Genomic DNA, 72,089 nt, shown 5'->3' with positions numbered 1-72,089 from the left:
CCATCAAGTCGATTAGAATTTAGAAATTTCGTTTAAGTGATGCTCAACGATTTATGTTAAAAACTTGGCACGGATCGAGTTACCTTTGTATCTTGTATTCGTCTTTGGAAAATAGAATCTAAGCATTTATGTGACTTGTCCAAATCAGCTCACAATTCTTCACTTAAATTGATTATATGGACATCCCATTTGAGTTGAGTTTTTGAGTTTTAAAACATGGTTATGTATCTTTCAAAACTGGGAAGCTTTACTAGACTCTACTGTCTCTGGGGCGTGATCAAGTTTGAGTTTGGCAATTATATGACAAGGGATTGGTTTAGTTAATTTGGATAAATAAATAAAAATAGAAAATCAAAACAATCCTGAAAACATTTGAGGATTATACAAATGATATTTTTTTCGATTTCTTCCTGTAAACTCATAATCTTCAATTTCCGTAAAAACATGCACTATATTGTTCTTAGTCTTTTAAGGGTAGTAGAAGTTGAAATATTGAGGTTGAAGGGTTAAAATGTATCCTACTCAGCAATTTATCAACAAATCATTGAAGAATTTGCAATTTGGCATTTTAATCAACTAGTCATCCCTAGTCCTTTCCTTGGCAATTTTTTTCCCAGGATATATCAACGAAAAGGTGACCAACTTTTAACGAATTTAAAATTCTGGCTCACTATTCATTTTAATTACCAAAACGTGGACGATAACGTCATTGGAGGTTTTAAAGTGACAATTTCGTAGGTTTAAAGTTACTATCTCACAGGTATCAAGTGACCATCTCGTAGGTTTCGCTATTTTTCACGAGATTATCACTATGTAAATCAGCGAGTTTGTTACTTTAAACCTGTGATTTCAACACTTGATGAAAATCTGTGATTTCGCTTGTTCACGTTTTGGTAATTAAAATGAACAGTTAGTTGGAATCATAATTTCGTCAAATTTGACTCACGAAATGGTAATTTACCTTTCTTCCAAAGTTTTGGAAAAAGTTGAAGAATTTTGTAATAATGCTCATCAATCTATCCATTTCAAAATTGAAAATGATTGAAATAACATTGGAATTGACATCGTTTGGGACATTGTTGATGTGAATGTGTCTATTCAACCATAGATGCTTTTCATCGAGATACGAGTGAGACGCACCTATGGTTCTCTGCACACCATTGTCCCAAACGATGTCAATTTCAATATTACTTGAGCACGACTCTTTCAAAATTCAATAGACTTGTACGTTTGTAGTAGTTGACGCATGCGAGCATATAGGACATCTTTTTCTTTCAAGTCATGCTGGAGTGACCTAAAGCTGAATCTCATATGACACTTCATGACGTGAAAGTGGATAGGAACCATAGACGCACACTTTCATTGAGATACGAGTTAAAAGCATCTATGGTTGTTATCCACTTTCATGTTATGTAAATGTCATATGAGGTTCAACTTGTAAGGTCACTTCAGTATCATTCTTTTCTTTATTTAATTCACATCTCTCATGATTTTAGCACATGCAAGAAATCGAGTACTCTGCTCCAGGAGCTGGGTAACGTTACCCACCCACTTCAAACTTCAAGCCCTCTTTTCTCATGCGTGGGACATTCCCTTGACCCTATTGACTCAACCATCACTTTTATGCGCCTAAGCAACAAAAACAAATTTAATTATTAATTTGCATGAGATTTATGAAGATTGTAATGGATAAATCTATATCCCATACACATGTCATCTTGAGATATGATCTGATTTTGACACCGAGCCTCTTAGAGATAGAGTTGGAAGTAAAATAGGAAGTTGATCGGACTTGATCTGAAATCCGAGCACTCCAAAATTCGAATTTAATGGGTTTGAATCCTGGTCCAAATCAAGAAATGGGTTGAATAAGATTTGATATCCCTCGACATGACTCAGATTCAGTGTAGTTAAGGATTCATCCCTAGATCTATCTTGGATATATCCAAATGATATATTACTTTGAAAATTATATTTTTACATTTTTACAATATGATTTCTTAAAAATGAAATTGTTATAACGGCGAAACAGAGTAATATAGTAATTAACAAAGAAGTAAAGCAAGAAATAATAGTGCCAAGTGGTCCAAATTTACCCAATCCAACCTAAATCAAAAAGCTCGAATTGTGTTGATTCCAATTTTAGTGAGTACGAAATTGTTCTAATGTGATTTTCGTTGGTAGGATCTAGAACTATCTAAATCTAAATATGGATATATTCAGATTAGATCCATTTTATGCCCTACCATTATCCAATTCTAAAGACGGTGGGAGAATTGTAGACCATTCTTGTTGGATACAAACTTGTGCCACCAATCACACAACAATTAGTGAAAATGGTGTATGATAGGAGGCTAGAATCGTGGGATAATAGTCATGGAAGGTATGTTTCTCAAAACCTATAAAATGAGGTAAAAAATGGCAACTAACATAAAAGAAAATTTGAGAACTTAACTCCTACTACATTTTGAGGGATTTGGACATTGGGAAGTACATCTCTTAATTCTCAGATAATTCGGATTAAGGCGAGAATTGTTATAATATGTGTACTGATTTCTTATGGAAAGAGAAAAGAATTTTTAAATAATTCTTAATTTTTTAATTGAATATAATAGAAATACGTTACTTAAAAGTAATGGTTGAGACATGTACAAATCATTGTCCTAAAATGAAATTTGTTAATTTTTCGATATCACAGTTTGTAGGCGTTTGCTTTCCAAGATACAACAACCCGCTTTTTCAAGAGGGTACTCTAATTGGAATGTAACTTTGAACTCGACGATATTGTGTGCTCTCACAATGAAAAATATAAGTATACTAATGGCGATAAAATAACGAACTTGACGATATAAGTATCTAATTGGAACGTAACTTTGAACTCGACGATATTGTGTGCTCTCACAATGAAAAATATAAGTATCTAATTGGAACGTAACTTTGAACTCGACGATATTGTGTGCTCTCACAATGAAAAATATAAGTATCTAATTGGAACGTAACTTTGAACTCGACGATATTGTGTGCTCTCACAATGAAAAATATAAGTATACTAATGGCGATAAAATAACGAAAATTTGTAAATAATAGATAAAAAAATTGTGCAATTAAATCAACTAAACATAAGCATTTAAATAAAAAAGGAAGTGATTGTTTAGAACAGACACCAATACAAATAAATAAAAAAATGAGCCTTCGAGCGTAGCCATGTGAGGTATAAATCTGAGATTTTACACTCCCCCTATACGCACGTTGTATATGCGCACACGCATTACACTAATACAAACAAATTAAAAACAAACATTAATGCGCGCACCCACGTGAGGTATAAATCCGAGATTTTGCACCCCCTATGTGCACGTCGTACATGCACACACGCATTACACCAATACAAACAAATTAAAAACGGACCTTCACACACACCTATGTGAGGTATAAATCCGAGATTTTGCATCCCCCCTACGCGCACGTCGTACATGCACATTTGCATTACACAAATACAAATAAATTAAAAATGAACCTTTGCGCGCACCCCCCCCCCTCCCTACGCGCATGGTATACATGTGCACACACGTTAAGGTTTTCAGACCGGTGTTAATCCAAATCCCAATTGAAATCTTGGGTTTTCTTCTTGGACTCCCGTGTGTGCGCACGAGCCCCTACTTCTTTTAACTTTAAAGCTAATAGAAGTAAAACTATTTAAGAGTTGCAAATCAACTCTTCTCCTAGTTGATGTAGGACTAAAATTACACAAGACAAAAATAATACTAATAACTAAAGCAAAAGTTAAAAAAAGTATAAAGCATAAAGATGGGATTGAGTTTTAACCCTATGGCTTAAACCCATTGAATATGAAAGGGTTTTCAAATACAACCCTCTAAATTCTAACAAGAACAAATGAATCGAAGTGTCAACACATATCCCAATGCATTACAATTTTTGTCCTCTACCAATGAATAGGTTGGACTCCTAGCCCATGATGCAAAGAACAATATTTGTTTCCAACGATAAGAATTATCATGCAACTGGATGATTTTTGATGTTCAAGCCCACAAAAAATGGTTCTAACATTCACGGATATGTAGGCCTTAGATAATTATCCACATTAACGAAAAGATGCATGATGTTAGTGAGACCTACTCTCCTTAGATGGGTCAATGGATAGTCAGAAATTCGACTTTGAATCTGTATTAGAATGAGAGGATATTATTTGAAAATTACAGATATCAAATTGAAAATCGGATAATCACTGATATTTGGATGCTTTTCGGATATGTATTCAAATATCGATGTAGTCACTCCAATAATAGTCAATTCGATAAATTATATAATTATATATATAATATTTGTTTCAATAATATTCAGATTTTTTTGGTATTTGAATTTGGCTAACAAAGGAATTGTATAGAACGAAATAACATTTAAAAAAAAAAAAATACTTATTCTAAAAAAAATGCGTACCTTCCACTCAATTTGTTACTTTTTGACAAGGATGGATAGGAAATATTAGCATCCCATTGGTTTTCACACAAATCAATCAATTGTAGAATACCAATGAACTGAACTATAGCTATTTCAATGTCTCATTCAAACAAAATTGTTGACACTCACTTGCACTTAATTGCCCAATTGGACAGAATTTTTTTCCCTTTTTTGTGTGGAAAATTAGAGTCGTGCCATTGGATTTACTGCGGTTTCTACATTTCTAGTGTGGAGGTACGCACATAATCATAGATGTTATTTCCTCATGATACGAGTAAACACATCTACGGTTATATGTGCACTATAAGAGAATAGGATGCATCAAATTATGATGCATGAGATACATTGTATCATTATCAATGTATCTCATCACAAGAGGAAAGTAGTGATGGAAAATAATATATATATATATATTTTGCTAACCGAGTGTCCGGGCTAGCTTTGCACGCACCACAACTAATCTCAGGGAGAACTACCACAACAACTCACCGCAAGTAAAATATTTAATAATATCTATTAAGATATTTTATATTAGAAATTATTACAGATATCTTGTATCTCTATATTAGATTACTTTCTATATCTTGATTAATGTAATCTCTATAAATATCCAATTATGGTTCATGTAAATGATGTTACATGCCTTATTGCTTGCAACTGTAGCATGGGAATAGGTGGTTTAGTTGATTGAGTCCTACTAGTCTAGTTGTTGAGAATTAGTAGGAGTCCATGTAGTTTGAATTTGTCTTCTTGTTTCTCAAGCTTGAAAAATAGGTGGACACTCGAAAGACTCGCTTTCGTTGTTTGATTGTTCTCTTACAAGGGATGTTACGTTAGCACACGTAACAAATGATCATCTAATAATTCTCAATAAACTCAGATTTCTTCACGCATCTCCATGTCAGAAATGCAAAAAAATCGCAGAAAATCCAACATCATTCCAGCGTTAGTGGGAAAATTATGTCTTCAATGGGTAATAAAATAGGACATCTCATAGTTGCAGTCCTTGCACGTGGGACCACTAGGGCACTCGGAAGTTTCAATCGTCTCTCCACTCAATGGTCAATCAGATTTGAGATCTTTTTTGTTGTCAAAACTGATACAGTTTCTTGATGTCAATCACTTGATCTGTAAAATCATTCTTTTGAAACAATCAAAGTAAACCATGATGAACGGTTCCCAAGGAAAGTTGCATGTAATCTATACATCACATACCGTTCAAATTTAGTTATGATAGTTGCAATCAGGTCTTCTGCATAATTTGAAAAAGGGTTTTTAGAAGTAGCCCTTCGGGTTTTGTAGAAATTAGAAAAACACCCTTGTTTTGAGCTTGACAGACAACTTCAACCTCTTGCCAAAGCGATTTTCAACTTTTTGAAGAGAGAATGTTTTCCTATTGGCACTCCACGAAGATGATTTTCCCACCTCCTAATGTTTTTCTTTAGTGGTCACCTCCACTCAAAACTGACAAACTGACTTTCTTGACTTTCTTTTTTATATTTTCTTTAGTACAACGAAATGATGAAATTCATTTTTTCAAAGAATTCATATTTTCTTGAATTCTTGAAAGGAATTCCTCTTTAATCATATAAATTCTTGAAAGAATGACTTTATTCTTACTTTCACAAAATTAAGAAGTCAAAAATGGTAAAAGCAAGTAGTGACTCATACTAGCTTCTGGCTTTCCACATTTGCGGGAAGCGATTTTTTACAAATATTTTCCTTTTAAAACTAAAATTAATAGATTAATTAATTACCTCCTCCTTCAACCCAACATAATGAGTCAAATCAAATTGACTCGAGTATTGATCAAGTCAAATTGTCATGGACTCATGGTTGGAGTAAATCAAGTTGATTGGATTTTAACCAACTCTGTATCTATCTTAACTACCCAAACCAAAACCATATGGGTTTGACCCGACTTGGCCAACCTGACTCAATTTACTCAACCCGTTTAACTTGACTGATTTGGTAAATACCAATTTTAATTCTATCTGGCTAAAGTAGGGTAAATTTGTTATGTCATCAACTAAATACTAAGTGCATTTGATGTATTTGTCAGTAGTTTTTTACTGTTTAAAACAAAAAGCAACTTATTTATTAAAACCACAAATTTTTACAGACTTCTGAAATATTTTGGATTTTTGTATTTTTATCAAAATAATTATTGTTCTATAAGTTGTAATGTTGTATATTTATTTTCTAGTAAAATATGATCTTCTCACCAATATTCTTCTAATTCACCTTATTTTGTAGAAAAATTTATAGTTAATTGCATTTTAATCTTTAGGGTTGCATTACATTTAGATATGGTATGTCATAATTCCACATCAACCTATTGACCTTTTGATAATTTCATTGACCTCCCATTTTGTTGTTGATGGTATTAAATAAGGGTGTCAATGGCACCCAATTACCCGATATACCCAAAATCAATTAGTTGGTTTTGGGTCTACCATTATGGACTGATCATCTTCAGTCCGGTTCTGGGAAGTTATCTTAAAGACCTGATAAGAATCGGGCCTCCTTTGGGTGCTTTATGGGTACTTGACTAATGCAATTATTTTATTTATAACATTAATAATAAAATTAGTGGTCTAATTAAATATTAACAAAGATATATCTTGAAGTAAATGTATTTAAAGTAAATTAAAATATAAATAAAATATGAAAATTTGAATTCTTCCCTTTCCCCTACGTTGACTTTTTTTTATTTTTCACATTTTTTTTTTTTATCAATTTCAACAACTAGGTTCAAAACATGTTGAATTCACGTTCACAGTTATGATTAACCCTCTTGCTTGTCTAGAAAAAAGAAAAAAAAATGACAACTAATTATAAATGGCCCATACTATAATTTTTTACGATTTTATTCTCAAAGGTTTCAACAAATCATTGTTAATATTAATTTTCAATTGATGAATTATAAGTTAAAATATTACATTTATAAATAATTTTCTATTTTATTGGATACTCGTCTTTTTTTTCTTATGCAAACAATTATTATCTATCTTAATGGGTACCGGATAGTTATAATGTCGATTTTGGTTCCAAGAATCAGAAATGATAAGGACATGAATTGAAAATGATGAGAACCATAACCGAGATTTTATTTAGGTTTCAATTTTGGGTATATGTGGAATCGACCCAAAAGCGAACCGTTGACACCCAGAGTGTTAATGTTCCAATGTTATTTTACCATTTAACCCTCTCATTTTATATTTTTCTTATAAAATAATTAAATTTTCCAAACAAAAAAAAGAAAAAAAAAAACCTAATAAAAGTTTATTTATGTGATCTCTTGTTCTAACTCGTAATGAAATTTTGGTGATTCCTCTATTCTCAATTGTTAAAAGAGTGAAATAGTTTTATTAAAGATAAAATTTGTTTCAAAACTGATAATTTTAGAGGAGTTGAGTGCAATTGTAAGAATTTTAAAGAGTCAACTTGAAATTACACCAAATCATAAAAGATGAAAGTGTATTTTATCCAAATATTTATTAACTTTTATAAGTTGATGAAAATTAATAAAGAGAACTTCCATTAATTCATTAACTTCTACTTATAACACAACAACTACATATATCCATCTGTTTTAGTTCAAAAGGAATGACGTGTTACAAGTAAAAGCTGGTGTGCAAAGAAATGGTTTCTTCGTTAGCATTAAAATCCATTATTTCCCACGCTTTACAGGAACATCAAATCAAAGAAAATACCTTCCACAGTTTTAATGACAGTTAATTTGGAGAAGATAAACTAGAAAAATCAGTTTTAATGGCGGAGAGCAACATTGATCAAGTCTACCAAATATACAAGAATCTGGTAAAGAAGGCGAAACAAGTTTTGGAATTATAGGGATTTGTCATATTCTTTTCTTAGAGAGTAGTATAATTCGAGAATTTCTCTTTTTTCATGGGGAATAGTTGTGTATGTAAAGACGATATTTATATAGAGTAGAGGTAGTCGAGGTCCACATGTATTACCTCTTAATATGCTTATACACGAAGAGTTCGCTCCTAGGCTAGTTAGTAATTACTAAAAGTCTGTAGTTGTCAAACGAATGAACAACGTAATGGGTTCAAGTGTTTAAATCTTGTTTACTAGCCAATTCTGAGCTGGATAAATGGTCACCCAATTGTGGTAGAAACGATTGACCACAAAATCAGATGCAAACAATGGGATTCCTCATCACAAAGAGCTTGAAATATTGATTAGCCATGTCGAGGTTGTCATACTGACTTGTTTCTCAACCCTCTTATCGATTACATTGTCATATTTGTATGTTGATAAACAAATGTTTACACTTTGAAAGTATGTTAGAACTGATTATGAAATATTTGATAAAATGGATAGATTGATAATTATCTGAATTGTTTTAATATTTTCTTTAGTCTTTATCTAAATGCAATGTTATATCAAAACTAGTATAATTTAAATTTTAATATGTTTACTCGTTTTATGTTGTACCTAATTGTTAGAACGGTAGACATCTTGTTGAGTAGCTCCCGTTACTCATCCTACCATTCACATTTTTATATCATACACCTTTAGAGAAGTCATTCTCTGAGGAGAAGATTTACGTGAAGACACCAGAGATAAAGTTTAATAGTTGTCTCATTTTTATGTTTCAATTCAAGAAACTTATGTCAGGGCATTATGTGCCATTTTATTTCAATATTATTTATTAGCTATCTAGATACGTCAAATTTAGAGTCATCAATTTATGATATCACTGGATTGAGGATTATAGATTATTAATTGATTGTTAGCTTCCGCAAATCCTTATTTATGGATTTTAGTATTTTTTTCGTTGCGTTACAATTGTTAAACAGAAATTATATTATTATTATCATATGTTCTTATGGGATGAGATAGTTAATTACACCTTGAGATTCTAACACTTATTCGCGGGGATTCGTGTTAGGATTTTAGGGTGTGGCATTCCAAATTTATGAACAAATCTTTGTCAAGAAAGGGATTATATAGATGTGGTGAGGAAGGACATAATCTCTTAAAGAGGTCCTCCATCCTTATGAGAAAGTTTGAGAATTGGAAAACATTTATCTGTTGTGTAAATGTCTTGTATTTTGTTATGCTACGCAGAGCTGCGGGGGACATATTGCCTAGTCATTTGGCGGGGGTGAAGGAGGCAGCACCCATTCCAAATTTTTTAAGGAGCATAACAAGGGCAACTATATCATATTTTCTTAAGGAGTTTTCTCTTTTTGTGGGTTTCCGTTTTGGAGAGTTTTACTTATTTTGGTAACTCTCAGTTTTATAAATAGAGATCTTTAGGGTTGTAAAATGTATGAGAAAATAGTAATTATTTTTGTTCTATTCCGTGGACGTAGGCACACTGCCGAACCACATAAATTCTTGTGTTTTGTGCGATTACATTATCTTTGCTATTTCAATTTTTTCACATCATCATCATCATAGGGCCTAGTGTTCAGCATGGTCTCTTCAATATCATATGCTCTCCTTTTCGTTTTATATTATAGGTGTAACGTAAGGTGTTAATGCTCATGTTTTATGTTTCTCCAAATCCTTAGATAAGATTCTGCTAGTGGACCACGATCTCTTGTAAGAATACCATAGTCAACCATTACTGAGGTTGATCACTTTCTCCCACATTAATAAATAGCTAGAGATGTGTGGGACTTCTTTGTCAAACTTCTTAACAAAATGTAGTATACCCTTTCTTGCACATTCCTCATAGAAGAGATCTTTTAGCACGATAAAACGATGCTCAAGGGGGTAATGGGATAAAGAAAGTCCTATATATGCTACACTGACAAGGATAACATGTTGTTTAATGTTGTCAAACTCTAGATGCATCCTTTTTATTTAATATATTTTTTAGTATCAAGTACTCTCCTTCTTTCTTTTATTTTATAGATGTAAGGTGTCAATGCTCATGTTTTTTGTTTTACCAAATCATGAACTATATGTTGTTCTTGTGATAACTTTTTTTTTATTTTTTATATTATTGTTCTATTGGATTTACCCTTATCAGGTCAAGTTTGGTAACCTCACAATAGACATTTTTAGAATGTTTCAATGTCTAGAGTAGGAACTTACTGGATTTTTTTTACTATTATAGTAAGTTGCCCGGTGTGGATGTTAATAATATTGGTCAGAGTGAAGTCCACGGAACTAATTTTGATGACTACTCGCTGGAGATTATGGATCAAACTTTGCCACCAAACCAACGGAAATCCATTGTAAATCATCCAACTCTTACATATTTTATAGCAGTGAGTATAGAATGTTATTTTGAATGATGTGTTTTATCTGGCTAGTTAATCATTGTTTTTTATTAGAAAATTACTATAAAGAGAGAAGGTTCAACACAAGAACTTCCTAGGAGGTCACCAATCCTAGTGTCACTTTGTTGTTTCTCACTAGTTAATCATTATTACTTAGTATCTTAACTTTTAAAATATATGAATCAAACGAAGAAAATAAAAGGAAAAAATATTTAGTATCCAATATTAGAGCACAAGATTTGGATTTTTTGGATTTTACATGCTCATATGTTATGTGGGCAGATTCTGACCACAATTTGCAAGGATCTCTTCTGATAGGGTTCTTTTGATATATTTATCAGCATCAGGTTATGAAACTTTTTTTTTTTAGTTTATTATGAAAATGCCCTTGAAAAATTTTCTTTTGGGGGTTCTACCCCTGAACTCCCATCTTTCAAGCAAAGGGGTATTGGCCCTCCTCAAAATCCCCAGTGAGTACTATGTCAAATAAGGAACAATACTCTTTGCTAACTAGTACCATCAGTCTCCATGAACAATAATACTGAGGAATATCACATTGAGTAATTGATCGTATTTGCAATGATTCCTTGACTTCTTTACTATTATTTCTTTTCCTATCTTATATCGGAGAGTGCCTTGTTTACTTTGTTTAGCTTGCCAATTAGTTTCCCCATGAATCAGAGTACTACGTTAATATCAAGATGACTTGTTTTTCATGTTTAAACTACATTTATCCTTCTGACTTGATTTCATTCACAAAAAGTCCTTTTTTTTCAATTATTGACAGTAATAACAGTCGAGCATTCAAGACAGGTTTAATAAATTATAATTTCTCAACCACTTCATCCATCATTGCATAAAATTTGATGTTACATCAACAACCCACTTGAAGTGCATCATTCTAATGCATGTGAGAATGGATTAAAGGTATGTTTGGTAACACTTCTGAAGTCTGAAGTTTGAAGTTTGAAGTCTGTTTTCTGAAATCTGAAATCTTATTCTAGAAAAGTTCTTTATTTATCATTTTTAAAAGCTTCTGGTTACAAAAAGAACTTTAAAACATAATGGTCATTTTGACAATATTACCCTTTTGTAATTCTAATAAATTGTTAGCCGAAAAACATAACATGTTATGCATAATGAAACAATCTACACATTTAACTTCGATTTCTAATAAATCAAACACCCCAAAAGTATTGTTTTTAATTTGAATTCATACTTGAAAAATTATATTCCAACAAGGTAATACTCAAACAATAAATAATAATTTATTTTCTAATTGAAAATATAGGATTTTAGGGTTCGTATAAAAATATAGGGTTTTCGAACATGAAACGAAATAAAGGAGAGAGACCTTGACAAAACATTTGTAGAGGAAGGAAATGTAGAAAAGTTAAAAATAAAGGTTTTAGGGTTCGTAAAAAGAAAGGATAAGTGATAGAAATTAGGGTTTTGGAGGAGGGTATTTTAAAAATAAAAAAAAAATAGATTTCAAATAGAGCTTTTAAAGTCAGAATTTTAAAGGTAGACCACCTCCATTCAGACTTCAGAAGTGTTACCAAACACACTAAATCTATTTTAAATTTTGAGTACTTTTGTTAGTTTATGTTGTGAAAGGTCTTCAGTAAAACTTAAATATATAATAATAAAAAATACAAAATATCTTTCTTTCAAGTACTTTGATGTAGTTCATTCATTTAAAGCACCAATTTCATCGTTCTCACACAATTTTAGCAATCTTGTGACTCATTTTGCTCTAGTAGAACTTATAACGCTTATCTTGAATGATTTAAAATAGTAATCATCATGTTTTGAAAACTAGTGTAGGCTACACATGGGGGAGAGCCAATTTCAATGCTGCTTTCTCCAAGCTCTCCATCTCCATTTATATGTGTTTATGTTGATTCGTCTTGTCACCCAATTGGAAGTCAATTCACTATGTTCCTCACAGCTCCATTACAAGCTTTCTACTAGTAAGACATCAAGAAATGATTTTTTTTTTTTTTTTTTAATTTTTCTAGGTTGGGTGAAATGATGACTGGAAAGGTTTGTGCCTTTCCTAAGAACACGTATTTCAAAGTATCTTGCAATTGTTTCAACTCCAACTTCAGAGGCTCAATAATTGGTGGAGATGGAGAAGTTGGGAGAGTAAAGACATTCTTGATTTTTGGTTGTCAACGTTAAGAATCCATCATAGGGACAAATTCATGTAAGGAATTGACCTCCTAAATGATTTTTCTACATTGAAATTTAGGCCAAACTAGCCCAAATACTCTTCTAGTTTACAATTCTTGATTCTTCAAATGTATCGTTGAACAATGTATCTATTATATTGTTCTCTTCCAGATCATTTATGTTAGTGGATTGAAATTTGTTGTGAAAGACATATAACTTCACCTTCATGTCTCCAAAGGCCAAGGTCATCAATCTGTTTTGGCATCGAATCATGGCATCAAATGTTGCTAGGAATGGTCGACCTAAGATAACGGGGACATGATTGTTAGGATTGACAACATGCTTAGTGTCAAGAACTACAAAATCCGTTGGAAAGTAAAAAATCATTTATCTTGAATACAACATCCTCTACTATCCCCTTAGGAATCTTTATAGACTTGTCTACTAGGCCCAATGTTATATTTGTAGATTTTAGTTCTCACAAACCTAATTGTTTATAGTTTGACCTAAACTAAGAATAGATAGATCTATATAATAAGCTCTAGCATTTAACATGCTAGATAGTAAATAAGTCTGTCCATTTGATTAATCTGTATTGCATCTTTCAGTAGTTTATTATCATATGTTGAACCCTCCCAACTAGTAAGCACATATGTAAATTTTATATCAATATACAAGCAATTAGTACATTTTGACGAATGTCTCATTTTCTATTGTGGTGCCTAGTTTGTTCTTCTAAAATGAACTTGAAATGTATATAGGTACCATCAATGACACCCACAATATATCCTATGTAAAGTGAGAACTTATTAGTACAAGAACTTATGATTGATCATTTTTAAAATAAAATTTGTATGATTAAAATGATTACAATATATTATAATTGACCTCAAAGTAGTACGGCTAATCTCTATTGGTGTATCAGACTAAGTGACTGTAGTTAGCCGATTTCATAACATCCTTGTACATGCTAATAATTGCTCTAAAAATATTATGAAAGAATCGATTTACTACTTCTCCAACCGGTTTCATAACATCCTTGTATATGCTAATAATCGCTCTAAAAATATTATGAAAGAATCGATTTACTACTTCTCCAAATCGTATGAAACTAAATTTTGCACACATATTTCTCCTATAATGCCTAATAGTAATAAGAAAAATGGCAACATATTATAACACACTTACCTATTTGTCATCCTTTAATCTAAGTTCCTTCAAACAAATACATAATTTACAAAATATCATCCTATTCATCCAAAGATTTTCGTGACAATTTGTGTCACTCTCGCAAGATAATCTTCTCAATATATTGACTCTTTCGTAATCTCGATTTAAAGTTTGTTGCCTTTGACATAATTTTAAACATCAAACATGTAAGAAAATTGCGTACATACAAAATATAACAATCATTATTGTTAGTTTATTGCGGTGTTGTACGTCCATATCCCTTTAAATCGTGTTTTTCATATATATTATTCCAATGTGAGTGTAGTATACATTATCGATTATTTTTGTGTTTGTGTTAAACAATTAAAGTAAATGAAGAGCGATAACTTAAAAACCCGAATAATGGAATCCCACCAAAATGCTGGGATTCCCTTTTCCCAGTCACTTCTTTCTCCCTAGCTTGGACTCCCCTCCCCACCTCTCCCCACTCTCTATATCTGTGTGTGGGCTCTTTTGTCTCCACTCATCTCTCTCTCTCTCATAGCTCTTTCTTCTCCATGTCCATCATTTTGGTTTCTCATTGAAATTTGAAAAACCCTCTTTCTCCAATACTTTGAAGCTCCATTAACGGCTTTCCTCAAGTAAGCATTCATCTTATGAGTGAGTTTAGGATTTTTTTTTTCTTTGTTCAATTTTTGTTTGGGACCATGATATAACCCGTTTTTCTTCCAACTGTTAGACACTTGGAAGGGCAATGTTTAGTGATTTTAATAAATCTTGACGATAAAATATTTCTTTTGAACAGTATTTAAGTTTTTGTTTTAAGATTTAATATTCTTGGTATATATTTTGTGATTAAATTTTTTTTTTTAAGACAAATTTGAATTACTGAGACTATGTACAAATGTCAAACAAAAACATGCAAACTAAAACCTGATCAACGTTAGACAAACAACATGAAAGTTAATCTGAGTCGTGATTTACTAGCACATTATTCAGAAAACTCAATACAGGATATGTAAAACGATTTTTGTTGTGGCCAAACATACTCTTAAGAGAGAAAAAAAAATTTAATAATGATTGCATTCACATTATAAAATAAAAATATGTATATATTTTTTATGGAATCAGTACCACCCATTAGACCAGGTATGATGGAGGCGAAGATGGCGAATGATTGGTTTAAAAATCAATTTCAAGATTTCAAATTCTAATGAATGTGATAATATAAAAAAAAGTTGGGAGTTCATAATTGATTAAGTTGAAGAAGATGATTTTTCATTTAAGAAAACCTAAACATCCCAAGATCAAAATTCAACATTAATTAAGAGTTAAATAATCAAAATATAACTGATGGTTCTGTTATTGAACCCAATCCAAACACAAACAACAACAAATAAAAATCTACTAATGGCAAGTACTTGATTTGAGGACTTTTTGAATGGGAAAATGATAGCAAGGACTCATTTTATCGCCTTTGTTTACTGTATTATAGAATGAATAAAATAAGAACAGTTCATCATCCATGCAAGATGATAGTCCCAAATCCTTGGAAACCTTTAAATAAATGAAGATTGGCAAACCACCTTGGCATCTCCAAATTATGCATCTTTGAATGAGCTCTGCTCAGTTGCTAGCAACATCTGAATCTGTGAGTCATCATCCGCTTGTTATGTCGCTAATATAATATTAAGAACATTTCATAGTTTTTTTTTTTCAGTTTATATATCTGTTTATGCGACCCATCGTTTTGATAGTATAACTACTCTTTTTGATTTCTCTCGACTGTGTAGGATTTGGATATTGGGATTATTGGATAGTGTCCCCCCATCAGATGTGAATTCTGGGTTTTTACCGGTATTTCGTTTGGGTAATTGTTCTGAGATAGGACCAAAACAGTATATGGTAGATTTCCTCCGCTAACATATTTCTTTGTTCCATCAAACACAAGAAAATGACCCTTTTCCATGGTAAAGCCTTTTCCATAGGGGTTGCCACACAATCAAACATGCATCACGTATTGGAACTACATTTTTTTTTTAAATGTCTACATTTCTAGTTTTATTTTTCTGTCTTTCAACTCAACAATCTGAATAAATTCATCTCTTCTAGGCCAATTTATCGGTATGATACTTCTTGACTACATAACATTCAATAATATAGGTATATAATGTATTTTTATTTCATGAGTACATTTTGCATATAACGAACAAACAAAATAGCTCAGGAATATTCACCAGTCACTACATGAGTTTTAAAAAGAGAAATCCATGTCTGTGCTGTGTTTTTCAATGTGAGCAAGAACAACTGGGTTCTGAGTCCTTAGAAGCCAACTTGTAACTCTGCTCCCAAGTATCAGTTGGGTTTGCTTGTGCATGGGGGACGTGGCGAGGATGTTTCTCTCTCTTGTCTCCCTTTAACTGCTTCATTGCGTGCTTAAGGGCAGGCAACAAGGCTTCCATGCATTCAACCACCGCATTTGGATTTCCTGGCATGTTGATGATCTGAACATGTAAAAGAAACCAAGAGTACCAGGAGCAGTAAATTCAGTGTCAAATATGAGGTGATTGTATTCAATCTCAATTCAAGAAAACTATGACAGGCAAGATATCTTCTTTCAACCCCCCCAAAACACCAAAAAGAAATCTGCTGAGGTGTATTAAAACAATCTTATCCCAATGACAAATTTTACCCGTAACTAATTTACTGTATTATTTTCAATGCAATATAGGCAACTTCATCTTTAATAAGCACGACTTAGTCTATGCACTAGGCATGCCCATTTACTGTAAGTTACAACAAGCTCATACCCCTACTACAACATAAGAAATTTGTAGTTCTTTCAAATATTTATAAAAGATTTGTTATTTATCTTCTTTTACTAGTGATACATCGTAGTGAGAGAAACAGTTCATCATGATAAAAAGTGAGTTTGAACATAAGATGTAATAGAACTTTTTGCAAGATTTGTTATGGTGGAGAAGAGAGCATTACTACAATGGGTTGCTGTCTTACCAATGTTGATCCTCTTATTCCGGCTGCAGAGCGTGAGAGCATTGCAAATGGCGTCACCTGATTCACATAAAATAGAGAAAGCGTTATTCAATACATTCAAGAAAAAATAGAAAATTCGAAAAAATATACAGAGGTATGACAGGGGCATACGCAGTGTTGTCAAATGCGGTTGCATATGCGAATATGCAATCGCACATGCTATTTCAAAAATAAAAATTGTATATGCTACCATCGCATATACAAAAATGTGCTATCTAACAAATATGCGATGGCATATTGTAGTATGTGGCATACTGTGCTACTGTCCAACGGTCAGAAATATGACCACTGGACACAGATTTTTATTTTTACTTTGCTTCTCTTTTATGTTATAATTACCTCACTTCTAATCTCCACTCAAGTCTCAACTGAAGTCACTCATTCACTCTCAATTCTCAAGACTCGAAGACAAAGAAAGCTATCACATATTCAAGTCGAGAATCAAGTGAAGTCATCAAAATTTAAAGATCAAGATTCATCCAACTCAAGTTCAACCTTCAACTTCAAGAATCAAGATTAGTTAAGTATCAACCAACTCAAGAATCAAGATTCATTCAACCTTCAACTTCAAGAATCAATATTCAAGATTAATCAAGTATCAACCAACTCAAGAATCAAGATTCATTCAACCTTCAAGTTCAAGTGTTCAACTTCAACCTTCAAGAAAGATCACATCAAATCAATATACATCCTCAAACACCAACAATTTAACATCATCATCATCATCATTCATCAATTCAAGAATCTTCAACAATTTTATTAATTATCATTTTTTTTTTCTCTTCTACTAGTACTACTCAAGTCGAGGTTGAGGTATTTTTTTTTTTTTTTTAAACTCTAATAGTTATTTGTTTTCTATTTTCTTTAGTTGTTTTTTATTTTTTTTGTTAGAAACTTCGAAATTAGTATGTCATCCTTGCCAGCCAACTCTTCCCTAAAGCCTAAATCAAATGATCCCAATCAAAAATACGGTCATTACCGTAGTCCAAATGAAAAGAGTCCAGTAGTATGTGAGTTGTGCAGGGACATTAGTAAAGGTGGCTTTGCATGCCACAAACAACATTTAGTACACATGCCAGAATCAAATGCTAGGGCATGTGAAAAAGTTACTCCCAAAATCCGAAAAAACTAATGGACTATATGGCAAAGCTTCAAAAAAGAAACAAAATAAGGTCATAAATCTAGAAAGCTATATGGAAGGTGGTGGTTGAGAGGATGATGATATCATTGCATACGATACCCCTCCTACGTCGACAAGGCATAGTAGACCATCGGTTCCACCACCACTACCTCAAAGAACTGTTAAAAAAAACTTGTACCCATTTCCACTAGATAGGTGATGTAGACCACATCCCGAAGATATGGTTGACCAAAGAGGGAAAGGTAAAGGTCCATACCAAACCACCATTTAACATAAATAAGATTGGAAGACAACCATTCAATATATAGTCAAATGACTATATCAAGTTGGAATTGCATTTAGCACTGTCACATTAAAGAGATTCAAAGTAATGATGGAGGCAATACGTCAATTTGGACCTAACTCCAAGTCACCTTCTTATCATGAAAGAAGAAAGTCATGTCTTAAAAAAGAATGGAGTTCACCCATGAGTTAATTAACGGATATCAAGAATCATAGAAAACCTATGAATGTACTCTGATGGTTGATGGATGGACTGATAGAACCGGTCAATCAATAATGACTTTTTAGTTAATTGTCCAACTGGAACAATGTTCCTAAAATTCATGAATGCATCATCCCATTCACACGATTGAGTATCTTTTTCAATTTTTAGATTGAACAATTGAGGAAATTAGTGAGGACAACGTTGTCCAAGTTGTAACAACGGACAATGTTATCCAAGTTGTAACAAACTACGCAACCACATATGTGGTTGTGGGTCGCCTTTCAATGGATAAATGCCCTCGTTTGTATTGGTCTCCATGTGCAATATATTTCATAGACCTAATTTTGAAGAACATAGGTAAATTGCATATCAACGCCATTGCTAAGGTTAGGAAGATCATTGTTTTTATGTACAAACATACAACGACTGACAGCACATACAGGTGAAAATCCAATTAGACTTGCCATCACTAGATTTGCAATGACCTTTTTGACACTACAAAGCCTACACGGGAAAAAGACTGAACTTAGAACTTTTGTAGTGTCAGCCAAATGGAACAATGGGTCTTGGTTAAAGAAAACCGAAGGAAAGTTAAACTATCTTGTCCCAAACTTTTTGAACAAATATCTCAAAGGCCCTAAATAATGTCATGCCATTTATTTATGTTTTTTGTTTAATAGATGGTGATGAGAAGCCCCCTATGGGCTACATTTATGATGCAATGGAAAAAATTATTGAAAAGATAAGGAAGTGTATCGATATCATGAAAGAAATTAGAAAAGTGTAGTTGATATTATTTATATGAGATGGGGTAGCCAAACAAAATTTGCATTGTATTCGGCTGCTTACATCCTTAATCCAATCGTATACTTCCAATCCGCGAATCAAGATGAGACGGATTCAACGCACATGGCTGGATTTCTTGACGTTTTGGAAATAATGATCCCTAAACAGGTAGAATAAGATACAATATCAACGCAGTTGGATCATTACAAGAATTGTGAAGGGGTCTTTGGAAAAGATATGGTCAAAAGGCATAGAACAACGAAAACTCCAAGTAAAAAATTTAATATTTAAATTTAGAATTTAGTTATTTGACTTATTTAATTATTTTGCATTTTATCACTATTCTATTTAAATATAATCTTTGATGTATATTGTATACAACAACTGATTGGTAGTCGGCATATGGAGTTGATCATGCTACAAAGGATCCATATTTGAAGAGGTTGGCCTAACATGTTTTGCATTGGGCTGCGAACGCAATTAGAGCACATTTGAGATGGTAAGAACTAAGTAAAATATTAAAAAAATAAGTAAAACACTCCTAATTTTACTTCATTCTTTCAAGGATATAAGTAAGTATCTAATATTTATAAATTGATGTGTATTGAACAAATCCACATTAAAAAGAGAAATAGGTTAGAACAAAAGATTTGAATGACTTGGTGTTCATACAATACAACCAGAAATTGTACAAGCAATTCAAGTTGAGGAAAGAGAATCCTGACTTCTATGATCCCACCTCAATTGATGATCTTAGCATAGATCATCCATGGATCATAGAGGCATGGAACAAGCTTGTGTTCAAAGGAGAGGATCTAACTTGGGACCAAGTTGAGCAAGCAGTTTTTACACCAGTACCTGGAGAAAGCTCAAGCCAAAGAAGGGGCATTAGTCGATACTCGAAGCAACTAGAAGACAAAGACGAAGATGAGACACAAGAAGAAAATGACGATGGAGATGAAGTAGTAAAAGGTCAAAAGGAGATGAAGAATTGGTGAGATCCGAAGACGAAGAGACTGAGGAGGATGAAGTGTGTGGAGGAGTCTAATGACGACGGGAATGGAAGCAACGACAACGGCGATCCTAGTGGAGATGATCCACAATGGATTAGGGATGCTTGTGAGAAGTATCAAAATAACTACTAGAATTAGTTACTTAGACATTTCTATGAGTATTTCCATGTATTTGTATGACTATTTAGCTATTTGACTTATTGTTTTTTTTTTTTATAATTGACTATTTTTAGTCTTTTAATTGCACGTTTTGGTGTAGGAGCTATGATTTATGAATGAAAATACAAAATTTGTGCATTGCTTAATTATTATGTATTTTCTGGATTTTTTAGATTTGTTAGCATTTTTATCTTTTTTTTGCGGCATATGCAATATTATGCGAAATCGCATATGTGAGCAACCTATGCTGGTCGCACACACTCGCATATGCTATTTAACAACATTGGGCATCCCATAAGACTTGGAAACCCAGAACATGAAATCTCACATGCATATACATACATACGTGAACCCATCATATACTTCGATACATTAATTTACTGGTGCAGAAACTAATGAGTGTGGATTAGTACCTTGAGAGACTCTTGCAACATGACATACAAAAGACCAGGTGTCTCTTTCTCTATCAAAGTTTTTGTTGCTTCAGGGGTAACATCTCTTGCAGTGAAGCCCGTGCCACCTAAAATAAAAAAAATATACATATATATATATACATCGAAAGAAGGGGGTTGATTGAAAAAGCAAGTTTCTCACCCAGAGTTAGGATGAGGTCGACTTTGTCAATATCACTCCATCTCTGCAGAACATTTTTAATTTTGCTCACTTCATCGGGAACAACAGCAGTTGCAACTACACTTGCTCTCCCCAGCCTTTCTGATGCAGAGTTTACAGCAGAAACTGCCCTTGGGCCACTGTAGGCACACAAAGTTCAAAATATAATGTAGAGGTTGTGTCCATTTTGATACACAACCAGGAAAACAAGTACAGCAAGTCTAGAATAAGTTTTCTTAAGTGAACACAAATTTGGTGGATCAGTCCTTCAATTCGAACAGATAACTCAGTTAAATAAATGAAAGCCCCATCAGTAAAAGAATATTCCAGAAGACCAGCATTAGAAATTTGGCCAATTATTTGAATTGGTCATGTTAACGAGTTTCTGAATGTTGTCGCAGAATAACCAGTGTTACTTTACTATCTCACTTTGATAATAAACACATTGCACAATGGCTCTGCTTTACTTTCTTTAGCATCAACAAAGTGACCCCATCAAAACAAAGATCTAAAGAGGTGTATCCAGATGCATTTGGTTTAGCTTATCAACATCTTCCAAGAGTTTTCCCAATTATTTGGGTAAACTGTTTTGACATACCATTCTATCCAGGGCCCCCATATCCTTCATTAACATGTACATCTTCAAATCCTGACTCACTCCAGTCTAAATTTATTAATACTTATTTGTTCTATTGATTTACTTTAGATCATTAAAAAAAATTCCTACTGGAATTTGTAGAAAAGTAATAAAAATTATTGAACTTTATTGAGTAGAGTTCCCCGAATACAAAGATTCCTATTTACACCAACTTATTGGCCAAATAATAAGCTAACCAAGTTTTTCTTACTACATGACATTGTAGGCTGCAAAATATCTCGAAACCTCATTCAGTAAGCTTCTGTTGTAGCTTTACATTCAACTCTGCAGTTGAACATATTCAAGATTAGCATTGCAATAGTATATTAAGATTACTACCAATACTTAAAACTAGTCATTGTAACCTCAAATTATTCTAAGACATATATTGACAGCTTCCGTATGTTTTTCTTTTGACACATGCTAGAATTGTGGCTAATTGTTCATAATGCTGATCACACTATCATATTCTTTTGGGTCTGCAGTCAAAGCCTCTTACCAAAATTAAGCTTACTATTCATTTCCACAAGCATAAAGCTTAGTAACAACACAGTTTTCGGATGTATTACAGATTCTATTCTTCAGGGTGTATTGTCAGGGAGATATTTATCTTGAGTTATTGGGAATATATTCATCAATGACGTTATTAAATTTCAGAGTATCCATTCTATTTTATTGAGAATTCAGGAAACAAAAACCATTTTTAAATAAAAGATCTAAAAGGATTTATGTGAATTTTTCAATAAAAAAAATGTCTATCAAACTAAATTTTAAATTGGAAGATATTACTGGGAAAAAATTATTGCAAAAAAAAAAAAAAGTAAAAGGTAATATCAAAATTTTATTACTCCTTAAAATGGAAATAAATTGAATAATATTCCAATTAAAATTAACTATAATTTTTTTTTTTTTTTTTGATAAGTAATTAAAATTAACTATAATTCACTCATGAGTTGTGGCTTTTCCTCATTTCCGATTAAGGCTGCTGGGGTCATAAGGTGACTTCCAAAGTATCCTTTTTTTATTTGGGCTGGGGGAAGATATTGACTATGGGCCAAGTGATTAGAAGATGGATGTGTTCAGTCAATGTGTGCTCCCTTTGTGTAGCAGATGAAGAAACGATGAATCATCTCGTAATCCACCGTAGTGTCTAGGGCGATTTGGGCTCATTTCCTCCAACTATTCAGGGTGGAGTTCTGCTTCCCTCAATCTAACCATGAAATCTTCGATTCCTGGATGGTGATTGGGTACGCATTCAACAACGTACTTCCGCTGGCATTTTGTTGGGGAGTTTGGTAGGAATGAAGTCAACGTACTTTTGACGGCTCTATATCCTCAAATCAATCCTTTCTATCTTAGGGCTGTTGTGGGGAGATGGAAAAGGGTTTGTAATACATCAGAGATGTAATCTTTGCTTTTGATTTATTGTTTTGTTGCCTTGTTTCTCTTGAGTTGGTCTCCTCGATCACTACTTTGTTTCTGGTGAGTGTATATTTTCCTTCATTCTCAGGTGTATCATAACCCAGTTAAGCCCAATGAGCCTCTTATATTCATAGTTTCCCCCTCCCTCCTCTAGTAGATAGGTCTTTTGGGGTAGTTGGTTGGTTAACAGTTTTTCAATAAAATCCTTATCCAAAAAAAAAAAAGGATGTGAAGGCAGACTCTAGTTTTTCATACACTGGGCGACCCGGAGCAAACACCAACCAAAAGATCCAGTTAGCCTTACATATGTTTCGTAACCCCAAAAGCAATTGAGTTGATGTAGGAATGTAAAGCCTATAGATTGATGAAGGTTTTGCTTGTATTCGTAGCACACAATAGATTAAGCTTCTCTTAGAAACTAGTAACAATAAAGGGAATTAGTCTGAAAAGACAAGAAGGCTATTAGAAATTTGAACCATTCATTGAGTAACTACAATTGATGATAACAACAATTCAATAACGCAAAGAAACATGAACTAGCATACCTCCGATCAGGCCCCGCCCCAGATGCGACAGTATCACTCACCGTAAGAATAGCTACTCTAACCTCAGCATCTCGAGATTCAGTCGCAGCTTGTACATGTGTCGCACTGCTATTAATAGCAGGATCAGAACTTAATGATAAAGAACCCGTTCTCATAGGAAGGCTGCTTATATCACATATTACAATCGCCGATACAGATGTTCCAGTTGACAGTACACTTCCTGCCACAGGCAACTCCAACAATACGTTTGCAGACTTCATACTTAGAAGCCGACTGCTCATCTGATGACCAGTGCTCTCAGCGACAAAACTTAAAAACACAAAAAAAAATGCTTGATCAAATTATTTTCATATAATACACAACCTGACCAACTATAGCTGGTTGGAACTTTATCTTTAAGCATACAAGATTACACTTACCCTGGATTACCTGATCCATCATTGACTTCCCATCTAATACTCGCACGATGAAATTCTGGTCGGACTGGATCAGTCTTAATGGGATGCGCAAGGCGAACATGCAATCTGTAAAAACAACACAGTAAGGTGGACAGAACAAACAAATATAAAATATACAGTTCAACCCAATACTCAAGAAAAAAAAAACTGAAATATTTAATTGACTGGAAGGCACAAAGAAAATGGAAGTTAAGCATTGTGGCAGAAGTTTATGCAACCTCAAAAGGTGAGGGTTTGTCCATCCAGAAAGATGCCGAATGGCAGGAACAGCAAAGAGATGGAAGCAGACTAAACAACTAACAGGATTTCCTGGTAAGCCAAATGCAAGAATCTTCTTGGCTGACATTTCCTCTGTTGATTTGACAACGATCTCTGCAAATGTTATAGGCTTTCCAGGTTTCATGAGAACCTGAAAAGAGAACATAGTCACTAAACTATTGATGCATGACGATGCAAACTTAACCTAAAATGATGATTTTGAGTTTTAAGAATAATTACCAAGAACAATAAAATTCATAAAATAAACTAATTATACCAGATGTTATTAATGAAATTTTAATGAGTAATTAAAATTGATTCCTACGCTTAGTTACAATCCTATAGGGCTACTCCCAAATATTAAAATGAAGGATCCTAAGGAAGATGGGACTTCCAAACTAACTTAAGGTCTCAATCTAATACCTGTGAAGATTTTCTTAAGCCCAATCAAGGGTTCCAAGAAATTGTTTTAGGCTCAAAGGGTTTTAGTGGCAATTGTGGAGGTTTCCACAATCCCAATGGCTATATGTTAGAAGGTAAAAATGAAAAGTTACGCAATTACAGGTATGTTGCAATATTTGGTATGGATTAAAGTCGGCCGATTTTGGAAACCTTTCAATAAATTTTCTTTCTTTGTCACCACCCAATTTGCCTTTTTTCACAACCATTCCCAAGTAGAACCACCTTAGAATCGAACAATTCTAGGTTGTCTGTCCTACATCAACTATGAAAAAATGGGAGCAAATATCTATCCTTCTAGTGTTAAGTGAATCTCAACAGTTTGACCAGCCACCTAAACAGAAATTAATTCCTACTCGTGAATTACACTCGCAAGAACTAAAGTCTAGACAAATCATGTTAATAAAAAAATCTCAGAGAAAGCAGGGAAAATACATAGATGAACCATCAGTCTACCCTGTTGAAATATACAGTCCCTCTCTTTTCCAGCAAAGGCTTGACAAAATCCCTGTCACCCATGGAAACACCTCCAGAAGTTAAAATAACATCAGCTCCCAAAGAAATGGCATTGTCCATGATCCTTTCTAGACTCTCTTCATCATCACGAGCAATACCCAAGTCAAGAACTTTGCAGTCCTGCTGCACTGCCGCTGCCATTAGCATTGCACGATTGGAGTCCCTGATCTGCATGAGTTAACAAAATAATCATCTTGATTCAAAATTTAACATTACTAAGTTTACAGTTTGAATTCCAAAGGTACCCAAAATAATTTAAAGTTGTGGTCGTCTTGCAAACGTGCAATACCTGCCCACGACTTAGATACTTAGTTGCAGGCTCTACAAGTTCATCCCCAGTAGAAAGAACTGCAATTGTTGGATTAGGATAGACCTGCATGGAGAAAGTGTAGTTATTATTCACTAGATATTAGAAATGTTAAATCATCAGACACGTAAGAAAGGAAAAAAGATATACCTTCACTCTCATAACTCCCGTAGTGGCTAGTAGGCCAATTTCGGAAGTGCCAACTCGCTCTCCAGCTCTTAATACTATGGTGTCTTTCTCAATGTCACACCCCTGACCAGAGAATGTAACACTTTAAATCTTCTAAATCTTAGATTATAAAACATAGATGATTTTCTTATTTTACTTTCTTTTAATTTGGTTAGTCACGAAGGCAAGAACAATAGCTAAGAGAAGTCACGCAATTCCCAATTATGAAGGACAGATATGCATAATAAATAGAGATGTCAAATAAAGAACTAATAGAATATCAAATCATTATGTGATTTTGAAGTAGGGAGTGTTATCTGCCTGTTGGGTAATCTAGAAATGTGTTCATAGATTGATCATAGTAGAGTTGAGGAATGATGATCTTGAGCTGGAAGAGTGTAAAAACTAGTAAATATAAAATTAGAAATGAACGTCACCAGGGAAATACAAGAGTAGCTCTAACAGGTGATAAACTAAGGAAATATCGATCCAGATGGGTTGGTTGTGTGCAACCACAAAAGCCAATTACCCCAATTAAAAGAAATGCGCAAGTTTCAGATTCTACAAGAGCAATAGAGACCAAAAAGAACGTCGTTTGAGGTAGTAAGAGCATATATGAAAATACTAGAATTTGAAAGCATAATTTTAGACAAAGTTGAATGGAGGAAAAAGATTCCTTCAGCTTAATAAAAAATTCTGGGAAAATGCTTAAAGACAAGGAATGGAAAGAGTGATCAAGAACAATAGATCAGTTTGTAAAGCAGGCTGGCACCTGCAGAGTAATGGAGTCTCCTTAACACATGGCACCACGACAGAATGGGCAGTCTTGAACTGAAACACACACAAGGAAAGGAAAGGCGCTAGGCTTGAGTGTACCTCCCAAGCACATGTCCTTATACTGGATACCTCTTATTTAGTTGTTTGGCAATTAAAGTGTAATGTGTAGTTTGATTTTGTGCAATATCATTGTAAGATATTTCCCAATACAACACAAGTGATGGTGTTGATACAATACAGTGCTTAATGTATAAGGTTCTCTCTATCTTGTTTGAAAGTAAGAAAGATATGAAGAAGACACATGCCTTGACTAAATATGGCTTAAGATAAGAGTCGAATGAAAAAAATAGGATTCTTGTTGCCAACCCAAGGCATAGTTGTTGATGATAATATTTTGTTCAAACCCCTCAAGATCCTCAAGAATGGAGGAAAACTGATACGAGCTCCAACAGATTGAGAATATGTTTGGGTTAACAGTGCATAGGGAGTACGTTAACATATGTTGTTTAGGACTTCTAGCAAAAATAACCCGGTAACTGTTGTATATGGCTGAAAAGCTACCATGTATAAATCCAAAAACATCAAAAGGGCAAAAAGGGGATGTTCAAGAACTTACGGAGAATTGAGACAAAAACATGAATTTACAACCTGAGTAGGTCACAATCACAAGTATGCACAACCTACTGATATCCACTTATATTTCTAATGTTTAAAACTTTTTCATATAAATTAAAATAACATTTTAATTAAAGATAACTTAAAATCAAAAATTAGATTTCACAAGAAATTAGCCCAATAAAGTTCATACACCCTAATGATAAAAAAATCATTTGTAACGGATTCCCCACCGTATGTGTCTTGTTTTCCAATTCATTAAGTGCCATACAACATTCATAGTCACTAATTATTTTCTCATAACATTGTCAAACCAATATTTGGATAAGGCATCGACAATGCTGAGATTAAATAAAACTTTAAAAACATATTTGTGGAAATATATTTTTTCCAACAATATCATGTTTTGGTATCTGTGGCATTGGAAATAATTCAGTAAAATCTGGGTAAATAAACCAAAAAAAAATTCCATAGCAAGTTATGCAACACAAGTAGGTAATAGGCAGGTGACATTTAGTTTTACGTAGCTATGGGCTTGAGAGGTGAGACATTTTTCCCCTACCTATAATTAGAGGAAAGGGGGCATAAAACTACCACTGGAAAAATATCTATAAATAAATGGGTAGTTGAATTCAAATTTTCTCATAAATATAAAACTGAGCAAGTCATAAATTATACCACTGGACGGATGTCGAGGCCTTGGCAAGCTTGCACCAATATTCTAACTCGCTTTGATTCACCTGAAGCAACTGTTATATCTTCAGTATCCTCAACTTGCACAACAGCATCTGCACCATCTGGTATTGGTCCTGAAAAGACAAATGAATCAACATCTTGTAGATTGAACGTTTTCCAACTATCAAAAACTCTTCAAACCATTTAAAAAATTGACTACAGCAAAAATTTTAGGATTATTTTATATGATATGAAAATTAATTCGTCCTTCTATTTCTAATATACATAATAAAAGATAACAACTTTGGGCAAAGTTGTTCCCAGATCTTTAATTAGCTACATACTCACATCTATGACCCAACATGTCATTCTCAACACCCTTTGTCAAAACGCTGGATTGTTTACACATGGCCCACATAATTTTGTTTGAGCACATATCCCTACACATTTTGATGAACACTTGAGACACCTTTCGTCTTCCATTATTTTGCATTTTCAAAATCAGTCATCTTAAACCTTCGGATATCATATTTTTTATAAATAAAAAATTGGAATTTTAGTTTAAGAAATTAAGGATTTTCCATAAAGGGTTGATATGAGGTTGAAAGCAATGGATTGAAGGATTAAATAGAATAAATAGATATTCAAGATGACATACATCCAAGCAGATGTACATTTTCATTACATTGCCATCATCATTATCACTAGCATCATCATCATCATTTTTTTAATGGGTAAGCTGAACTTGAACTCACAACCTCAAAGTTGATTTGCAATGTGTCAAACCAACTAAGCTATGGGTCTAAGCCCTAAACCTTTTTTTATGGGTAAGCTGGACTTGAACCCCCAACATCAAAGTTGCCTTGCAATGTGTCAAACCAACTGAGCTATGGTTCTAAACCCGCATGGTCATTGTGGATGGTATTTTTCATACAACATCAAAGAGTGACACATGGCACATAGGGATTATAAAAAAGGGAAATACTGAGCTCCGACCCCCAAGAGTTGAGAGGAATCCAACCTATCAAATCTCACTTCTTGATAAGGTCGGAGGATGGGAAACCGAATGCATGGGGAGGTCGACTTTGGAACTTGGAGAGATAGGTTGGAGCACGGAGGGGGATTCAGTTAGTCGAATCCCTAAGAGTCAAGGATCCAATCATATTCGCGAAGGTCAAGGGAGATCCCTAAACTCAAGGGGTGAACTCTCCAAAATAATGGACAAGTACATTCCTAATAAAGAAGAACTACTAAAACGGAAAGGGAGGGAATTTAGGAAGGAAATCAAGGAAGATCCTGGGGTTGAGACCTCTATAAATACAATATAAATACAAGGGGAATGGCCACAAAAAAGTTATACAATTCTTTCTTCAAAAACCCTAAACTATTTTTTTGTACTAAGGTCTTGACTTGGGCCTCAGAGATGTGTTGTTACAAGCGCACCCAGGTGCACCCAAGAGCACAGGTGGAAGTCAATCGTCCATTGAGGATCTCGAGGTAGCGCAAGTTTTTGCATCTACATTCATCATCATTGTCTTTATTGTTTGTTTACATCAAATTTCAGCACTTACTGCTGAAACAATAATTTTCAGCACTCATCCTAAAAATAGTGTGTTTGTTTACTCGGTATTTTTAGCAAAAACACTGAAAATTGAGTGAAAATTATAATCTAGAGGGGCGTTACTTATTGCTATTTACTTATGGCGCTTTGCACCGATGATTTTTTAGTGTGATAAGTATACCCTTCTTGAAATATAACAATTATTCATCTTGTCCCCGACTTTTAACTTCCATCAAATAATTACTAGGGTTTCTTCTTCTCTCTTGTCAGTAAAAAAAAGAGGGATTTTGCACGAAATCTAGGGTTCTTCAAGAGGGAGTTTGGACCGACATGAAATCGTACATTCGCATCGATCAAGAGGTGAGTTTCTTCCCACTTTATTCTCGATCATCACTTTTTTCCTGGTTTTCAATTATGAATTCATTTTATACTCTCTCAAACAAAGAACAAATATGGAGTTTTGGGTTTTTTATTTCAGTATTGTTCGAATACCGAGTTTGTTGGTTAAACCCAAAATGTTTGAAAGTATTCCAGAACTATACATATCAAACACCATTACAAAAATAAACCCAATTGCAGACAATCAAAACCAAACATATTTGAAAATCCCAAGTTTTACTAGGTCATCATTTCAACTAATTTAAGTTTTATGATACCCATCATCCATCCTACAAATAATCAACCATTCCCAAATGAAAAAAAAAAAATTATTATAGGGTTTTGAGAAAAAACCCATTTGAAGATCTCAAAGAAAGAGAGCTGCTATTGGCACCCCAACTTTTACTTATTACTATGATGTAGGACATCTACAATTCTAATTAGTTTCCTAATTCTACTAGGATTTGTTTCTATTTTTTAGTTCTATTAGAATTTCTATTTTTTAGTTCTATTAGAATTTCTATATTCTAGTTTTAATAGGATTTCTATCTCTACTTCTAGTAAGATTTATATCTCATAGTTATGTTAAGAGTACAATTCCTTATTAGTTTCTAATTTGTTTTAAACTCGTTTTCATTATTTAGGTTATAATTAGAAGTGCTTAGGAGTGTCCAATGTTAGTTCTAATAAGATTAGAAAGTTAGTATTATGTTCTAATAGGTTAGGAATTTTAATTTTTGGTATTTTAGTAGGATTCTAAGTTGTTATGATGGAGTTATCTATATAAGGAACTCCAAATCTAAAAATTCAATTATTTTTTCTCTCTTAATAATTACTTTTTAGCTTTATACTTTATTTTTTCCAAGTTATTGCTTATTTATCAATTAAATCTATTGATTCAAATTGATTTTGAGTGTTCCATTGACCCTAACCTATCGATTCACACGCTTCTGCTGCGTCACCCCAATTAAAAATAAAGAAAATAAGTGAATGGGGTGTAATTAGTAAAAGTTGAGGTGCTAATAGAAGCTTGCTCTCTTCTTCTTTTTTGTTAGATTATATTTTTTTGAGTTTAAAATTCTATATGAGCCTAAACATAACGGTTTTGTAATGTTGAGATCATTATTTAACCAAACCTTTGTAAGGTTTGAAGAGTGTTTTTTAATCTTTAATTGGGCTGTGATCAATAATTTAAGAAATTGGGGTGTAATAGGTAAAAAGGTGTCCATAGCAGCTCTCCAAAGAAATCAGCATCTGCAAAGGAGTAGAATAAACAATGACCCCAAAACACATGAAGATAAGTGTTTTAAGCTCTTGGGATTTTAACAAAATCCAATATAAGATTTATGTTCCATGTTAGCACTCCATTTGGTTTTTGACAAGATTCAAACCCAAGAGGTAGAGTTTGAGAAAAGAAATTCCATTTTTTAATTTCCATTGAGTTTGGTCTACTAATCTACTACATGTTAACTTGTTCTTTTTGATGAGTTATTATTATTATTATTATTCTAGTGTTTTGATTAATTTGCTTCATGTACTCATTTATTTTTGGTTTTTATATGTTATTTTTAGATTTATCTAGTTTGCGTTATGTTTATAATCAATTTTATTTGCACAATGCTATAATATTTTAATCTTTCTTTGAGCTATAATATCCCTTATTACATACTTGTTTAGATATGGCTCCAAAGGATAAAAGAGCATCTTGGTCAAATTCGGATGTCAAAAAAACATTTCTTGACCTATGTACTGAGGAAGTAAACCGTGGAGGGAGATCGGGAGGGACCCTCAAATCCCAATCATGGACTAGGATAATACTTGGGCTCAAGAATAGGCTATCAGTCGACATGACTCTACGCCAATTAAAGAATCAATGGGACCATCTTAAGAAGCATTATGGTTTATGGGTGAAGCTTACCACTACCTCGGATCACGGCTATAATGCAACGACAAATACTATTAAATGGCCGGAAGAAAAATGGAAATACTTCCTACAGGCAATTTTCAAACATATTATTTGTATTTGTAAAATCCTTAGAATTTTTATAAATAGGCTAATAAGTTATTGAATAATGATGAATGCACGCAGTTTTGATATGTGATCGGGTACGTTGCTGACGTGTGTATCCCGATGAAAAAGATCTATGATTCTGTACCCTTGCCACATCAGCAACATACCAAAACCACGTGCATTCATCACGACTCTATGTTATTATGTGTCACAGAAGTACCCGGATGCAAAACAATATCGCCACAAGCCTTTGATGTACACAGAAGAGCTATGTACCCTATTTGAGTGTACGTTAGCAAGCGGTGACACCGCATGGGGTCCACATATATACAAGGAATGTCCATGGATTCTATTGCATCCATGTATCAAGCATATGCCAATTCGCTGAATTTGGATGCATTCAACAAGGACAAGGAAAATTTAACACCAACTACTCCAAATATCCAAGTTCCTCCAAAAAATGTTGAAGGATCATCAACCCAAAAGTGTCAAAAGAAAAATGACATTGATGATCTTCAAAATAATATAGAATCACTTGTCAATGTCCTTGGGAAAGAGCCTGACAATGGACCCTCTGTACACGATTGTATACAATCTCTGAAAGAAATGAAGATGTTGGAGAAAGGAAAAGGAAAATCAAAATGTTATCAAAATGCTATATGTCCAAGCTGGATGGGAAGGAGTAACACACGATTCACAGATCCTAATGGAGACCATTCGTGACCCGGCAAATAGATATCAAATTCCTCCACTTGGTATTGTTACTATTTTTCAGTTAGTATAAAATGTATTTATATGTAATTAAATACGTACAACATTATTTTCATTTTATGTAGATAAATATTATTTGGTTGATGTTGCCTACACGCACACATGTGGACTCATGACGCCATATCGTAACGTTCCGTATTGGTTGCCTGATTTCTGTAGTAGTCGTGCTAAGGATAAGGAAGAGAGATTCAACCATTCACACGCCAAGTTGCGAGATTTTGGAGTAGTAAAGGCGTGGTTCCCAATCTTTAAAAGGATGGCATCATTTCCTTTTCCATCCTAGAGGAACTTAGTGATTGCATGCATGGCAATTCACAATTATCTTCGTAGGATTTCGATGATGGATGAACTATTCGAACAATCTAAGAATGAAGACATTCCTTTAAATATGACTACCGATGGAGACAATCCACTTGACTTTGATCATCTATTTGGACATATTGAACAGGAGTTCATGGTTACGTTATGAGATCAGATTGCAAATCAACTTACCATTGCAAACCTATAAATTGAGTTTTTTATTTTAAGATGGAGGAGTTCTGCTATTTTTATCATCTATTTGAGATGATTTCTTTCACATTTATTTATTTACCATGTGATAATGTGTAACCTAGGTTCAGATATCTACCCATGTGTTCTATTTTACCCACAATGTGAAATGGACTTTTATTTACCACATTGTATCCATATTCAATTGCTTTGTTAGTATTCAAATCATCAAATTGTTGTTCTCTGTGACCTTTGGATTGATAGAAAAAGTGGGGATATTGAAATTATCCTTATTTCCACCTTTAAATGGACACTTAAAATAGAGAACAAACTCTCAACAACCTTTTTTGTTTAAGAAGTGTTGTGTTCTGACTTGAGTCTTGTTTTTAAAAATTAGATTTGAAAAAATATGAGTAGAATGTTATGTAAAATTTAAAATTTGGGTAAATTGAATTGTATTTGACTAATTAGATTGTCAATTTCATATTCTCTTTTAGAATTTATGTTTTTTTTATCATCTGTGATGAGAATTAGGCATTTGAAACAACCAAACAATGTGTAATGTGATTGAAAGGGCAAAATAGTCAATTTATCATATTTCAATAATATGTAACAAATAGGATTATGTGATTATAGTGCTTAATTTGAATCAGTTCAGCATAATTCAGACAGGTAAACAGGTAACTTCCTTGGCACTTAAATTCAAAGCTTATATTATTTCAACAACTAAAATCTTTCAGTACTTATTTTTTTAATTTAACAAATGGCCCCTACGTGATTGAAAATGAATGGTTTTGGTAAGAAATGTCCATCTCAACATGTGATGTTTTCTACATTTTGGTTTTTGGTCCATTGAGTTTTTAAATTGATTACATGTCCCCCTACAATTTTGTGAATATTTAATATAATATTTTCAAATTGATGACATGTTTCCTTGACCTTGGTCTTCTCTTATAGATTACCAAAAAAATGACCTCAATTCTCTCCCCTCCTCCTCCTCCTCATCATCATCATCATCACCAATGTAGTCAAGGTGAGAGCCTTAGTGTGCCTCAAGGCGGGACGGACCGAAAGAGCCTTAATACACGTGGGGCGAGGCAATTTAAGTGAGGCGCACCAAAGCGCGCGCCTTGACTACGCCTCAGTCAAGGTGCACCAGGCGTGCATATCACTACAAATGAATTTATTTATTTAAATACGACACTAATTTCATATTTAATTGTATACTTTTTACATACAAAATTAAATTTATTTGGAAAATTAAATTTTTTACCATTAAAAATATTGAATTTTACATTGGTGATTTTTTACTCAGCCCAAGCCTGTTAGGACTTAGTTTACTTAGGCCCGATAAGGGTATCTGGCTAGTGTAAAGGTGAGCTCGCCTTTCTAAGGTCTAGTCAGTACTCAACCAAGCCTGACCAAAACCCACCCGTGGATAGTCATAGCTGTTGTTCTGCCATAGCAACAACACATGATGTTGGCCAACTTTTACTTCTTTTTCTTCCCTTCATTTTAACCTCCTTGTTCCGCTCTACTTTTTCTTTTACTATTGATTGTTCTTCTTCTTGAAGTGTTGAATACTTTAACCTGTTTGTAGAAAAACTCACATTTATACATGTTATAATTGTAAAATATCAAGAACCCATCTTTTACTATTTTTTAATTTCATTGTGCCTTTCTTTACTCAGGCATGCACATCCCCTTGCGCCTCAAGCACTAGGAAGCCTTTGCGCCTTTCGACCTTAACTACTTAGATCATTACCATCATCATCGGCATCTTTATCATCATCTTTGCCTTTATTATAGTAGCTATCATTATCAATCATTATCAACATAGTTATCATCATCTCGAAAAAGATGAAGATGATCATTTTCACTAGTCCATAAGTGAAGACCAGAATCAAGGGGCATATCAACATTTTAAAAACATAAGAAACTTTTAAAAAAACATAGTGTCAATGGCCTGCACATGCAAACTAGTAACTTAAAAAAATTAAAAAAAATTAAAAAAAAAAAGAAGAAGAATGCTCCTCTAGTTATCTTTTCTCTTCAATGAACTCCCTTTACTACAGATACGTTATAATTTTCTACAGTAAATAAATAAGAACCTTTCCATGCCGAAATTCTCTTTTCTTTTCTTTTTTGATAAGCAATGAGAATTTATTAAAAGGTGGTCGAGAGGACCAACTAAAAGATTACAAACGCAAAGCTAAGGAACAGAGATACTACAGACCCAAGAGCATCCACCAACAAAATCATCAAAAGACACAAAAGTTAAGTAGTATGAAGCGCAGAGATGGGGATTCAGGATGAACAAACTCACCACCAGTTGTTACATATGCAACCGTTCCAGGAGTAATAGTCACACCCAATCCATCATTTCCAGCTCTTGATTCAGTAATTACAGGATATTCACCAGGGCCATCGGAAGCAACTACTGCAAAACCATCCTGCAGAAACCATCATTAGGACTTGAATAATGCTGACTGAATAAACAGACATCGAGAAGTCAAAAAATGTGACAAATAAACTTACATTCTTTTGACTTCAAACCATATGAATAAATATGCTAAGATCGGTGAATAAATACAAGGTTCTAAGTATATAAATCAACGTTAAAAAGGCTTATCTTGGAGTTCCATTATTGACTTCAATCTGCACTCTCTCCCAAAAAGAAACGAAGTCTACAAGCTTCCCATATCCTGTGACATCCATCTAATCGCATTATAATCATCACCCCTTCAATGAATCAATATAGTTGTCAACACCATACCCTTACCCCACATATTGGCTGAAGGGATCTTCAGCCAATTCTATCTATATCCATGTAATCGTCATCCTCAAAGCATCACCCTAAAAATTAGGGATAACTGAAACAAAACCATTCTTTTTTTTCTTCTTCTTCTTTTTATAAGTAAAACAAAACCATTCTTCCATCCAGTTCTATGTAAATCCATGTCTTTTGCTAATTCAGACATCTATAAATCTACTCTCACTACATTAATACAAGTTCTTGGTCTTCATCTCGCTCCTTTAATCAAAATGATCCTATTATCAATCTTCATTGCATGAAACCAAACTATCTCACTCAACTTTTCCTTTACTACCTAATGAGGCTACTAAATTTTCAAAAATTTGTATTTTTCTTAGTATTTCCATTCCTAATCTCAACATCCTCATATCATCTTTGTTCAATCTAAATCCATGTCTTCTCTAAATACAAATGTCTATAGATGTCCTGAATGATGTCAATGTCCATTGGGACTCCTTTCTTTTACAATACCCACCAACATTACTTTCTAGCATGAATTATAAAATCATCTGAGACCAAGATGACTCACCCAAGTAATCTCGATATCATTATTGACCGTGCGAGATTTTCCATGTGAATTGTCCTTCACATTGATTCCTTCAAGATCCAATACGACTCATCGGATATTTTAAAACATTGGCCGAACCAATAAAAATCGACCAAGTCAAAATCGGTTTAAATTTTTTAATAAAAATAATAGATTTTTAATAATTTGAACATTTATTATCTAAATAGAAATATGATCTTGTGACTATGCAACTTCTAATCCACTTTACATACACATACACACACATTTTGATTAATAAAAGGGAAATACAACAAAGAGTTAGATCGAGATGACCTACACAGAAAAAGAAAAAACAAAGAGAAGAGCTCGAACTCTTGAAGATTACAAACACTCTCCCATCAAACTAAGAAGTCTTCAAAGAACACCCTTTTGAACTCTTTAAAGATCTTACACCCCCCCCCCCCAAAAAAAAAAAAAAAAAGAGCCCAAGAACCGACAAAAACAACTCTTGACCTGATTGCGCCTTCCATTTGAAAACTCTAACATTTCTTTCCTTCCAAATACCCTATGTAGTAGCGAACAGGATTAAAATCCAAAGTAACCTTTAGGACAAGCGGAAACTAGACCCTAATTGAAGCCATTCCAAGAAAATGTCTCTCATGATGTCCAACAAATAGCACTCTAGCCCGAACAAAGAAAATAAATGCACCCACAAGTCATATGCCAAAAGGTAATGCACGAGAAGGTGGTTAGCCAATTCCTCATCTTGCAAGCACATGCCAAAATAGCTCAGACCACAGAAACCCCTTCTTCTGAACTGATCCAACGTTAGACTCATTGCCTTCACTATTATCCACACAAAGAAAGTCACCTTAGATGGCACCCTTGGGCCCCACACAGCTACTACGGGAAGATAGGGTCCCCACTCCTATTTAAATAATTATAAAACTCTATCATAGAAAGCAACCCTTTGTTATTAGTGACCCAAACTCTTGAGTCATCGCCGACCAACCCTTCTGAAACGTTGCCAATGCACTCCAACAACTCTGACAATATCGGAATCTCCCAATCGTTCAATGGCCTCCTGAAGCCTAAATCACAACTAGTACATTCAATGTCAATCCCACAAAAAATAGCCAATGGAAGGTTCCTTTTTCTTGAGATGGCAAAAAGAGAAGGAATCTCTCCTTCAAAGGGGCTTCTCCGAACCACGAATCCTCCCAAAATCTAACTTTATCTCCCCCTCCAACTTTAAAAAAGACCATTTTTTTAATTAAAGAAGAACCTCTAGGATGCCTTTCCAAACCCCACACCCATACGGATTTTTAGCTTAACCACTCTCCCACTCAAAGATGTCCACCCCAAATTTAGCCATAATCACCTTGCGCCACAACTCTTCCCACTCCACGCCAAACCTCCAAAGCCACATCCCTAACAAAGCACCATTCAAGGATCCCAACTTTAAAAAATGTCATTTTTTGAATTGAGGAAGAACCCTTAGGATGCCTTTCTAAACCCCACACCCATAAGGATTTTTAGCCTAACCACTCTCCCACCCAAAGTGCTCTCCCCAAATTTAGCCGCAATCACCTCACTCCACAACCCTTCCCACTCCACCCTAAACCTCCAAAGCCACTTCTCTAATAAAGCACCGTTCAAGGATCCCAACTTTCTAAATCTGAATCCCCCCCCCCCTACTCTTTACAGTGCAAAAGTGTGTCCAACAAACCAAATTAAGCTTACTTTTCCCTTCCCTATTGTGCCTCAAAAAATCTCTAGATCCGCTGGAAAAACTTTGCTCTTTCGGAGATTCACTAGAAACTCTGAGACCACTTCAAAGCAAGATATCAACCCTCCCAGGAATCTAACCTGATTAATGTCGTCATCCAAAAAAAAATGCGTCATCTACAAACTGTAATTGAGTAACCAAGGGGCCGCTTGCACTGAGCCGAAAGCCACCCAAGTCCCTGTTCTCTACCGCTTTACCTATCATTCTCCCCAACGCCTCGGCCACCAACAAGAAGAGAAAAGGGGAGAGAGCATCACCCTGAAGCAAGCCCCAAGAACTCTTGAAGAAACCTTTTGGAGAATCGTTAACAAGAATAGAGAAAGAATAAGAGCAGACCCACTTCATAACCAAATAAATTCACTTATGGCCGAACCCCATGTGACCCAACAGGTACCTCAAACAGCTACAACTAACATGATTATAAGCTTTTTCCAAATCTATTTTACACACTAAACCCGGCACTTCAGATTTTAACCTCAAATCTAAGCATTCGTAAGCCATAAGAACCTCATCCATGATCTATCTCTCACTCATAAAGGCCCCTTGACTTAACCCAATCACTCCATCTATCACCTCCTTCATCCTCATGTCAAGAGTTTGCGATATGATTTTGTAAGTAGCATCCACCAAACTAATAGGTCTGAGGCTGCAATGTCTTCAACCCCGATCTCTTCAGCACCAGAGCAACAAAAGATCAATTCGACCCATGATCCAAGACACCTTGTTCGAAAAAATCCTTCACAACCACCATCAAATCAACTTTAATTGAATCCAAACTAGTTTTGAAGAAGCCCAAACTGCAACCATCCGAACAGAAACTAGAGATAGAGATAAATGCCATAACTTCCTCAACTATCGCTATAAACCTAGTTAAATGGATATCTAATGCAAAAGGAGATGAATCGGGCAAATCAACTCAGTATAATCTAAATCAATAAATAAAACCATTTGGAGAATGGAGACGCATCCTCTTTTTTAGAGCTGCTATTGACAGCTCAACCTTTACTTGTTACACCCCAATTAAAAATAAAGAAAATAAGTGAATGGTTGGCAATAAGTAAAAAATTGGGGTGCCAATAGAAGCTCTTTCTCGGGTTTTTTTCAGCTAGATTTCCATTTCTTGGTTTTAAGATTTTATATGAGCCTAATCATAAATTTAAACAACTACTGAAATTGTTCGAACGAGTGTTATATTGTTTTGTAATGTTGAAATAATATATTGAGCCAAACCTTTGTAATATTTGAATGGTGTGTTTTATTCTTTAATTGGGGTGTGATAAATAATTTAACGAATTGGTGTGTAATAAGTAAAAGTTGGGGTGACAATAGTAGCTCTCCTTTTTTTTTTTTTTTTTTTTCTTACAATTTCAAAAAAAAAAGATAAAAATTAATAATAATAATAACATGACATTGAAATTTTAAATTGATGAATCGGAACTCATAAGCAGAAATCTGTTCATTTGTTTTATTTATTTAAAAATTATAGGTTGAAGTTAGGGTTTCACCTTGATCGAAGCTCGATAAGGAGGTAAAGGGTCTGGAGCTCGGGTATCTTCGGCCAGGATCTTCCCGAGCGCCTCGTGAAGCGGAACCAAGATGGGTTGAAGGCGCTGAGAGACGCTGAGGACGATGCGAAGCGCGTCCTCCATTGATATCGTGGAGCTGCTTGTGCAGGAAGCCATACTGTTCTTGGGGATTTTCTGCTTTTAAGAAATGAATTTCAGAGTTACAGCGAGATCGAAGGGTGTATGTTTAAGGGGGGATATAGAATAAAGATTAGGTATGCACATTGGATCGGCCCAAACCGATAACCGAACCGAATCAAGACATTTCGGATTGGTTTGGTTCGGTTCTTTAGCTCATCCATTCGGTTCTGATTTATATTTTGAGATTCAGGAATCCTAGAACCGAATCAAATCGAGAATCGAACCAAATTCAGTATATATATTATATAATATATATACATTTATTTAATATAAAAAATTAAATATAACAAAAAAAAAAAAAAACTCTCACTGTTGGCTTTCTATATTTTAACAAATTTATTCACCAATCTAGTAATCCAAATGACACGACCCTAATCAACAATGCTCTTTGAAATAGATAGCATATTTTGTCAAAAAGTGACATATGTTATTTTAGTTACCCTAAAATTTCTTGAGTGCTCAAAGAAACTTGACAAATTTTTCTCTATTTTTAATATTTAATATTATTTTACTTTACAAACAAATATTTATTAAAACATACTTACTAAAAGTCGTGACCTCACATTTTGGAATCCAAAAAGATGACCCGGTATCATAGGATTATAGAGAATGAAATTCTAATAACTAAGCAAAAAAAAAAAAAAAACATTATTTTTCACAGTTAAATTTTAATTTTAAGCTTTGGGATTTTTGTAGCCGTCCATTTTCAATATCATGGATCAAGCTAAAAATATATATTTTTACATCCAAACTCCTTCCGCATGTTTCATCTTCTTCATCACGTCCAAGCTTCTCACTGATTTCTTAATCTTCTTCTAATCAGCATGCCCCCTCACAGCAACATCTCCTCTCAACATTCTTTCTGCTGCAATTGTCTCTGTTTTCCCCTCTTTTTAATCTCCATGGCAATAGCCTCAACGTTAGTATTTTCTTCTTTTCAACGCTTGTCTCACAGCATCATCTCCTTTCCACGTCCTCCTCTCTCTACATTTTTTTTATCTCAAAAAAAAACTCCACACTTTACTCTAAAAAACGTGACAAGAAAAGTTTTTTTTTTTCTCTTGTTCCTTTAAAAAAAAAATAAGATAACAAAAAAGATAAATAAATAAATATATATATATAAGAAAAAGAACGATCGCTCCAAGGATCCACATTCTTCACCCTCCCCCATCAACCTTATTTGCCTCATCAACACCTCTCGCAACTACCTTGGATCACGCTTGAAGAAATCCCACACAACCACTTTTTGATTATAGAGGTAAGTCTTGCTTCTCACTTTATTTTTATTTTACTTTTACCCTTTATTCTTCTTCTCTTTCTTCCCCCTATGTTTTCCCAAATTAATATTCTTTTGTTTTTTATCATTGAGATTTCATTGTTAATTCATGAATGATATAAAAAAATTTCTTTTTTGTTTTCTTATTGTTTTGTTCTTATTGTTGATAATTCTTTAATTTTCAAATTCTACATGTGATTGTAATTCTTCAATTTCGAAATTTTTCATATTTTTAAAATTTTCAATCTAGAAATCTTACATGTATGTTCATATTTTCCCAATTTGATAATTTTACATGGTGTTGATTTTTGCCAATTTTAAGATCCATGTATGTTCATATTTTTCTAATTTAATAATTTTACATGATATTGATTTTTGTCATTTTTGAGATCTACGTATCATATTTTCCTGATTTGATAATTTTACAAGGTATTGATTTTTGTCAATTTTGAAATCTATGTATGTTTATATTTTACATGATATTAATTTTTGCAAATTTTGAGATCCATGTATGTCCGTATCTTGTCGATTTGATAATTTTGTGCGATATTGAATTTTGACAATTTAGAAATTCATGTGTATTCATTTGGTAGTTTAAGTGCAATATTGAATTTTGCCAATTCGTTGAGTTGCCATGTGTTCATAATTTTCCAATTTGTAAGATTCATACAACTTTCTTTTTATTTTATTGATTTAGTAATTTTGCTAAAATAAATGTTTTCCAATTCGGGAGAAAATTCATACAAATTCCTATTTTTATGGATTTGGAAATTTTGTATAAATTCATATTTTTATTGATTTGGTAATTTTGTTAATGTCAATAATTTTCAATTTAGAAGTTCATGTATATTGATTTAGCAATTTTCTCGATTCAAAGCATTTATGTATCCTACCATTTTGACAACAATTTTTTTTTATGAATTCATATTTTACCAATTTAGTAATTTAGATTCAAAAATTTGTACACATGCGTAGCTTTCACTTATTCGAAGTTTTTTACATATGATGCTATTAATCTAAAAAATGTTCATATACGAGGAATATTTTTCAAATTCGAAATTTTTTTATGCATGTGTAATATTTAGCCGATTTGAAAAATATTTGTATATGTTAGCTCTTTAACTAAAATATATTACCACGTGAACTTTAGAACATAGGATAAAATTATGATTTTTTCACATTTTTCCCTTTTGTGCAAAATTCAAGGAATCATGTAATGTTTAAAGGAATTTTGACAGTAGGATTCATTTAGCAAAATCGATATAAATTGATGATGATTGGAATCTAGCTTGACTCTAATATTTGCCCGTTGACCATATGATAGTTTTGGATCGTAATAGTGATCAATCATCTCGATCGAGTGGGTTCAATGCCTAACACCTTCCGAAACCCGTTATCCATTTCTCTTATCCGTGGACTAATTCGTATCCATTTTAAAGTTATTTTTGTTTCATAGACCTAACTAGGTGGCAACTCTCAATTCTCCAGTCAAATTCCTTTTTATTATTTAGTAAAAAATGGTCGAGGCAATTTTAATGACGACTCCATTAGGGACCTTAGGGTCAAACTCGACCCAACTCAAGACTATCCTTTGGTTGACTTTGCACTTGAGTTAACCCAGTTGACTCAATAAGAATTTTAGATTAAGTTAGATTTCGTCATTTCTTTTATGCATATGTGATTGAATGATAAATGATTTACTTTTGTGATTAATTTTATGATTGAATTATATGACTTATATGGTTGTTTATTCTTGAAAACGCCACGGGCACATCTTGTCCCTTTACACGCACTCACGATCAAGCATATTTATATTTGCATCATGACATGTCCCTATAAACCCCATAATCGGATCTAAGCTAACCTAGTCCTTCGAGACATAGGGGGATGCACGTGAGCGCTACAATTTTAGTACGGTACATTCGGGTATATCAAACTGAAGCACCACATACTGTCTAACTAGGTAAAACTGAAAGGTATATCGATGATTTAGACTGAAGTGACCTAAGTTTTGTCCGGACCTAGCGCCAATCATGTAGTGACTTAAAACTTGAACTAAAATGTGATATTATTAGACCACGACTCGAATCGACTATGGGTATTCCCAGGTTATTTTATTTAATCTAACTAAAAGGCAAGTGGGCGGATTAGTTCATACCGTTAAAATTGAACCCGTAATACGGGTCCATCCCAATAGACATGATTGAGGAGACATACCGATCAATATCAAGTTAAACCAGTTAGTCCAATTGGTAAATGGATCTTATAGATCAGCACATGGATCAGTTTGACTAATTAGTTTAAAAATATTGGATGAAGTGATTCAAATAAAATATTTGGATCTATTGGATCGAATCGGCCAAAATTCAAATAGGTACATAATCCCAATCACTTTTTATGGGTCAATTTAATTCAATGGACTGAATATTTCATAATTGACAAGATCGAGATCAGTAAAAATATATATTAAGGGATGTACCGACTAGTACAACTTAGATTTTACTTTTTGAAGATCGTACAACCCTTAATCATGGTTAGAAATTTTCTAAGATTCCTAATCCAATCGACAAATCATCTTCATGTAATATTTATTATTTTGAATGTTTCAACGGTTAGAGACTTTGAATCTAGAGGATTACTTAACAAATGCTATCAAGAGAGACCTTTGTTTCTAATTGCTAAAAATCTACTCTCATGTCTACAACCAATAATCTACATTTGATGAGATTTCAGGTTACCATTGTGCTTAAACTCAAGCGTTCACCGCCTAGTTGGGGTCGAGAATTAGGTCAATTAAGGCGAATATCAACAGCAAGTGAACCGTCAAAAATAGTCTCTAAATCTGAACTTATAGAGATTCATAAGATCTTAACAGTTATTGTAATTGACATAAATAGCATGAAGAATAATGTAGAAGTGTTAGAACAAATCTTTGAGTCAGAAAGAAACCCCTTTGACGATCAATAGGGCAAGGGACTAGAAGGTATCACAGCCATGAATCCGCAAAAGATTTATGAATTTGATGGAAACGAAAAACCCTTTAAGGAGAATCTTATGCTAGCCAATAGAACGACTCAATTAGAAACAACCCTAAAGAACATAAAAGAGATTGATGAAATCACATTAGGCATCAAGGCTTTGAATCAAATCCCTAGGATCCGTCTGCCTAAGAAGTTCATAATGCTAGAGACAGAGAAATTCAGTGGGGTAGGTTGCGCAAAAACACATCTTGAGGTATATGTTACTAACATGCGCATTTTGGACCTCAATGATGAATATATGACGTTGCTCTTTCAATGTGTTTTATGAGGATCGGTAATGCGATGGTTGATGTCTCAAGACCCATCTACATTAGAACATGAGAGAATATGTCAAAATTATTTTAGCACCAATATAAGTACAATACTGAAATTGAAACCTTCCAAAGGGACTTAGAATCAACCAAGAAGAAGAATGGGAAAATTTTTATTAACTTCATCAATCGTTGGAGGGCTAAGGCTGCACAAATGTGGAATAGGTCTTCAGAAAAGAATAAGTAGCCACCATCCTGAAGAATCTAACTCAGGGGTATGCCCAGCATCTAATCGCCTAATACCTTCTCACGTTCGAGTCTCTATTACAAGTCGGTAGCCAACTAAAAAATGCTTTCGCTTCCGGTTGCCAATGGCCAATAATCATAATGAGCTACAATAACAATAAATATTCTAATGGATTTGATCATAGCAACTGGAGATAATGTTTCTTGATAATTAAACCCTTTCATTCCGAGTGTATCTTTTTGCTACGAGCCTGGCTTTGAAAATTTCAATCTTTCCATCCACACTTTTTTTGCTTTTGAAAATCCATTTGCAACCTACTGTTATGATATTTTATTGTCAATCAACAAGTTTTTAAACATTATTTTTCATCTTTGAATCAATATTTAATTGCATTGCTCAGACTCAATATATGGCATCGAAATTTGTCATTAAATCGATATAAGTCATTGGGTCCAACTTAATATTATTGGAAATCATAGTGAAACTTCACTCTCGTGAACAACATAGTCTGTCAGAGCAAGTGCCTTACGCTCTTTAATACTTTTTCTAATGGATTGAGTAATAAGGTTATACCATATGTAAAAGGAGCCTGGACAAGGGGTTGGTCATTCGAAATCTTCTCCTATAGAATAAATCGATTCACTACATCACAATCAATATCATCCTCCAATAATGTAACGTCTCGACTCACAAAAACTTTTTTCTTGATTTAGCATAGGATTAAAGGAGTAATAGCTTTTTGTCTCTTTTGAATATCCTATAAAATAACATAGATATGTTTTGGGCTCTAATTTAAAAGGGATTAATTCTTCTTACATGAGTAGACCCCATATTCTTAAATGATAAGACTAAGTTCATGTCCAGTCCATAACTAATAATGAGCATTTTCAACATATTTAGATGAAACTCTATTAAGAATATATAAAGTTGTTTCTAAAGTAAAACCCCAAAATGAAATAGGTAAGTTAACAATGCTCATCGTTGACTTTATCATATCCATCAATGTTCTGTTATGTTTATTAGCGACATCGTTTTGTTGAGGTGTTTTGATTGCAATCCATTGAGAAACAATCCCGTATTCTTTCAAATATCAAAGGAAAAAAAATATAATAAGTATTCTTCTCTACGATCAGAGCGTAATATTTTTATTGACTTTCCAGTTTGCTTCTCAACTTTAGAACGATATTCAATAAACTTATCAAAGGCTTCTAAATTCTTTTTTATAAGATAGATATACCCATATCTTGAAAAGTCATCAATGAAGGAAATAAAATATTCATGCCATCAACGAACTATATGATTAAATAGTCTACAAACATTTGTATGTATAAATTGTAATAAATCGGTCAGTCTTAATTATGCATTCTTAGGAAATGATTTTTTAGTCATCTTTTCTATTAAATAAGGCTCACAGGTGGGAAATACCTCGTATGAAATATTTTTCAATATTTTTCAATATGTCAATTTTAATCAGTCTTTTTATCCGATCTAATCCAATATGCTCAAGCCGTAATTGTCCAATATGATTGCTATCAAAACATTTTCTTTTCAAGGAATTTAGAATAGAATGACTAACAGATAAAGCATCACAAGATAACGAATTAGAGGAAGTATACAAAAAATAAAGATTATCTATAATAGAACCACCGGTAATCAAACTTTTTCCAAGTTTAACAACCAATCTATAGTTGAAAAGAAAAATATATCCTAATTTAGAAAGTTTTGAGACAAAAATTAACTTTTTCCTAATATAAGCAACATAAAGACATTCTAAAAAAAATAAATGCTCCACCCTCCAGCTCTAAGCAGTACAATCCTATCGTCATTACGCTAGTCATATCTTCCGTACCTATGTAAACGAATAAGTTTCCTTTGTTTTTATGACACACCTTCTAAAACCCCTGAAGTTAATTAGACACATGCACAGAGGCGTCTGTGTTGACACACCATGAGTTATAATTCTAGAAACAATGTTTGACTCAATGAAAAAGATTTGGGAAAACCTGAGGAATTCTCTTTCAATTATTTTTTTATAGCTAAAATAATTTTTTATATGTCCTGGCTTCGTGCGAAAGAAGCACTTAACAGGTTCACGATCACTCCCACCAAAAGACTTGGAATGAATATTTTCCTTGCTGAAAATTTTTGACTTTTAGAAAAAACTTCATCTTCTTGTGGTTGGAGATTGAACTTAGGCTTGGATTTTTCAGGTAGATGGATTTGAGATGTTTTCATCATTTTCATTGAGGTCTCGATAGCCTGTAACTGGGCGGATAATTCAATTAGAGTGGATCTAATCTTTGTTAGATAATACGTGATCACAAAGCTAGAATATGATTATGGGAGAGAAGTCAAAACTGTATCAACTTTTTCTTTTTCATCAATATCTGCTCCCAAGTTAGTTTAGTTACTATGCTCATCATCTTTATCATATGATCTTTAATAGGCGTATCTTCTACCATTTTCATATTCGAGAACTCCCTCTAAAGAAGTTGTTTAGATATAGCAAAAGGATTTTTAAACATGCACTTTAGGTTTTGTATAATTTATTTGGCATGCTTGAAATGAAGACGTTACTTTTGGAGATCATCTTTCATAGATTCTAACATGTGAGCTTTAGTGAGAATATCACCCCTATTCCAATCATTAAATGTTTTTGTTTGAGCTATGGTAGGGTTTGAAGGTAAGATAGGAAGCATTAAACACATGATTTATCTTATCAACAATAAAAATAGGGAAATGTTCAGCAACAAACATTTTGGCAAAACATTTTTCAAAACATGGGTTAGAGATTTTGGAATGGGCTGATTTTTGGTGAGGATGATCTCTACGGTGAGGAGATCATCATCACCAAAAATCAGCCCATTCCAAAACTTTTAACCCCATCAAAAATGATTTACAAAAAATGGACGGTCCACGATTTTTCAACTTGTCAACTGAGGCTAGAAGTTTTGGAATGCGCTGATTTTTGGTGAGGATGATCTCCTCATTGTAGAGATCATTCTCACCAAAAATCAGCCCATTCCAAAACCTCTAACCCATGTTTTGAAAAATGTTTTGCCAAAATGTTTGTTGCTGAACGGGACCCATAAAAATAATGTCAAATTTCCTTTTCCAATTGTCTAAGTTTGTTTCATGTAGTTTGTCTTCACCAAGAATTTCAACCAGCGGATTTAAGTATGCCATAACAATACTGCTTACAATACCTTACCCATCCATTAACATGATTGAAAATAAATATGTGATCATTCACTATGCATGCGATTTTATAAATTGCATAGTGTGCCTGCCTTACAAGATTCAAATTTACAAAAAAATTAAATTTAAATCCTACAAGGCATCAAAACAATTTTAGTCATCCATGATAAGTCTCTTTGGCATCAATTTTCTAGATGCTAATTTAGGTGGATAATAATTAATTATATCTCACTTTCTCAAGTGCTTTGGTCTCTACAGTTCCATTATATCATGCCTAACGTCTTTGGGCTACCATGACAACATGGCAAGAGTCAACCCATTATTTCAATTTATTATATCACTATAATTGCCTCGTTTAGGTGATAGATATAACAATATTTTGAAATGACCATGTCCAATGATGGAACTATCATTATCCATGCATGAGGTTGGTTTTGAATGTGAGTTTCACCGCCTACTTCATTTACCGCATACACGTTTCATGAAAATTAATAATGGAAAACTGCATAAAAAAAATACTTTGCCTTTACAAGCTGTTGGATTAACTTCTCATAGATTCTCTGTTCTCACAAAAAGTTCATTCAAGAAAAAAAATTACTTTTTATTTATCGATTTTTAAAAAAATATTATTTCAAACTATTTTTTATTGCTCCAAGTAGGTTCATGGAAACCCATATAATCGAATCGTCCTAAGGTTGGTTTGGTTTGGTTCGGTTATGTGGCAACTCGATTCGATTATGGTTCTCATTTAATAGAACTGGTCTAAGTTGGTTCGGTTTCAATTTGGCACTAAACTGGACCAAGTTGCACCCCTAATAATATAACATAGACGAGGGAGAAAAATTAGTACACAATGTTAAAAACACCACTGCAATCATTGTAAAGATAGTTCAAATTGTACTTCTACAAGAAAACACTCCCAACTTGATCTCGATAAAATTTGATGTTGTCAAGACGAAAAAAATAATGCCTATCACTGACAGTGTCACATCTACCAACTCTCCAACCATGGTGATTATCAAATTGAATGAGGCTTTAGAGGGAATGATGTTTTGATTGTTAATACGACTTTTCTTTATTTTGACAACTAGAACAATCACGTTGGAGAAGATAAAAAAATATAGTAAAAATACTTTATAGACATCAAGTACATATAGTGTTTAAATACATCGGCATCACACACCAACTTCATATAGTTAGATTTCGTTGGCCTAATCCGACGAGGGTAAACTAATGAAAGCCACTCCTTAAAGGAAATTGGTATTGGTTTCTTTAAGATCCTTTATGACGTTTTCAAAAGTCATTTTTCACTTTAAGAAAGAGAATTTACTTCGATGATTTTGTTTAGATGAAGTTTATAGTTAGAGCTCAAGAAAATGGAGTTTTGATTTTGAAAAAAATTTCACAGCCAAGAAAATGAAGTTTTCACCATTGAATACAAAATATTTAGAAAGCTTATAGACTTTTTTTTATTTTTTATTTTTAGCCCGATGAGTATCACCACCTTTGGTGAGACTAATCTACTTGGGACCCACACACACACCATCCAACACCTTGTCATGTGTTACAGAATTTAAGTAGCCACGTTTATGTGGATGGGGTGTAGAGATTTGAAGACACGACGTGAGGAGCAAACTAATTCGCTCATTTGATGTCGAGAAATCATTCAAATTTGAAAGCACTCATTACATGATATTATAGTTAATATTGTATTTTTTTTTCTATTTATTATTATATATTATTTAAAGTAAAATATTAATGATCTTAGGTGTGGGACCCCCATCATAAAAAATAGGAAAAATTACTAAAAAAAGGCTATATTTTTCATCAATTACTAAAAATATACTCTCTTTTTTTTAATTACCAAAATCGAATTAAGTCGCTGGACTATCCAATGTTTTAGTAACTCGTTGAATTGTCCAGCATTTTAATGTGTTAAAATTCATTGTTTTACCAAAAAGACCCTTGGAATAGTTAAAATGTTGGATTGTTCAGCATTTCAATAGCTGGCTTTAACGGGATAATTATAAAAACACCTTACAAATTAATAAGGGCAACCCTCACCATAGTCGAATTGTTTTGTCTTATATGGTTTAAATTTTTTGGAATGAACTGATTTTTGATGAAGAGATCATCCACAAAAAAAAAAAAAAATCAGCTCATTAGAAAACTTTTAACCCCATTAAAACAAGTTCAAGAACCCTGAATCGTCTTTTTTTATTTGTAAACTAGTTTTGATGGGTTTAGAAATTTCAAAAGGGGCTGATTTTTTGTGAGGGTTCCAACAACTTAATTCATTTTTGGTAAAAAAAATTTTTTTAAAGTATATTTTTAGTAATTAATGAAAAAGATAAAACTTTTTTTTCTTTTAGTAATTTTATCAAAATAAGAATAATAATAATAATTTCTTTTCTTATTATAACTATATCAAATGATCATAATCTTTTATATCTTTAAATTTAATTTATTTCCTTATTATAAGGAGATTATTAGATACTCAAATCACAATTTTCATTTTCATTTTTGTTATTTTATTGATAAGGAACGTTTAAATTACTAAAAAAATTAAGTATTTTACATTAAAAACACAAAACCAGGTGGACTCAGCCGAGTTTTTTTATTTGCCTCCCAATCTGAGACCGGTTTCATTTGAACGAGTTATAATCAGTTAATCATAATAGGCGAGGAATAAGAGTTAATTAGCAATCAACGGCTAGAATCACCAGATATTCATCATCCGAGTCCACGTGTCACTTTAATACTTGTCTGTATCAAACGTTTCTACATTAAATAAAAAGCAAACTTTTCTCCCATTAAAAAATCCTACCAAAACTGGTCTTCGAGTCAAACTCAACTAAAATCACAACCGTCCAATCTGGTTTCCTTATAAACTTCAAAGTTCCCTCCCAACCAATATCTTTCCCTCCTTTTTCCATTCTTCTAGAACTCTACCAAACCCATTCTCCCTCTCAAAATTAAAATCTCTCATAAAAAAACCCCCAAATTCTTCCCTCCCTATAAAAAACCTAAATTTTTCAATCCCCAGTTTGAATTTCAACCCTAGAAACAAAAAGCTCAACATTTTATCCCAATTGAGTGTTTCTTCAATCATCGATCGATTGATCATGGAGTCTGCGATCTCAGAGAAAACCCTAGACGACTCTCCCTTACCTTCACCTGAAAAAACCCTAGATTACAATCTTCCTCTTTTTCCAGAACTCAATCAACCTTTTTACGCTGAATCCTCTCCGTTTATTTACGGAGAATTCAAACCCTCAATGATGGGCGCAGGGCTTGCGAATTTGGGGAACACTTGCTTTCTCAACGCGGTTCTTCAGTGCTTCACGCATACCGTTCCTCTTGTTCAGAGCCTTAGATCTTGTAAACATGAAACTCCATGTCATCGTAAGATCTCTCTATCTATCTTCTTTGTTAAATTATTTCGTAATTTTGGCATTTTAATTTTAATTATAAATTTTTCTTTGTTTAATTGCAGTGAGTGGTGAAGGGTTCTGTGTTCTTTGCACCATGCGTGAACATATCGAGCTATCGTTGGCATCATCGGGTCAAACTATTGCGCCTTACAAATTGTTTGATAATTTAAATTGTATCCTTATACTATTGTCATTTTTTATGAGAATTTGCTTAATTTTCTTCATGGTTTTGCTTTGATTTCTGTGTTAACTACGGAATTTAATCAAAATTTGATGATCTTAGCTTAGCAAATCACGATGGGTTTGATTGGGCTTTCTATAATTAATTTGTGTTTCTCTAATTATAATTTTATCTAGTACTCAAAGATACAAAATTTGAGCTCTTAGAGCCTTAAACACCATGTCATGGTTGCCATCCACTTAAGAGATTACTCACAAAGTTCTGAATGATCAGATTTTTCTAAACCATCTGACCAGTAGATTTTTTTTCCAGGAGATTTTACTAGATTTTGCGTAAGTCTCATAGGTCGAACACAGTATATCTTGGGTCTGATCTAGGTTTTCTATAGGGTGATTTTCCAAAACATGCACTGAAAATTGAAAAATTACCAAAATGGCACACTGTTCATTTTTATTCCGAAATTGGTAATTTACCATTTTCGAAATTAATTTTTTTTAGTTAAAGTCTGGAAAAAATGCATTGTCTTATAAAATAGAATTAAAAAAAAAAAAAAAACTGTTTTACGGAAACTAAAACTGGGAGAGTATTTACTTTATTATAGAATAGGAAAAAAAAATTATTATTCATTCCATAAAATTTTCATTTTCCGAATTAAAATGAATAGTGTGCCATTTTGGTAATTTTGCAATTTTACTATGCCACTTTTGGCAATTCTCTATGTTTACCTAGCCCTTGTTGTTGTTTAGGCAGAATTTTATACTTTTTTTGTCTTTCTTGACATAGTAATTACCAGATTTATCTTCTTCTTTTCGGAGATATGAGCAGGAAGATGCTCATGAGTTTCTACAGTGCTTGTTGGATAGACTTGACAGTTGTTTCGATATGAACATGAAAGATCAAAGCTCATCTTTTCAAGGGGATAGTTTTGTAAAGCAGATTTTTGGCGGTCGTCTCAGAAGCCAGGTGCGGACTAAACACCTTTACTTGCTAACCAACTATTCATCATCATGAACAATTTCTTGTTTCAATTATTCTTTATCAGTAACTTTATTCCTGTTTTCACCATTTGAAGGACTGCCTTTTTTCTTCTTTTATTACCCCAATTCATATTGTTTTTGGCCTTCTTATCATAGTTATCAAATGTGGTTCTTATCCGACGAGTCATCTCATTAAAATTGGCTAAAATATTTGTCTTTTTTTTTCCTCGTGTGTAAAGCTGAATTAATAGATATTCAATCATAAAATTTATTTTTTCTATAGTATAGATTATAAATATTTAGATAATTAAAATTGATTACTTGATATGAGAAACCATCACAACTGGTCAACTCTGCTTAGTTTTATAAACTTGTTTGAAAATTTTAAGGCTTTAACTCATTATGAATTTACTATAGTCATTTGTTATTGCGAGAGCTCAAAACCCTTTTTTCCCTTGTTACTACCAAATTAACTTTCTAGTTATTTTATAATATGCTTTCTAGTTCAACAAAGACATTGTGGTGATTTTTATTTATTTTATTTTTGAAAAAAAACATATTAATTTTCTCAAGGAAATAACTTAGATGATAGACCTTCTTGGTATATTTAATATAATTAACAAAATCTATATTTTCAATCAACTTTATTAGCTTGTGAATTAGGCATACTGGACCTTTTGCGTTGGTTATGTGCTTTCATGCTTAGCAAACCTGAAAACATATTGTTCATTATAGTATTCTTTTTGTGTCCGGTGTGAATTGCAGCTTCGATGTTCTAATTGTGCAAACTGTTCGGACACTTTTGAGCCATTGATTGATTTGAGCTTGGAGATTGAAGATGTAGATACTCTTCCAAGTGCTCTAGAATCTTTCACTAAGGTTGAAAAAATTGAAGAAACAAAATTTACTTGTGAGAATTGTAAGGAAGAAGTTTTAGTAGAGAAGCAGTTTACACTGGACAAGACCCCTTCAGTCGCAACATTCCATTTGAAGAGATTTAAGAATGATGGCTCCTATGTTGAGAAGATTGACAAGCACGTGCAGTACCCATTGGAGCTCAACTTGCAGCCCTACACTAGCAACCAAGATAACGATAATGTGAGTTCTTTAAATCCAATTTCTAACTTCAAACAAGTTCATTATTCCCATGTATCAGTTTTACAAACAATTTCTGATCTAACGTTCTTATTTTTTTTCACAATAGGTTGAGATGAAGTACGAACTATATGCAGTTGTGGTGCATATTGGACTTTCATCTTGTTCCGGGCATTATTTCTGCTTCATTCGCTCTTCTCCGCACACATGGTACAGCTTGGATGACTCAAAGGTAAAAAAACACATTAGAGCAACTCCAACCATCCTTCAAATCTCTATATTTAGAGATGAACCAAACTCCAACCATCCTTCATAGTGAAGAAAATTCCTCTATATCACTGTTGACATCTTCAAATAGAGGGGAGAGAGAAGATTTGAAGGCCAATCTCTATCAATGTTCACCTTTTCCATATACCTATTGTGTTTTTTTTTTCCTTTCTATAAATGTCAATTTTAGCCTTATCTTTTAATGTAATATGATTTAAATACCTATTATATCCCTTCAAATATTGTGTTTTAGAGGAAGAAATAGTGATTTGAAAATGAGAGCGGTTGGAGTTCAAAAGTGGTTTGGAGTCTTTAAAATGAAGAAGATGCCGAAGATTTGAAGCCCTTGGTTGGAGTTGCTCTTAAGGATGCAACACTAATTGGAAGTTGTTTGGAGTCTTGAATCCTTGTTTCAAGATAACAAAATATCTTACATAACTGATAATTATACATTCTTTGATTTGTGTAGGTGATGAGAGTTAGAGAAGATTTTGTTCTTTCCCAGGAGGCCTACATTCTATTCTATGCAAGGCAAGGTTCACCTTGGTTTTCAAGTCTAATGGAAACCCAGAAGCAGCACATAGTTCATGACAATGAGACTACTTCCCCGACATCTGTCCTAGATGACATGGACAATATCTGCACTACTTTTCCTCCTAGAGCGAATACTTTCAGTGGAAATCTCAATGAAGCTAGAGACAATGTGGAGAGAATCTCTACTGCAATTCCTCTCGATTGTTTCAGTGGTGAGGGTGAAAAAGTTAGAGACGATGTCAATGTCTGCCCTCAAACACCTTCACCGCCCAGATCTCCTAGCCCAGATGATGTATATAAAGAAGAGCCAACAGGTAACATTTATTTCTCTTAAAATCAATTTCTGTGTTTCTGCTGCAGTTATTATACTCTTGTGCGGTATCAAACAACATGAAAAACTGATACTACAAGTCGGATGTAATTGGCAGAAGTGACTTATGTTATTCCACGTGGCCATCTGAGATTGAAAAATGAGGTGGTCTGTAAAACACCGGCACACAAGGCTTTGGAGGACTTGAAGAGAAGGGAGGCAATAAGAATGATAAAGGGCATGCCTTCTGCACGGGGAATGAAAATGAGAGCTTGCATGCTGGGCTCTCATAGTGAAGGCTCTTTGAACAGAAAGAAACGGAAAATGAAATTTTCATGTGATGTAGGTCGAGATAGAAGCCCAATTCTTCGATGTGATTTACGATGAATTTGTAGGTCTATGGAATGATTAATAATTTTTTTGTTATTAAATTTTTGGGTAACCCAACTGTTACTATACTACATCTTGAGTTCTCTGATTTCTTACTCCTTGGGTATGTATATTTGTTTTTAAGAGAATGTGAATTCATTCTGAACGTGGAAAAAATGATAAAATGAATTCCTATGTTTGATGGATTGTATCTAGAAAAATGCTGAAAAGAGGAAAATAAATTGGAGGGAAAGCATCTTTTGCCCAGGCTGGAAAATATAAATTGCATGGGGTTCTGAAAAGAAAGTGTGCAGTGGCACACCTAAAATTTGCTTTTTCCTGCTTAAATCATTTTCCACCCCATTTGTAGTCATAGTGACACTTCATTACTAGAACCAGTATGTAATCTACAATCCTTAAATGATTTCTGTTTTAATAGATGCTTCTAAACTTTCCCAATTAAAGTCTGTAAAGTCTTCTTCGTGATGTTTGACGGCTAGTGGATTGTTGGGAAAAAAGTCTAATTTAGTCATGTGCCTCCAAGTTTTGGTGTATGTTTGAGCACAAGGTGACCCCTGTAGCCCAAAAACTCTTGTTTTTTATCTTTAAAACCAGTCTTCTTCAACTTTTGCATAATTTTTTCCCCCTAAAAACTGGTTTAACTGGAAAGTGGAAATTTAATCCTTAATGTGAAATTAGAGATCAAATATGTGTTAAGATGGATGTCAAATTGACCTCAATGGGGATAAAGTATTGTTAACGGAAATGGTTGGTATGTGCCACATCTGGTATGTGCCACATCTGGTATGTGTTAGGGAGTGGTTTCGGGTTGGGTTTTTCCCTCCCAAACCGGTTAATAAGCCCATCTGCTATGTAAGATTACACTAACCGAGTGGTTCACCTTGTTGGTTTTCATGAATCACCGGTTTCTTCCCAAAACAGAAGAAAAACCAACAAAACCCTAAACCCAATCCAAAATCAGGGCTCTTCCAACAGTCCCAAATCAAAATACACAATAGCCAAATCACCAATCTCTTATAGCAAAGTTCTAATCAAATAGTGAACCTGAGAACAGGCTTTCAAACCATAGGAAATAAACTGAACCACTTGAGCATATAGCACCGGTGGATACTTGGAAGTACCTAATAGTCTGGGCCAAAGCAGTACTCGAACCTTATAGTGTTTTCCACTGTTGTACCAATTTGCTAATTATGAGATCTCTAGAATTCTATCTAAAAGAAGAGCAGATGGTGATGGAGATTGGCTCCAAGGAATATATATATAATGCGGTTAGCATTCAATCATCATATACTATCTTCCACCATGAGAGAAAGCTCATAACACCACACCTTACAAGAAGCAACTCCTAGAATTTAAAAATCTTTTTTTAACCTTCTAAAAGAATTTAGAATAAACAATTTTTAAACATATAAATGCCTTCTGGTATTGTAACAAGTTCTTCAATCATTTTTCTTCACCACACACATACGAGTATCCAGATGATGATTACATTCATCAGAGGATTATTACTGGAGATCTGTTAAGAAATTGGAAGCCAAGGAAGTAAGCTTCTTCCCAGTCTCTCCTGCAATATTTTTCAGGGAAGAGATATCCTGTGATACCTGAAAAACAAAATGAAAAAGATTCAGTGAATTTGCCCCCACTCATACATCTATCTTGAATTTGTTGATGATGATTGATGATGTGTGTATGTGCATAACTCAATTGCCCCCCTCCCCCTCTCACAAAATAATAATAATAATAAAAAAATGTGTATGCATGTTTGATTTAAGTAATCTACAGAATTGTAAAAATAAAGCAAGGAACAGGAACAAAGGGAGTTGCAATGGGTACTTGGAAAGAGAATCGGTTGATGAGATCAGCTGCAGTTGGGTCAAGTCTAGAATCATCCGCATGGTTACCGAAGAGATCAGCACTAGATATGGCCGTTGAACCCTACAAATATTGTGGTAAAATTAATTTGATCAGTATGTAGTCATAAAAAGATCAACCAACTTAAACAATTTTAACAAAGAATCTTTTTTTTTTCTTTTCTTAATAATTCTATTTCTGGATAGGTACTAGGTAGGATTGATTCAGTAAAATGGATAAAACTTCATGGCATCTTGATCCAAGTACTCCCTCAAAATGAGGGATGGTAATCATAAGATATTGAAACTAGTGGAGTATAACACATTGTGCAGTTAAAAGATTAATCGTTAATAACCACACATACTGAGAACTTCTGCAAGGAGGCTTGAGCTTCCATGTCTCCAGTTTTATTCTGATCCCCGAAAAATTGGGCTGACGAAATGGACTTTGCATTTGAGAACTTCTTCCTTGCTTCATCAGTTTCTTCAATCTGAGAGCATCACAAGGCGTAAAAACAAAACAAGTAGGGATACACAATGCAAACAACCAGCTAACCGATACAAAGTAGGAACAAATGACAGAAATAATTAATAAAAAAATCTATTGGCAAGATGCTTTAAACTGAATGGACCTACATCGTCCCTTGGAAAATAGATATCAGTTTTAAATGTGATCAAATCCCGGTAAATAATAAAAAAGATAGGAACTATTTCATTGGAAAATAATTCTTGTGTGAAAGACAAGAATTACTCAAAATTTATAATCTAAGGCTCTTGATTCAAGACAATGCAAAAAAATAAAAATAAGAATAAACTAAAGTAATAATTTACCTTCGCCTTAGAGGAACTGGAGCTACCTTTCTTCTGAAATCCACTATCCATTCCAAAATCCTCAAAGAAGCTTGATGATTTTGGTGCAGAAACATGACCAATCGCTTGTGTGCCTCCAGAATGGGTATCAGAAGATTGAATATTCTCTACATACTCAAAGCGTGAAGGAAAATATGAACCAGATGTTGTAGTGCCATTAGCAGAGGTGGTAACGGTAACAACAGGAGCTGGTTCTTCTGGTTTCTGCTCATAAAGATTTTCACTTGGCTGCATTTAGGATTGAGTTCCCTTTGTTAATAAAAATTAACTAACAAACATCGTGTGAAAATAAACCATCGTATCATATCAGATTTTTATCAAAATTTACACGTAATCTATTCAGAATGCAACTACCTTTGTGGTAAGCTTTCGGACACCAAGCCCTCCTGTCTTACTTCCAATTCTTTTTGCTCCGAGGGGTTTTTTAATAGAACTGTTAACTACTGCACGAGAAGGGGCCTTGGGTGATGTGGCAATTTCAGGAGTTTCATGACTTACACATGAACTTTCCTTGGGAGCTTCGGCTACCTTAACCTCAGGAATAGTTGTATGTGACGGCTGAGAAGTAAGTGGAGATGATGGCAAACCAGCCTCTTCAGCAAAGCTTTTAGCAACTTCTTTAGAAAGTATTTGCCTGTATAACTCAGCAGCTCTTGATTTATATTTTGCTTCAATTTTGCCTCCGTCAGTCCATCCATGCTGCTTAAAAAAAACGTGTGCTCGGTTGTTACCCCCAAAACTCATCACCTTCAACTGCTCTGGAGTCCACGAGTCTAGATTTGTGGACCTGGGTGAAATAAAACAAATCCTAATCAAGCGTTGTTTGAAGTCTTGAAATAAACAACCAAGAAAATTAGCCAGTATCTCTTGATAGTTGAACTACTGACACATGGAAATATAAACTAGTAATTTGGTTTGACCTAAGAAAGATGTCCGCAAGGTTCAAATCAGGGTCTAAAGAACAGACCAGAACATCATGGTGGCCATCCAGATCAGACCAATCATATATGGAGAAAAAAAAAACTAATTTAGAAAAGAAAATAGTGACGAACCACAATAATCATTCAGGAAAACTTAAATTTTGTTTGATAACGTAAAATGCCTCTAGAAATTGATTATATTTTGGGATGCTCTATTTGCACAATCCTAAATGTCTCATTGTACACACTTACTCACTATACCCACCTAAAAAATTAAAGTTATCATTTCACACATCTAATTCACTTAATTTTAATTGGTTCTCATTGCACCCACCCAATAGCCTACCAAACTCATTTCTTCTTTTTCTTCTCTCATTCTTCTTTGCATCTAGAAAGGTTTCAATGGGGTTTTTAAGCTTTGATCTTGTTTTGTTTACCCTAACAACTCAAAATCCAATCAAGTTAAAGCCACTCATATGATTTTCAGTGCAAAATTTTTGGTTCGGTACTGACATACTGAACCATATTTGCGATGTTCGGTAGGTACCTACTGGTCCTTTACATCGAGATTCGGTACCGGCCTATTGAACTCAAGATTTACAGGAGAAAGTTTTGATTGGTAAGTACCTATCGAATATATTTTGTAATGTTCGGTAGGTACCTACTGAATCAGCTCAAACATGTTTGGTCTTAACCTACTGAACCAAATTTGTCAAAATGTTTCGAGGCTTTCAATCTAAAATTGTCATTAAAGGTTTTAATAATGATTTTTCCATCTTCCTTGGTGATTGTTAGAGTTATGATTTGAAATCACTTGCCTGAACAATGAAGTTGGCATAGATAAACAAAAGAAGTATTTTAGAGCAAAGAACAAGAGAACTTAAAAAAGAAAATAAAAAATCAGCCTCAAGCTTCGAGGCTACAAAGCCTCAATTCAGTAAGGTGTAAGTCTCTTATAAACCAGTCAAGCTTAAGAGTTGAGCCTAGGACCCTGTGCTTCACCTCGAGATGTAAGCTCACATGCCTCAAGGAGGATTTTTTTTGTTGAAAAAAAAGCAAACAAAATAATGATGTGGCCCTATCTATTGATCAAACTGAAGAGAAAATTTTATAAGAAAACAAGAAGCACACTTTGCATTAGGTTCTTTTGTCTATGCTAGCCACCCCCCACAAGTATCTTTTCAATAAAATCTTGATCTTAATCTATTAAAAGAAAGAGAAAGACAAAAAAAAAAAAAAGAACTGCTAGAGTGACTCGATTTCTCACACGAAGAACTGCGTTGATGTGGAGAGGAGGTTGTCCACATCATCCTCAAAAAACCCTCACCAAAAAATCAAATATTCCATCTCCCTCCCTTTTCCCCTCCATCTCTCCATTTCTATCCAAAAAGAAATGCAGCCCTAACTTCACCCATGCCCTAAAACCTCTTCAACGACGTCGATGCTCAACTACCCCAATAACTCCGACGAACAACACAGTAAATAGTCTCTCTCTCTCTCTCTCTCTCTCTCCTCCCTCCCTCATTACACCATTAGCCTCTAAAAAGGTGTTTTGTTCTACCCCCTAATTTTCTCACTCAGATTTCCATCATATATGCTTGTCGATTTACATCTCTCACAATAAATCCTACTGTGAAGAATCTTTCTCCTTCAATAATGAAAATTTATGGACCTATAACTCCTGGTCAGGTATGGGGATTTGATTCTTGAATGGTTTAGAATTTTTTTTAGTTTGTTTATTATTGGAAACATTAGGTTTGAGATTTGAATAGTTTGTAGTCTTATTTAGAATTTTATAGAACTGTATGACATTGAACGAGCTTAGTTTGGGGGAATTGTGTTCGGTTTTGGAAAGATATTTGGTGCAATGAGATTGTTTTATCTCGACAATTTCCCTTGATTTATGAGCTCTCTTCTAAAAAGGAGATGCCGATTTTGGCTTTTCGAAACCTTTCTGATAGCGGTACCTCTTGGTATCTAGTCCTTAAGAAGGTTTCTTAACAATTGGAAAAGTCAGGAGCTAGCTGACCTATCTTCGATTCCGAATCTTTAGTGTAAAAAGTAATCAGGGAGTGACACTTGGGAATGGATTCGAAACAAGGACAAAAGATTTTCGATGAGTTTGTTTCGGGCTACTCTAGAACCCCAAGGTTTTGATTCTTTTCCATTTAAAATCATTTGGGGTTCAAAGGTTCCCTCTAAAATCTCATTTTTTGTTTGGTTAGTGGCTTCAAAAAAGTTATTGACCTTAGGTCACCTCATTTCTAGAGGTTTTACTACTTCGAACTTTTGTTGCCTGTGTAAGGCAAGTGAGGAGATTGTTGATAATATGTTGCTTCATTGTTCCTTGGTTTCAAAATTTTGGTGTCACTTCTTGGGGTCGTTCAAATTGTGTTGGGTCCAGCTTCACTAAAATTGCTTTTCTTAAGTTGGGGTAATAATTGTTTCACTGGTAGGAAAAGAAGTCTTTGGGTCTTACTTCCCTTTGCTATTTGCTAGAGCATTTGGAAGGAGAGAAATAGGAGGATCTTCTTGGATTTGGAAAGTTTGTTCCATGATATGGTCTTGATGGTTTTGGGGTTTTATGTATCATTGGTGTGAGTTAGATGTGGACTTTAACGGAGTTTTCTTTGAGGAATTTGTTTTTAGGTGGGACACTTGGTGTTCCTTGTAAGGCCTGTGTTAGTTTTTTCTCTTTTGGCCTCGACCTTGCCTTGTAACTTTGGATAGTCTCCTTGACCTCCTTTTTAATAAATTCTTTTATCTATAAAAAACAAGCTTAGGATTTAACTCCACCTCTTCTTTAGCTTATAGTTAACTAATAATGGTTCATATTACCAAAGTTCAACATTTTGTAAATCATGCAAAACTTGCATTCCAGTTAAAACTCATCAACCTTCTAAAATTTTCATTTAAGTTGAAAGTAGGTTACAAAATATGTATATCACATTTTCATGTTTTTCTTGAATGTATCATTTTGATTATAGGATATGGACGTTATGGACGTGAAGAACTTTTGCCCCCTCCCCCACTCCACACACAAAAAAAAAAAAAAAAAAAAGAAAGAAAGAAGAGAATAGGCTAGAAAAAAAAGTCCACAAGTTATGGATGGAGATGATACAACATCTAATAAGGGAACGATGTTCAATTCAATAGAAGAGGTTCATGTTTTTATAAGAACTATGTTCAACATACATAATTTGGTACTAGAGCTAGACGCAAATGGCATGAATACAGAAAAGTAACCAAATGCGTACTAGCATTGTGTTAATTAGGTTAAATGTGCTTCAGGCAACAATCGTAGACATTCAATAGAAAAAACAATGAGGATTGGAAGCAAAGCCCAAATTAATGCGAGACTCTATGCGGATGATTTGTAACATGTAATGAAAGTAAATCTTGAACGCCAACCATTTTGATTAGTCCATCAAAGGCAAAATTCTTTGGAATATAAAAAAATTGAATAAGAGTGAAAAATAAGTTGAATTGAATGACATGGTAGGAATACTAGCTTGCAAATCATTTCATACATTTGCTACACGACTAGGAAGCATTGAAAAATTATCTTTTGATGAAAAAGATGCTAGGAATTACACTGAAAGTGTTAGGCGATTAAGACTTGGAAAAAGATGCTAGGGCTATCAATGGGCAGGTTTAGGTCAGGCTTGGTTGAGCCCTAACCAGGCCCTAAAAAGACAGACTCTACCTTAGACTAGCCCTATACCTTATCAGGCCTACGTTGATTAAGCCCTGACGGGCTTGGGCTAAGTAAAAATCACCAAATGTAAAATTCTATATTTTTAGTGGTAAAAACTTGAACTTTCCAAATAAATCTTATTTTGTATGTAAAAAATTATATGATCAAATCTAAAATTAGTGTCTTATGTAAACAAATTAATTCATTTTAGTGAGACGCACGCCTGGTGCGCCTTGACTGAGGTGTAGTCGAGGCACGTGCCTTGGTGCGCCTCACTTAAATTGCATCACCTCATGTGTTAAGGCGCCTTCGGTCCACCCCGCCTTGACTACACTGGATATAATTTCATTTGATACAACCTACTTGACAAAACAAACATGACATGACATATGCACCATTTATTAGAGTAGATCATCATAATTAATATGTATTGTTAGACTGTGATTTCTTTTCAAGTAAATCCATTGAAAGTTATACATGAATTTTTTACAACAGGATTAACATACTACTTATAAAAAAGATAGAATTGACATACATGTCAAGATGACCACTTAACGTCATTACCATTGATAAATGTAGATCGTTCCAAGGAGATGTTTCTCAGGTGTTCCTAAAACTCAATATCATTAATTCTTATGGCATATAATAAAAAAGGTTCCTGAAAAATTGGATTGATTTAAAGTATGTAAACAATTATTTGAAATCCGAAAAAAATAGTGCATGATTTTTTAAGAATGAAAGAATTTGAACAAAGTTGGGAGGAAAATAATTGAAGACTTTGCCTTTCAAGATAATGAATGATCTAAATCTTTATACAAAATTAGGTAAAACTGGATCCTAGTGCTAGTCAAGATACCTTTTGGGTAGGAATCCCTACAACTCAGTGTAGTGAGAGTATGAATGTTTTGTTTGATAATCATGTAAATTCAAAGTCATCCTTAACTAGATTTATTAGTCAATACGATGTTGCATTGAAAAGAAAGTACGAAAATGAATATAAAATTTTATCGGATACCTGAAATTTTGAATAATATTGTATTATTCAAATACGAATTAAAATCAACTTTGGATAATCGACCATCCATTGCTAGACCTGCACTTCTAACTTTCTTCAAATGTCTTAATTTTTTTTTTATAGTCTTACCACTTATCCATTTTGTCATACTCATAAATGAACACTCTTTTGTACATTCTATCCAATGCGACATGTATTTACTGATACATTATTTTAGAGAAGTCTTTGATTTATAACTATCAAAAAAACATACATACTCTCAGTACACTGAGTTGTAGACAATTTTGCCCAAAATGTATCTTTCACAAATTAAGACTCATTTTTATCGAGTTTTGTTAAAAGATTTAAGCCATTTATTATCTTAAAGTGCAAAATTTTCAATAATTTTCTTCAAATCTGCTCAAACTGTTTCATTTCCTAAAAAATCATATATTACTTTTTTTAAAGTCCAAATAATTTAATTACATTCTTTAAATCCATCTAATTTTTCAAAAACCTTCTTCATTATATTTTATAAGCATAAACAATGTTGAGTGCTTGAAAACATCTCAGAAACAAGTTTTTAAATGATTTTGCATTGGTTAATGATAATAGCATTGGGTGGTCGTCATAACACACAAAATCAAGCTCTAAATAAACATATATTACTTTCTCTGGATTCCCGTAAAAACAAACCACAACCCAACAACATGAACTAACCATGATGATTTACTCCAATAAATAGAGTAAATGGAATGTCATACTTGCTTTTCAAGTAGGTTGTACTAAATGAAATTATACCACCTAAATACTTATAAGATGTTTTCGATCTTGCATCCAACCTAGGGTACATACCTTAAACATCTCCATTATCCATATTCACCAAATAGAATAAATTAATTGCTTCAGCATCTTCTCCAAGTCTCAATCGCCTTACAGTTTCAATGTAACTTTTTTGATCGATAACACTTTCAATGTAATTCTTGACATCTTTTTCACCGAATGATAAATCTCATGCCCCCGCTCATGTAACAATGTAAAATAATAATTATAAACTGGTATTATCGTATTATTTAGTTCAAGTTGTTTTTTTTATGCGCTCATTAAATTTTTTTATTACAAGGAAAGAATCTTGTCTCGGATAGACTAACCAAATGGTTGTGTTCAAGATTCAGCTCTGTTAAATTCAATAATAACCTACATAAAGTCTCACATTAATTTGAACTTTCCATCTAATTCTTGCTACCAATTTTATTAAATATATCTACAATTATTGCCCGAAATACATTTATCATCCCCAACGCATGCTAGTACACATTTTGTTACTTCTCTGAGTTCATGCCATATATTTCTAACTTTAGTACTAAATCTTATATATTGAACATAGATTCTCTTCTATTGATTCAAATATCATTCCCCCCTTATATATTATATGCCACCCATTTCTTGTGGGTTTTTTTTTTTCTAGCCTATCCTATTTTTTCTTTTCAAAATAACCTTCACCGATTGTACAATTTTCCATATCATAATAACACATTAAAAAAAAATATGAAAAATGTAAATTACATATTTTACAGCCTTCATTCAACTTTAATGAACATGTCAAAAAGTCGACAAGTTTTAACCAGAGTACAAGTTTTGCATAACCTTACAAACTATCCAAAGATCAAACCTAAAATCTTCAATAACAAAACTAACTAAAAATTATAAATCCTTCTAAAAATCAAATCCTCATACTTGACCAAGAGATGTTGCTCCAGAAATCTCCATTCTTGAAGGAGAAAAATGTCTTAAAAAGGAATTACAGAGAGTGTTGTAAATCAATTAACATTCCAAAAAACTAAAACTCGGATCTGACAAAAATCTGAGTGAGAAATGAAGGGTAGAACAAAACACCCTAGATTTGTTCAAAGGCTAAATGGTGTAGTGAGTGAAAGAGAGAAAAAACTACCCTGTTGTTCGTCGAAATTGTCAAGGATCACCATAGTCGAAGAAGTTGAAGGCAAGCTTGAAGAGATTCAAGGGTTAGGGTGAAAGTAAGGGTTAGATGCATTTTGTTTAAGGAAGAAATTGTAGCTACAATTTTTTTAAGAAAAAAGGAAGATGGAGGGGAACAACAAGAAATGCTCAAGGGTTCTAGGGTTTTGGGAGAGGGAGAGGGAGAGGGAGAGGGAAAGGAACAATGATGGGGATGGAAAATAAAATTTGGGTATGTTTGATTGCATGGGAATTCATGAAAATGGTTAGGGTGAAAAAAAATCATTTTATGGTGTTTGATTGCATTAGAAAAAAAATATCAAGAAGAAGATGGTGCCAATGGCAGTGACAAAGGCACAGGAGGCAGCGACAGCGACAGCGATGGTGGTGATAATGGTTGTTAGAGAAAAAGGAGGAGGTTGGGATTTTGATTTGGGCGTAATTTGGGATCCAACCCTTGTTGGATCTTTGAAAGAAGGTGAAAATTCATTTTCTGTTGAAAAATTGATGTAGGACATTGACGATTCTAGTTAGTCTTAAGTACTTTCCTAATTCTAGCAGGATTTGTTTCTATTTTCTATTTCATAGTTATTTTAGGAGTACTATTCTTTGTTAGTTTCTAATTTGTTATTAGATTTTTTTTTTAAATCGTTTTTATTCTTTAGACTATAATTAGAAGTGGTTTTAAGTATCCAAATTGAGTTATAATAAGTTTGAAAAATTAGTATTATATTATAAATAGATTAAGAAAGTTACTTTTTAGTATTTTAGAATGACTCTAAGTTGTTCTGATAAAATTATCCATATAAGAAACTATAGAAACGAAATTCAACAATTCAATAAATAAATATTGAATTTAGCTATTTCTCTTGTTATAATTTTTTTTTTTTTTCCCTTCTTTTCCAAGCTTGAATCTATTGATTCAAACAGGTTTTGTGTGTTCCATTGAACATAATGTCTCAATTCCTTTCGAATCTATCAATTCGCATGCTTCTGCTATGTCAAAAATGCAATCAAACAAGTGGAAAATAATTTTCCAACACATTTTCCATGCCCAATCAAACACACCCTTTGGGTTTTGGGTGAAGGTTTTTTGTGGATGAGTGGATGAAGTGGACCTCTCCACGCCAGCACAATGGTACTTCAAGTAAGAAAACGAGTCACTTTGGCCTTTCTCAAAGAAAAAAAAAAATAGAGATGGTTTTTACAAGATGTTAATAAAACCGGTTATGCTTCATGAAACTTGTTCAGTCAAGAAACAACTTCATAGAATGAGCATAGTAAAGATATAAAGATGAGGATGTTGATATGGATGGGAGGAAATGACAAGGATAAATCATAAAAGACTACATTTTTTGAAAAGATGGTAGTAGTCCAAATAGGTGATGAAATAAGGGAAAGTTGATTGAGATGGTCTGAACATGTGAAATGAATACCTGAGAGTGGCTACAACAACACAAAATAGAAGGAAATGTGCTAGTAAGGTTTTAACAACAACAAAAACAAGCATATGGATTGAGGTAGTGAATGCATATGTGGAGATACTAGAACTAATGAGGATGATGCTTTACAAAGCTGAATTTTGGACAATCCATAGAGAATGTTCAATGAAAGAGCGTTATGCATGAGGATGATAAGCTGCATAAGTGGTAAGACAATGAAATATAAATAGTGGCAAGACTAGGAAAAAATGACGACATGTGAGAAAGGTTAATAATTGGATTGTCAATGGATAATCGATTATCTGTATTCGATTTGAATCCGAATAATAAACTATTAATCAAAATTTTGGATATTAGATAAAAAAAATTTAATCGGATCCTTACCAAATACAGATTCGAATATAAAAAATATCTATTTCAAATTTGATTAGATATAATAATTATATAATGTATTATATTTTTTTATGAGTATATAATGTAACACCCCAAGCCCACAATAATACGATATTGTTCGCTTTGGGCCGAAGTCCACATGGCTTTAAAACGCGTTGTACCATGTAGGATCTGGTTTGTCCTTATAGAGCAGGATTTGAATGTTATCTTGTCCAATGTGGGATTGATCACACTCATCTTTGCCAATTCACCTTGCCACGTCACGACTCCACTTCGACCCCTTGGTTTCCATAGCCCTTTCCACGTCCAACCAGTGGTGCACCGAAGACCAAGGGGTCGAAGTGGAGCCGTCACGTAGCAAGGGGAATTGGCAAAGAGGAGTGCAATTAGTCCTAGATCAGACAGAAAAATGTTTAGATCCTGGTCAAACCAAACCCTACACAGTACAACGCATTTTAAAGCCGTGCAGGTTTCTGCCCAAAGCAAACAATATTGTACTATTGTGGGTTTAGGGTGTTACATATACAATATTATATATAAAAACATTATATATATATATATATATATATATATATATATATATATATATATATATAAATAAGTACATTATATAACAGATAATAACAATATTATATATTATACCCGAATCAGATATTCGGTAAGGTAATCAAATTTGAATATTGATTTAGAGTATCCATCGGATTTTGGATTCGAATATCAAGAGTTTTTTTCCTATTTGAATATTCTTGTATTCAATCATATTAATATCTATGAATAGCCCTAGTTAAGAAGAGTCCCAATGGGATACAAAACAAAGGAAAATCAATAGAGATGGTTTAGGAAGATACAACAAAGACCAACGAACACCCGCGATGAGTAACACTTTGATGCAAGTTGAAGACTCTAAAAGAGTGAACATGATGCCAAACATAAAGGTACATGCTTTGACGGTATATATGGCTCTTGGTGAAGTTGAATGTGAATCTACCTTTAGAATGAACGAAAAAAATACACTTCATCCATTATTCTCAGCTAATAAAGTGTGCCAAACATGTCCCCGATCTAATTAGACACCCACAAAGGTATACATGAAGACAAGCAAAACCCAGATGCCTACCTATCATAAATTAGAAATAATTACTTCCACCACCAAGGGGGATAGCCACACCCCCTCCCAATTTGTTGATCTAGGGCACCAAGCCACCAACCCACACATTAATAATCTAGGGTCAACAATTGAATCAAATTATCCCCTAATTATTAAGAAAAACAGTAAAGCACACATGCATCGAATCATCTAAGAAAAACAAATCACGAAAACCCTAACATGAATCTCTGAAACATATCTATGTTGCAAAAATGGAGATCCAAACATGCCCTAAAAGAATTACCTGACAAAGCTGATGTGAACTCCGAGGCTACGATGTGCAGCAGAGCAGTCGATGCAGAGGAAAATCCCATACGTAACGGACGCCCATGTTGGATTCTTGGCATTGCAATCGAAGCACATCTGAAAAAAAAAAAAAAAAAAAAAACGAAATTGAGATAAAATTCCATTCAGATCTGATCTGCAAGTCTCTCGAATCAGATCTCAACAAAAAACCTAATCGAATTCAAACCTTGTTGTCCGATTTTGCTTTCAGCTTCCTGAAAACAACGTTTTTGTCAGTGAAGCTCTCCGAAGCCATTAGAGGGATAGAAAGATAAGAGATTCAGCGAACTTAGGGTTTTTTTAACTTCTAGGGTTCTTAGAGAGAGCTCCGAGAGGAGAGTGAGAGTTTTCGAACTAGGATTTCCTCCTCAAGGAAATCAAAGAGGGTAAGAATTAATAACAACAAAAATCGAGTTTTTCTTTTAGGATATTTAGCATAAAAATTCCGTAAGTTTATGGCAATGGCAAAAACGGGTTATCTAAATACTCACAGTAGGGTAATTTCTTGCATTAATTCATGTTTGTTTTTTTTAAACAAAAACTCCCTCAGTTATAATTTCTCTAATAAATCTTTGAAAAAATAAATTTCTAAATTGTAGGTTCCTCCCCTCTCCCATATTTTATATCATAAAATTATAAAGAGAGAAAAAGATTCTTCTTAGCTCCCAAAAAGTCATTGGAGTTCATCAAAGAGATTCTAAATTTAAGAATGGTGAATCTTGTAGATTTTCGCACTCTTATGTTTGATTCACATTCTATTGAAAATGTCCCTACATATTGTCAATCTCTTTTCTATTTTTTCTTTTTTAAATCATTTATATATTCTTTTATTTTGATACATTTCTCATCCATAGTTATAGAAATAAAAAACAATAATAAAAAAATTGATTTTACATAATTTTTACGGTTCATAAAATTTACCTAGTGTCAAACCACGACGCTGGAATGTGCTATAGTTAGCATGTAGCCTCACGATAACTTTTGTTGAGGTTTGATAATGTGAATATTTTTCCCTTAATGAACTTTTTGTTAGATGATTCTGTTGAGGTTTGACTATAGTTATTGTTGAGTCTTGACGCTATAATACATCTCAGTGTCTAGGTTTGACACTGGGTAAATTTTGTGAATAAAATCATGAAATCAATTTTTTTTTGCTACCATTTTTCATTTATATAACTATGGATGAGTAATATATTAAAATTATAAGAATACATAAATGATATTAAAAAAATGAAAGAAATAGAGAAGAAATTGATAATCTAGATGGAAATCTTCATTAGATCGTGGATTGAACATAAGAGTAAGTAGATCTACAGTGTTCACCGTTGTCCCTCTAATATAGAGTCTCTTTGGTGAACTCTAATGGATTTTTGGTAGGGAAAATAGATCTCTTTCCCTATTTCTATAAAATAAAATGTTGGAAGGGAGGAAGTTACAATTTAGAAGATTATTTTTCAAAAAATTATTAGAGAAATATAGGTGAGGGCATTTTTATCCAAAAACATAAGTTATTGTAACAAATAACCCTATTTTTATTATTAGAAAAAAAAAAGTGATCTTTTTTTGCCATTGCCATGAACCTTGGAATTTTTATGCTAAATGTCTTTTTCTTTACATCTATCTATTTTGAGTCTTGCTAGAGTATCATTAAATGTATATCGATTCTCACAATGTTGAATTGGAGGTGCACATATATGCTTTTCACTCGCATCTCAATGAAAAGCATCTATGGATTCATACATATATTCATGTCTGCGATATGAGAATCGATGTACATTTTAATGTTACTTCAACATTTTCCCTCTATTTTTGTTCTTTAATTTTAGTTGTAATGGGTAATTACAAAACAGTCCTCCACACCTTTATTGAGAACTCGGAGGGGGCATGTGCAAATGCACATGTACTATAAGGTTTTGTTTGTAATTTAAAATATTAAGAAATTTTGAAGATAATATTAGGAAAAAATACTTTTATAATAAATTTGAAAGGAGAACTTCTGTTCCTACACCAAGTTTTACCAAGGGCACTCAAATATGTGCACTAAATTCTTCTTGGGATTTTTTTTCAAAACGTGCGCAACTTATGTCCAAATTTCGATTTTAGTACACTGTTTATTTTAATTCCCAAAACATGCACATTTCAAGTGAATCATCACTTTTATAGTCAATGAATTTGCTAGTATATTTTTGAATTCGTAGATATTAAAAGTGAGGAACTCATGAATTTGTAGGTTACAAAATTGATGAATGCATGTCTTGGGACTTAAAATGAAGAGTGTACCGAACTTGGAATTTTGTCATATTTAGCTCACATTGAGATTCACCCATTCTTCTTTGATATCACACGAATTAGAGTACTCTTAATAAAAGGTGGTGTGGCAAATATAACAACTCTTTTAGAAAAGCTAACCTGAATATAAGGTCTTGGGATTATAATTTATTAGTTTTGACCCAATTGACCTTGATTATATAAAGTAATAAATGTGAATATGAAAGTGGGGGCATTTGTGGTATTTAGATTTGTTGGATTTTTCTTGATTTATATTTAGGGAAAATATGCAATCAAACGATTAAAATTTGTATTTTTCAAGAAAATGTATTTTTCATGAATATTTTATGAAGGTGGATATTTTTTATTTTATTTTATGAATGTTGAAGATAGGGGTGTCAATGGATAGCCGAAATCCAAAAATTTTGGATATCGGATTCGGATGTCATTTTAACATTCGAATGAGTTTCGGATACGAATTTGGATATTGCGATATCCGATTCGATAATATCCACTCCGATAATAATATATATATCATGTATTTATGTTTTACAACAAAACTTTTATATATGTATGTATATGTGTTATGTATTCGTTTCATACAACGAAATTTTATTTTTAAAACTTCGTCTTTTCTAACCCACCTTAATGGCTAAAGTCGTAAAGAACCAGACGACGTAACGACGAATTTTGATCGAACTTCGTAACCATTATCTTCTCCGGGGGGCGAGTATCGAGTATGTATCTCTCTCTCTCTCTCTCTCTCCTATCCGATCTGAATCGGTCGGAGTGATTTTTCGGATAAATCTGTGGGTTTCGTCATTTCAACTGTGCG

At 33.5% G+C, this 72,089-nt stretch overlaps 3 protein-coding genes across 3 annotated transcripts; 1 reads left to right on the top strand and 2 right to left on the bottom strand.

Moving 5' to 3' along the window:
• Nucleotides 1–16,243: 16,243 nt before the first annotated feature.
• Nucleotides 16,244–40,227, bottom strand: B73 (molybdopterin biosynthesis CNX1 protein / molybdenum cofactor biosynthesis enzyme CNX1 (CNX1)). Its single transcript, XM_086457742.1, has 13 exons — nt 40,010–40,227; nt 35,719–35,845; nt 28,186–28,316; nt 26,098–26,199; nt 25,930–26,013; nt 25,581–25,808; nt 24,626–24,816; nt 24,369–24,473; nt 23,950–24,258; nt 21,328–21,485; nt 21,147–21,253; nt 17,109–17,165; nt 16,244–16,597 (listed from the first exon to the last, which is right to left on the bottom strand). Exons 1-13 carry the CDS (start codon nt 40,184–40,186, stop codon nt 16,382–16,384), a joined length of 1,992 nt encoding a protein of 663 aa, XP_086313868.1. The 5' UTR covers nt 40,187–40,227; the 3' UTR covers nt 16,244–16,381.
• A 10,917-nt stretch (nt 40,228–51,144) lies between these two features.
• LOC147391522 (ubiquitin carboxyl-terminal hydrolase 20-like) lies at nt 51,145–55,556 on the top strand. The gene is made up of 7 exons (XM_086460254.1): nt 51,145–51,628; nt 51,720–51,830; nt 52,632–52,801; nt 53,581–53,913; nt 54,020–54,142; nt 54,647–55,025; nt 55,140–55,556. Exons 1-7 carry the CDS (start codon nt 51,349–51,351, stop codon nt 55,406–55,408), a joined length of 1,665 nt encoding a protein of 554 aa, XP_086316380.1. The 5' UTR covers nt 51,145–51,348; the 3' UTR covers nt 55,409–55,556.
• Nucleotides 55,557–56,638: 1,082 nt separating this feature from the next.
• On the bottom strand, nt 56,639–69,447 carry LOC147391521 (putative ADP-ribosylation factor GTPase-activating protein AGD8). The gene is made up of 7 exons (XM_086458382.1): nt 69,174–69,447; nt 68,946–69,064; nt 58,486–58,918; nt 58,093–58,359; nt 57,627–57,752; nt 57,245–57,346; nt 56,639–57,012 (listed from the first exon to the last, which is right to left on the bottom strand). Exons 1-7 carry the CDS (start codon nt 69,240–69,242, stop codon nt 56,917–56,919), a joined length of 1,212 nt encoding a protein of 403 aa, XP_086314508.1. The 5' UTR covers nt 69,243–69,447; the 3' UTR covers nt 56,639–56,916.
• Nucleotides 69,448–72,089: the final 2,642 nt, after the last annotated feature.

The sequence above is a fragment of the Akebia trifoliata genome, chromosome 11 (assembly GCF_017979445.1).
Source record: "Akebia trifoliata isolate Shusen 1 chromosome 11, ASM1797944v1, whole genome shotgun sequence".
Taxonomy (NCBI): Eukaryota; Viridiplantae; Streptophyta; class Magnoliopsida; order Ranunculales; family Lardizabalaceae; genus Akebia; species Akebia trifoliata.
This window is presented reverse-complemented; position numbering and strand designations above follow the sequence as displayed.

Bases quoted from the DNA above. Each gene is read 5' to 3' on its own strand.
- LOC147391522 (XM_086460254.1), top strand. From the start codon at position 51,349: ATGGAGTCTGCGATCTCAGAGAAAACCCTAGACGACTCTCCCTTACCT. The intron at 51,831-52,631 runs GTATCCTTATAC...AGTAATTACCAG, and splicing joins ATTGTTTGATAATTTAAATT to ATTTATCTTCTTCTTTTCGG. The intron at 52,802-53,580 runs GTGCGGACTAAA...TGTGAATTGCAG, and splicing joins GCGGTCGTCTCAGAAGCCAG to CTTCGATGTTCTAATTGTGC.
- B73 (XM_086457742.1), bottom strand. From the start codon at position 40,186: ATGGCTTCCTGCACAAGCAGCTCCACGATATCAATGGAGGACGCGCTT. The intron at 26,014-26,097 runs GTATATCTTTTT...TTCTCCATGCAG, and splicing joins CGGGAGTTATGAGAGTGAAG to GTCTATCCTAATCCAACAAT. The intron at 24,474-24,625 runs GTTGCATAAACT...TTGTTTTTACAG, and splicing joins ACAAACCCTCACCTTTTGAG to ATTGCATGTTCGCCTTGCGC.
- LOC147391521 (XM_086458382.1), bottom strand. From the start codon at position 69,242: ATGGCTTCGGAGAGCTTCACTGACAAAAACGTTGTTTTCAGGAAGCTG. The intron at 57,347-57,626 runs GTATGTGTGGTT...CAATATTTGTAG, and splicing joins CCTCCTTGCAGAAGTTCTCA to GGTTCAACGGCCATATCTAG. The intron at 57,013-57,244 runs GTACCCATTGCA...TTTGTTTTTCAG, and splicing joins TCAACCGATTCTCTTTCCAA to GTATCACAGGATATCTCTTC.